This window comes from Palaemon carinicauda, chromosome 28 (genome assembly GCF_036898095.1).
Source record: "Palaemon carinicauda isolate YSFRI2023 chromosome 28, ASM3689809v2, whole genome shotgun sequence".
NCBI lineage: Eukaryota > Metazoa > Arthropoda > Malacostraca > Decapoda > Palaemonidae > Palaemon > Palaemon carinicauda.
The window spans coordinates 979-61926 of record NC_090752.1 but is presented as its reverse complement, the minus strand read 5'-3'; the positions used below and the strand labels follow the sequence as shown (position 1 = coordinate 61926).

At 43.4% G+C, this 60948-nt stretch overlaps 4 protein-coding genes across 4 annotated transcripts; all 4 read left to right on the top strand.

The window, feature by feature from the left end:
• Positions 1-9178: 9178 nt before the first annotated feature.
• Positions 9179-11520, top strand: LOC137621367 (uncharacterized). Its single transcript, XM_068351665.1, has 2 exons — positions 9179-9188; positions 9386-11520. Exons 1-2 carry the CDS (start codon positions 9179-9181, stop codon positions 11518-11520), a joined length of 2145 nt encoding a protein of 714 aa, XP_068207766.1.
• A 46-nt stretch (positions 11521-11566) lies between these two features.
• Positions 11567-13876, top strand: LOC137621366 (uncharacterized). Its single transcript, XM_068351664.1, has one exon. The coding sequence runs from the start codon at positions 11567-11569 to the stop codon at positions 13874-13876; it is 2310 nt and encodes a 769-aa protein (XP_068207765.1).
• Positions 13877-57954: 44078 nt separating this feature from the next.
• Positions 57955-58722, top strand: LOC137621365 (uncharacterized). Its single transcript, XM_068351663.1, has one exon. The coding sequence runs from the start codon at positions 57955-57957 to the stop codon at positions 58720-58722; it is 768 nt and encodes a 255-aa protein (XP_068207764.1).
• A 389-nt stretch (positions 58723-59111) lies between these two features.
• On the top strand, positions 59112-59543 carry LOC137621364 (uncharacterized). The gene has a single exon (XM_068351662.1). The coding sequence runs from the start codon at positions 59112-59114 to the stop codon at positions 59541-59543; it is 432 nt and encodes a 143-aa protein (XP_068207763.1).
• The last annotated feature ends 1405 nt before the right edge of the window (positions 59544-60948 follow it).

Genomic DNA, 60948 nt, shown 5'->3' with positions numbered 1-60948 from the left:
AGTTCATGATGCGGCATGGATCATTCTTTGAGCGCTCACACCTCGAAGAAGGTGAGGTCATTCTCCTCGCATGGTTTTAGCGACATCGAATATTAAGTTAAGCCTGAGTAACTTTCTTATTATGACAATGTGGTTAAGATATAATTTTGAGTGCTGCCCATACCTTTTTTTTGTGTATTAGAGAGACTTACGAAGGGGGTCCGGGCGCTTGGCCCCGGGTAGGGGTAGTGACCTGGGGACTACTAGGTTCGTTTAGGATGGGTTTGTGGGGTTTGTATGTTAGCGACAGTGGTTGGGCAACGCCCACTCGGTTAGATCACGAGGAAGGTAAGGACATGGCTGGCTTGTAGGCCAGGTTAGGAGGGGAATTTTGGGTTGTCCATTTTTCTCGCACGTTTCCGACATCCATGAACAGACTGGTCCTAGTGTGTAGATTGTTGGGACAAGCATTTACAAAACTAGTGAATTTAATATTAACCTAAACCTACAAGCCGTACCCTACCTAAACGGGGGGGCTAACACCCCCTGCGACCCTCTTACATTGCCGTATTCTTATTCCCAAAAGACTACTGTATTCTTAAACCACACCCATACATAAATCCGTCTCATGCATACACACCCCTATTCTTTCTTAGGATCATATAAAATCATTAATTAAACATGGGAACGAATTATGTGAAAATTTAACTTACCGGAAATTGACTAAGAAATGTGTCGGTCAGGTCGGGTTCGGCAATGGTGGGATTGTTGGTGGTAGGAAAAGGGTCTGTAATAAAGTACTAGCATTAGTGAGCAGTTCTCGTACATTGAATATTTAACTTGGTGTTCGATGATTCGCAAACGCATAATCTTTCATGTATTCATTTTAAGAGCAATAGAAATAAAACGGGGAAGAATGTGAGTCAATTACTTCATATGACTGATGAAGACACTGAAATTTATTATAATAATAATGGGAACGTATTTGTGAAGATTAAACTTACCGTACATTGAAGAAGAAACGTGGAAAGACTGCATATTCAGGGTTCGGTCGGGTTCGGCAACGGTTGGACTGGTGGCGGTAGGAAAAGGTTCTGTAGTATAGTATAAGAATTAGTGAACAGCACTCACACAGATAAGATATTTGAGGTGAATAATAATTCACAAACAACATAGTCTTTCATACATTCATTTAAAATGAATATTATTAAAACGGGGAAGACACGTGAAAGTATGATACAGTGAGCCCTCGCTACTTCGCGGTTCGACCATCGCGGATTCGCGACTTTGCGGACTTTTTTCATTAACCTGTTAAGCGTCCCCCCTGGACCAGGTTGCCGCTAACGTACCGTCACGCCTTTTTTGCCCTGAGCGGTCATTGCACTAATGATAATTTTTCAAAGTTAATATCATTTCTTTATGCTTATAATTCTTATTTATAGTTAAAAGTAGGGATATTAATTACATGGTAGAGTAAATAAACAATTAATACTTCTATTATTTCACTTCAAATTGCTACATAATACTGAATATTCTAATGGGTTCTTTTTATCTTCAATCGTAAATCTTACGCCTGGATAAGCAACATAAGCAAAGGGATAAGTCTCTCTCTCTCTCTCTCTCTCTCTCTCTCTCTCTCTCTCTCTCTCTCTCTCTCTCTCTCTCTCTCTCTCTCTCTCTCTCGGCGTTTCCTTTCCAATGTAGTTTTGTGAAATCTCGTTGTCCAGTCATTCGCTAATGAGAAGTCATTTTCGCTTTCGGCATCGAAAGAAAACTTTGTTTCTTCAATATACTCATCACTGGAGGATTCAAAACGAGTGCTCTAATTATCAAACAGGTTATCATTATCAAATTCCTCAACAAGAATATCATTTATTTCATCTAAAGAAATAACCTTCCTCTTTAGACCGTTCATTACAAAAGGAACAACAAACAACCACTTCCGCATGAACGCCCGAAGCGCACTGATAGGAAACCAGTCTTCTAACATCAAGCTACCTTCAGAAAAATAGTTGCCAGACATCATATAAGTTTCTATTTACAGCCCCCATATACTGAGAGTGTTGCCAAGTGGTGATCCTATACTACGCTATACGAGTAAATGTAATATCACGAGACTGACGGCTTGAAAAAGGCAATTAAAGTCATGAACGGAATATGCAGTTGAAGGCGGCACCGAGTAGATCGTGGTGAACGGTTTATCACGTGGGTGACGCATAACAGGTTAAATACGGCATCCGATTTCATCAGCAAACCACTAATTTTTGGGGAAACATCATTTTATTCTAGAAAATTGCTACTCTTTAAATGGTTAATTGCACATTAAGAAAGCGTGTACTTTTGTTTTTAAATTTCGTGTGTTTTAAAAATCGAGTATTGTTGACTTCTTTTCGTTTGACTTTTGGCTGTGATCAGATCAGCGACGTCTAGCTGCCGGTCTCAAGAATATGCGCGTATGAAGTATTGTTTATACCATTTCTTAACTTATTCAAACCATCTATACAGTTGATATTACATAAGTACCAATGTGTTATAACCTATCATATTTTTTTTGTTTATTACATTTAAAACTTCTCTCTCTCGCGCTCTCTCCAGGATGCCTGAAAACTTTAAATATATCACTCTCTCTCTCTCTCTCTCTCTCTCTCTCTCTCTCTCTCTCTCTCTCTCTCTCTCTCTCTCTCTCTCTCTCTCTCTCTCTCTGTGGGCTACTTTTCGCTACCTCTCATTCCTTACCTCTATCTCACTAACAAATGAAATCTTTGTTGCTTCACAAAGTTTCATATATATTGAAAATCAATCATAATTCAATTTTCCTTACTTTCTCCAATCTCGCACTTTCACATCGAACGTTACAACGGAAACTTAATTGTTTGACAACTTTAAAAATCGGCCTAGTACTTGCTTCTTCTCATACTTTTTTTTTCTTTTTTTCTAGATGGTTTCATAATTGAGGGAGGTACAAGTTGACTTTATAACTGAAGTTAGGAAAAGTATTTTGGATATGGAATGGAGAATCATCTTTAGTAACAGTTTAGAATTATCGTAAATTATCATTCGGTCATTAGCGGCAGTTTGTTATTGTTGATTAAACGCCAAAAAAAAAGAAGAAAAAATTTGTTCCTGCTTTGCTATGTATGTAGGATTTTATATAGATACGGTAAATAATATTTGAAATAACATATTTACTAAAAGCTTTTAATATTATTTATCACTTTCATCATGCGCGTTTAATGCCTTAGTTTGTTTATTACAATCGAAGATGGAGCATACAGTAAACGAATGGAAGGTTTCCGTTTCAGGCGGCGTCATAAAGAAAAACATTATATAAATGGCATTCATTTCATTTATTTGGAAGTCCTAAGAAAAATTAAGTAAAACATTGGTAATAACAAAATCAACATATAATCAATACTTGGTAAGATTGCTGTCGATGCAAAAACTAACCTACAGTATACACAGATGTGTAAATGCGTCTTTCTTCATTATGATCAGAGTTAAACGTAAACAAAACATTGGTTGTCATTTTTTATCGTGCTTTTTGGCATGTTTAGGAAACGCGTGATATAAAATCGCCTTTAATATTTGTGCCTGTTTTAGTTTAGGGTACTGTAGTACATGCATTAAGTATTCTGTACATTAAAGGGTAGTTTGTTAACAGTACTGCGTAAAGGGAAGGTTTTAAATGTCTGAATATGCATGTTAAATAAATACGTAAATATGGTGTCCCTACTTCGCGGATTTTCAGCTATCGCGGCCGGGTTTGGAACCTATCTACCGCCATAAACGAGGGTTCACTGTATATTCAATTGGGTTACCACTACAATGTGTTGCATAAGGTATGCTATTTACCTCATCGCCGTGTGTTCACGATATCAAGCCATGTTACGATATTTTTATGGCCAAATTCAATTTATCAGGTGTTTTAATAAGGCGTCCATAACTTTAGTATCTGGCGGCCTGTGATTATCAGGTATGGGTGTCTTGGGTGGCCATCGTTGTACGGGTTGTCGTGTTGTTGATTGGAGCATCTATCTGGTCATCCACAACGTCCTCTGGCTCAGTATCATTGTTGAATTGGAATTTCTCACCAGTGGTCCTCAGGTGTCTCCTGTTCCGTCGGTATTTCACAAGGTTGCGGGAAATCATATCATATGAACGTGGCTCTTCCCGTCTTTTCTGGACTTTTGTTGGTATCCAACACTTGTTGCTGTGGTCCATCATGCAGACATCTTGGCCTTCACTAAGTTCTGGGAGTTGTTTAGCGGATTGTAATGCTCCCGCCACTTGCATGTTCGTTCCCTTCATGTGACTGGTTCTGAGCATATTGGCAGGTTGGATTTCATCTTCGTTCCGTAAGATAGTTCTGATGGCGATGGTTCTCCCGCCTAAATAGGTTGTTCCAAGGCTTAAGAACGCCATGGTTGGGTCCTCATTGCTCTCCGTAGCCTTGGTCAGTGTCCGTTCAACGTATCCTACGAATCTCTCGGCTTTCCCATTATTCTGCGCGTATCGCGGGCTGCTAGTTTGATGCTGAAACTCACTGTCTCGCGAAGTCACAGAACTCCTGTGAGCTGAAGTGAGGTCCATTGTCGCTGGTAAGGGTGTTGGGAACCCCATGTTCTGCAAATATTGAATTGAGTTTCTGGATTATAGACTTAATGTGGTACTTGTAAGGCATCTTATGAAGAAGAATGAACTGAAGTAGTTTACAAGAAGTAGGTATTCCACCCCCTTGAGTTGGAATAAGTCACATGATATCTTGTCCCATGGATGGTCGCCTTCTACGTGTATCAAAGTTTCCTTCTGTTGAGCTGTTTGGTTTGTTTGGCATGTATTACACTTTCACTAACAACTCAATGTCATCATTTATTTTGGGCCAGTGTACACATTCACGAGCTCGTAATCGGCACTTCTCGAGGCCTTGGTGACCGCTTTAGGATGGCAGACCTCAGACACCTAGGCACTATTATCCAAGACCCTTTTAGAATGATACCATCTACAACAGGTAACTCGTCTCGAAAGTTCCAGTAGAGTCGCAGAATGGCAGGTCATTCCTTCTGTACTTCTGGCCATCCTTCGTGGACCATCTCCTTTAGTAGTGTCGGCTCACTATCTGGGGTTGTTGCTGACTATATGGCTTCTAGCCTGTCCCACGATAAATTTCGTATGACATGGATGGTTACGTTCACATCCTGTATTTCCTGGCCTTGGACTGGCATCCTCGAGAGTGTGTCAGTTATGCATACCTCCTTGCCAGGCTTGTACCGAATGTCGTATGAGTATGGTTGTATCCGTATCAGCATGCGCATCAGTCTCGGTGGTGCCTGCGTGATGCCTTTCTTGGCAATGGATTCCAATGGCTTGTGGTCTCTCCACTATTACTGGGCGGCCGTACACGTAGTGGTGAAACCTATTTAATCCGAATACCACCCCAAGCATCTCCCCCTCTGTTACTGTAATTGCTTTCTGTCTGCGACAAGACTTTTGCTGGCATAGGCCACAGGTCGACCGTTCTGTAGGAGTGCAGCGCCGACACCTCTCATGCTAGCATCCATTTGTGTGGTGACCTCATGCTTAGCGTCAAAATATGTGAGCGTCGCGCAGTTTTGGTGGTCATGTTTGATAGCATCGAATGCCTTTTTGTGTTCTGGGCTCCACACATACTCCACATCTTGTTTGACAAGGTCTCTCAGAGGGGCGGTCTTGGTTGCAAGGGTTGGGATGAACCTGGAGAGATAGTTCACCATGCCCAAGAAGGGATTCTTTTCCTGTACGTTTCGAGGATGCATCATGTTGACAATAGCGGTTATCTTGTCTTGGTCCGGCTCCAGACCCTATGATGTTAGTTTCCGAAAAATTTTATCCTGTTTTGCCGTACTCTGCATTTTTTGGGATTGAGACAGACCAACTTCTTTCGTTCGTTCCATCACTTAACGCAGCCTCTGCTTGTATAGTTACAAACACGACAATGTCATCGGCGATTGCGACTAACCCTTCTAGGCCCTCGAAGGTTTGGTCAACCTTCTTCTGGAACACGTCTTGTGCCAATATTAGGCCGAAGGGCGACCTGCGGAAACAGTAGTGACCGTATGGTGTGTTAAAGGTTGTCAGAAACTTGGATTATTCATAGTTTCACATTCCAATACCCTGAACGTCCATCCAAGATGGTAAAGAATGCAGCCCCTGTAGTTGGGGCAATACGTCGTAAAGTGTTTGGGTATAGTGGTGCGGTCTTTTTACCCACTTGTTTAGGTCTCTGGGGTCCAAGCAATGGTTTTGTGACATACGATGTTGTTCACCCAGTCGGTTGGCCTGTCTACTTTTTTGATTACGTCTAGGTCAATCATGCGTTTGAGCTGCTGTTTAACAGCGTCCTCCAGTGACTCAGGCACGCGTCTGGGAGGGTGTATCACCAGCTTGGCATTTGGTTGTACCTCGATATGATATTCACCAGGGAATAGTCTGATGCCGTCAAATAAAGTAGGATATTGTTTGGTTAACTCCTCAGTTTCATCACTGTTCACTTGTTTCGATGCCAGCAACCTCACATGTCTGTTGGCAACTGGAGCAGTGTGCCTCCCTGCAATTAAGTGTTATTAAGCCAAAGCGTAGGCTGGACGACAGGCTTAGCATCGTTGTACCACTATCATTGGTAACGTGAAACTCGCACATCTCGCATCGTTGGTGACAGCACCGTATGTTAGACACCGTATTGTTTGATCTTATGATTGCCATATGCTGTCAGCACTATTGGGCTTGGTCTAAGTGTTTTCGGCTCAACGTTTTCTTCAAAGTCATCAGGGAATAATAGTCTGTAAACACGCAAGGGCATAACATTAACCTCCGCGCCGCTGTTGATTTTGCATTTTACGGTGACCGGTTGCTCTCCAATCATTTTGATGTTGGCGTGCTTGGGAGTGTGTTGAGTCTCCATTGTCATTTCCGGTCAACTCATGCACTTGTGGGTGCCTGGCTGATGTGTTTGTCGTTGGTTATTTGCAGTCTCTCCTGCCTCGTCGCTCTTTTTCTAGAAGCACACTTTTCTCCAGTGTCTTTTACCCTTACAGTAATGACACTCGCTGTCTGCGGCTGGGCAACGAGCGCCCTTCTTGTGCTGTGTTTTGCAGTTGAGGCATCCAGACGATCCTGTTTGTTTTGCTCGGTGGTCTTGTATTTTTGTGAGGGCATGTATTGGCCTCTGGCCTTCAATATCGGATAGTTGTTTCTGCATGCCTTTATACGCTCTGACGACTTTTATTGCCTCGCCTAGGGTCAGTGTTGCATCCTTAGCAATAAATTTCCTTTGTATGTCCGAGCTACAGACTCCTACAATAAGCGTATCAAGTAGTTCTGTGTGTGTTCACACACTGCCGCAATGACCATGGATCTTGTCATGAACATGTAGACAGTTTCCGTGGTCTCCTGGGTATGATTTTATTTATGGACATTAATAATGTAGCGTATTTTAACTTGGTTCTCTGTTAAGGAAGTCTTTTGTAGTAGTGTATTTCTGTATATTGTCGCAAATGCCTAGTTCTTATAAAAATCAAGAAAAACGTTAGCGAGTTCACCTGAAAAAGTTTAAGTCCAATGTTATTCTTTTCATGGGCACGGGCAGCTCTGTAAATCTCATTCTACTGGGTAGAAGCTTCGTAAATCTCATTCTAGTAGGTATGCATAGAACCAATCTGGTTTGGTTGTTGGCTCCACCTTTGAACTTCTGTTATTGGAAGTTATATTATGATCATCATCATAATAGTTTGTATTTATGTGGATGTGGTAATATTCTGGTTAATGTAATTCATGTACATGTTAAGTTGGATAAATATTGGGAATTGTATTTGGTAATATTGTAACTTTTGGACAATTCGAAATTACTGAGAACATGTTGCTTTAGTTAGAAGCGGCATTTGTAGTACTGTCGGATTGTTCCAAGGATAGGAGACTGTCGCAAAATTCTCCCGTCCTTGGGATTTTCTTAGTTGTACTTTTCACCGCCTCAGTTTTCATTGTTGTGATTATTGTAGTGTAATTGCCATTCGTGATTGACATATCCTTCGTGTCATAGGATGCAGTGTTACTTTTTGTGTAAATTATAATTAGCTGGTTCTGCATTTTTTATGAAATTTTATTAGTAAACTTTGCATTAATGTTCGTATTGTCATTGTATTCGGGGACATAGTGAGGATACGGGCACGAGAAATTATAATGGTCTGATACTGAAAATCCTTCAAGCAAGTTCTTTGTTGGTGCGGGGAAGCAGTGCAGGACGGTGTTATGACTGACAAGTGTCGGTGGCAGTGTATAGACGGATGGCGTATTCAATTAATTACCATGGCTAAGAATGGGCGGTCACATTGTAAGTTGAGCGGGTATGCATTTGTCGTGTACTGTTCATTTTGCATTATTATTCATTGCACTATTACTATGTATTATTGTTAATGTATTATATATCAAATGTGATGTTATTAAATGTATGGTTGTTAAATGTGGTGGAAAATTGTTTGGGATACCTATTTATATTGTCATGCTTTACAGGCTGAATCAGATCAATAAAAGATACAGCAAGGCAGCCCGAGTTGTTATATATCCTGCATTACAATTCAGCAATATCGCAGAGCAGCCATGGAGGAACTGAAGAGGGAACGCACCACAGCCAAGAGGAGGTTCAATCGGAAGGTTGGATTATTCAAGGATGCACAGAGAAGAGGAGACTCGATAGAAACATTGGAAGTGTTGTACACTGAGGTTAGTGAGTGTTTCGAAAAGGTTGATGTTATCAATGAACAAATGATAGAACAATTAAAGGTTGGCGAATCTTGTCAGGAATATGAGGAATATATACAGGAATTGGAAACTATAAAATATTCATTACTTGGCGTGATAAAGGGAAAGACAAAAGTGAAAAATAATACTGTGCTTGCCTTGAAAAAACTTGAGCCTCCCAAATTTAGTGGTTCAGTGAGAGCATTTCCTGCCTTTGTAAGAGATTATGAAAGACTAGTTGTGTCACAACATGGGAAAGACCCGTACGTACTTAGAATATCATTAGAAGGGGAACCGAGGAGGCTTGTGGAGGATATAGATGATTATAAACGAATGTGGGATAGACTAAATGAAGCATACGGTAATGAAGGAAAACTGATCGATGCGATATTAGGAGATATATGGGCATATAAACCGCTTAATGATAGTGATGACAGAAAGTTAATTAATCTAATCAATACAGTAGAAAAGGTGTGGTTAGATGTAAGTAATTTAAACTTGACTACAGAACTGGAGAATACTACTGTACTTACCCAAGTAGAAAGATTGCTGCCGTCGGTGTTAAAAAGAGAATGGGCCATTAAAGTGCAGGAATTAAATTCGGACAAATTTAAGAATTTGGTTACATTTCTGACAGATCATCGCAAAGCTCTGGAGTATTTACAAGATAATTCAAGAAGTGGTGCGACTAAGGTAACAGTACATACTGTGGAAAGGGAATTTGATAAGGAAAAGGAATTAGCAGAAGCTATAAAATTGTTGACTATAGGACAAGAGAAACTTCAAAATCAATTGTCTGAATGTTTAACCAGTTTATATCACATTAGCAAAGGAAAAAATATAGGTGGAATTAATAGAACAAGGTATAACAGTGATCAGATAAGAAAAAATTGTCCTGTCCATGATAGTGAATCTCATGAATTGAAGGATTGTATGACATTTAAGCAATGGTCAGCTGAAAATCAGATGGACTTTTTAAGAAAAAAGGGAGTTTGCTACGCCTGTCTCCGAACGGGACATTTCTCCAGAAATTGTGAGAAAAGATTTCCATGTAGGGTAAAAGTAAATGGTGAGGTGTGTGGTAAACATCATCATTCAAGTTTACACACACTATTTAACAATCCAAATAATTCAACAATTGATGCCACAAGTAACTATTTAAGTAAAAAAGGTGCAATTCTGATGACTGGGTTTGTTAACAGTGAAGGGAAGTCTATCCCCACGTTGTATGATGCAGGAAGTAACATTAGTTTAATTACATTTAGAATGGCAAGGAAACTAGGACTCAAAGGTATTCCTATACAATTATCTATGACTAAAGTTGGTGATCACACAGAGGAGTTGGATAGTTGTGTTTATGAAGTATTATTAAAGGATCAAGCAGGAATAGAAAAACTTGTAGAAGTTTGTGGCGTGTCTGAAATAACTGCTGTTCATCATCATATGGATTTGGGAGAAATAGCAAGGAAACTGGGAGTACAGGAGAAACACCTTCAAAGGCCAGAGGGACGTATAGAGCTGCTAATAGGATCAGATTACTGTACTTTATTGCCACAAGTCATAAAAACAGTAGATAATATTCAATTATTGTCCAATGATTTTGGACTCTGCATTAGGGGTAGATTTGATGAGAAGGAAGGTGAAAAGAAGTACTGTGTTCAAATTAATCATATAAGCTACGATGACACTGCTGATTGGCATTTCAGGGCTAAACCAAATGTGGGTAAATTAGTGGAGAATTATTTCTTGGATGAAAGTTTGGGAACGGAGTGTATCCCAAAATGTGGAGGTTGCAAATGCGGAGAATGTTCAGTAAAGGGAAATTTAACTATTAGGGAAGAGAGAGAACTCAAACTCATTGAAGATGGATTAACTTATGATGAAGAAAACATGTGCTGGATATCTAAGTATCCTTGGATTTCTGACCCTTCTAAACTGCCAAATAATTTTCCAATGGCTTATGCTAGATTGAAGGCTACCGAAAAGAGACTGAAAAGGCTGGGAGCAACACAATGCACAAAATATCAAGAACAAATTCAAGACATGTTGGATCGAGGGGTAGCGGAAAAATTATTGAAGTCAGAGCTGGATTATAAGGGTCCAATCTTCTACTTACCCCACCATGCAGTTTATAAAACAGATTCCTCATCAACCCCAGTGAGAATAGTATTTGATGCTGCAGCATCATATCAAGGAATATCTCTGAATGACCTACTTGCAAAGGGACCTGATGTAATTAATAACCTATTGGGAATACTATTACGATTCAGGGAAGGAAAGATAGGCGTGGTTGGTGATATTAAAAAGATGTACAATACTGTAAAACTTTCAGAAGAGGATATGCATACTCACAGGTTTTTATGGAGAAACTTTGAGTTAGAAAGAGATCCTAGTCATTATAAATTGAAGACTGTTACATTTGGGGATAAACCCTCAGGATCTATTGCAATGATGGCACTTCATAAAACTGCAGAAATTAATAATTGCTTTCCGCTAGCATCCAAGATGATAGTAGAGGACTCTTATGTTGATGACATCATCAGTAGTGTTAACTCGAAGGATTGTGCAATGAAAAGGATTAAAGAAGTAGAAGTAGTATTAAGATTGGGAGGATTTCAGATTAAATACTGGGTTTTATCGGGAGAGGATAAGGATAATAATGCTAGGGTTTTAAATACTGAACAGGAAAAGGTTTTGGGTTTAAGTTGGAAACCTAAACTGGATACTTTCTCATATAGGGTCAAACTCAATTTCTCAAAAAAAAACCTGTGAAGGTAGAATAGAGTCGGATGTGAACTGTGATAATTTTGAGAGTTGTATGCCACCTCTGTTGACTAAGAGAAGTGTACTATCACAATTTGCAAAGCTGTATGATCCTTTGGGACTCTTAACACCATTCACACTGAAGACAAAGTTATTGATGCGTTCTATCATTGTAGAAATTAATGAGGGACATTCAAGGGGATGGGATGATCCTATTAGTGATACCTTATACTCTGAAGCTAAAAATTTGTTTAGGGAAATGTTTGAAATTGAAAATATCTGTTTTAGTAGGTGTGTAAGGCCTGCAGACGTAATTAAAGACCCAGAGTTGATCATTTTTTGTGATAGTAGTATAAAAGCGTATGGAGCTGTAGCATATGTTAGATGGGAAAAGCAAGATGGTAATTATTATGTAAACCTTCTTTGTTCAAAGAATAGAATAGCGCCTATGAAACAAATCAGTATACCACGATTAGAACTGTGTGCTGCTGTTTTAGCATCGAGATTGAGGGCAACCGTTGAAATCAATATGAGATACAAATTCTCTAAGGTAATCCACATCACTGACAGTGAGATAGTAAGAGCACAGATCCAGAAGGAATCCCACCAGTTTAATTCCTTTGTTGGAATTAGGGTTGCAGAAATTCAGTCCAAAACTGAACCCATAGAATGGTTTTGGGTATCTTCCAAGGAAAACAACGCTGATTTGACTACTAGGAAATGTAACCCCAGAGAATTAGATACAGAATCTGTTTGGCAAAAGGGTCCAGAATTCCTGTATCAAGATTCCTCGGAATGGCCTGTAAAACAGAGTACAGTATCGGATCTTCCTGATGTTGTTTTCGCAAGAGTGGCCTTAAATGAAGGAGAAATTAATTCAAGTAGCCAGGTGATTGATATCCAAAGATTTAGCAATATGAAAAGACTGTTATCAGTGATGGCTAGAATTATTAGTGCAATAAAGAAAAAATCGTTTAAGGCTATATTGTGCGATCCTAGTACAGAAGAGATACAGCAAGCTGAGTTGTATTTCGTCAAAAACGCTCAAGCAAGTTTGCCACAAGACTGGGAAAAGAGGTATAGACGTTTAGGACCAGTTTCGAGAGAGGATGGCATAGTCACCGTGGGTAGCAGGATGTCCAAATGGTTGAAGGACAATTGGGATCAGAATCAGTTTATACTTCTCCCATCAAAGCACCCATTCTCTTTAATATACCTGTCTCACATACATCAAAAGGATCACAGTGGAGTTGAATCAAGTCTTGCTAGAGCTCAAGTGAAATATTGGATATTGGGAGCAAGGAAAACAATGAAATCTATTAGAAAACAGTGTGTAGTATGTCGAAGAATTGACAAGATCTGTACATCACAAGCTATGGGAGAGTTGCCAAAAGAGAGACTTGAACCATGTCCTCCATGGCATAATGTTAGCCTAGATCTTTTTGGCCCTTTCTGGGTTTGTGATACTGTAAAAAGAAGAGTGAAAAGGAAAATATTTGGAGTAATTTTTAATTGCATGGTTACAAAGGCTGTACATTTGGACATTTCTGAGGGTTATGATACTCAAAACTTTCTTACTGTACTGAAAAGGTTCACATGTCTAAGAGGATTTCCAAAGAAGCTTTACAGTGATAATGGTACGCAGTTGGTGTCTGCTAACAAGGAGTTGAGAGAAATGGTTACTCAGTGGAATAAAGGTTTAGTGTTTAACTTTGGAAAATTTGAAGGTTTAACCTGGGTATTTAATAAATCTGCTGATGCCCCATGGGAAAACGCTTGTAGCGAGTCGTTAATTAGACTGGTGAAGAGGTCACTCACCAGAATCATAGGTGAATCAGTCATATCTTTTGGGGAACTACAATCTGTAATGTATGAAGTTGCCAATATGTTGAATGAACGGCCTATTGGGTTTAAACCAGGGGAAAACTTTACCGAAGGGACTGTGTTAAGACCTAATGATTTACTATTGGGTCGATCTACCATAGAAGCTCCTTGTGGATTTTGGAATGAGAGAGTTAATTTTAATAAGTCATATGCATTTAAGATGAAAATAGTAGATTTGTTTTGGAATAAATGGATGAAAAATTATTTTCCAACTCTTATTGTAAGACAAAAATGGCATGTTAATGTAAGAAGTGTAATGAAGGGTGATATTGTACTTGTTAATGACCAAAATGCATTGAGAGGAGAATGGAAATTAGCACAAGTGGTAGAAGGGATGCAGGGAAGAGATGGAAAAACAAGGGATGTGGTACTCAGATATAAGATAAATAAGTTTGGAAATCGGTATTTGGGAGAACCTGATAAACTAATGACCAGATCGGTGCATAAATTAGTGGTGATACTTCCGGTGGAAGAACAGTAAACTTAAGTGGCATTAATCTGTTGTGGGGGGAGTATATTATGATCATCATCATAATAGTTTGTATTTATGTGGATGTGGTAATATTCTGGTTAATGTAATTCATGTACATGTTAAGTTGGATAAATATTGGGAATTGTATTTGGTAATATTGTAACTTTTGGACAATTCGAAATTACTGAGAACATGTTGCTTTAGTTAGAAGCGGCATTTGTAGTACTGTCGGATTGTTCCAAGGATAGGAGACTGTCGCAAAATTCTCCCGTCCTTGGGATTTTCTTAGTTGTACTTTTCACCGCCTCAGTTTTCATTGTTGTGATTATTGTAGTGTAATTGCCATTCGTGACTGACATATCCTTCGTGTCATAGGATGCAGTGTTACTTTTTGTGTAAATTATAATTAGCTGGTTCTGCATTTTTTATGAAATTTTATTAGTAAACTTTGCATTAATGTTCGTATTGTCATTGTATTCGGGGACATAGTGAGGATACGGGCACGAGAAATTATAATGGTCTGATACTGAAAATCCTTCAAGCAAGTTCTTTGTTGGTGCGGGGAAGCAGTGCAGGACGGTGTTATGACTGACAAGTGTCGGTGGCAGTGTATAGACGGATGGCGTATTCAATTAATTACCATGGCTAAGAATGGGCGGTCACATTGTAAGTTGAGCGGGTATGCATTTGTCGTGTACTGTTCATTTTGCATTATTATTCATTGCACTATTACTATGTATTATTGTTAATGTATTATATATCAAATGTGATGTTATTAAATGTATGGTTGTTAAATGTGGTGGAAAATTGTTTGGGATACCTATTTATATTGTCATGCTTTACAGGCTGAATCAGATCAATAAAAGATACAGCAAGGCAGCCCGAGTTGTTATATATCCTGCATTACAGAAGTAATTTTATGAAGTCTTAATATTTGCCTTCTACACCAATCATCTGTATCCCGAGTTTGTTCATTTGTTTATCGACAACCACTCAAATCACCCGTTGCATCTCTTGTGGCCTAACTCTATTATTGATTTCAGCCAATAACAAACTTTTTTTGGAATTACGTACTACTTTTTTTGACGTTTTGCCATTCGAAGACAGGTGCTTCAGGCCATTGTTTTGACAATTAGACAATCTACAACTGCCATCTACAAACATACTGTACCTGATTCTCTCCGAAATACTATGGTTTGGTTGGTCCTCGGTAAAGAGATGTCAATTGTCACAGTTTATGTAACTGGCCGTCAATTTATGACGTTTTCATTGTTAACCCTTTTACCCCCAGGCTATTTGAAAATTTCCAACCCTTAACCCCAAGGGGTTATTTTTTTTCGAGCACATTTTGCGGTATATTTTTTTTAAATTGCTCTAACAGCTTTAATTTTTTTCATAGAGAGGTCAGGTTGGTCTCATTCTCTTGGAAAATGTCTGAATTTTCTCAAAAATTTATCAAAAATATGAAAAGAAAAATTAAAAGCAGTTGTTTGCAAGAACGTACCGGTACGTCCATGGTGGTAAAGGGATGAGTTTTGTGAAACGTACCAGTACGTCCTTTGGGGGTAAAATGGTTAACCAATCGGAAAACAATATGGTTCCTACAGACCAAGGATTGTCTTTTCCTCCATCGGTTTAAAGGTATGGATAGTGAAATTCAGTTGACTTGTGAGCTCGATTATTTTTGGGGAATAGGCAAATATCTTGGTGGTGCATATGCCGAACATGCAAAATATGCATATGATATTTTTTTTAAAATTTTGTTACCTTTGAGTGTTCAGTGTCTTAAATGTCAGAAACCATCAATTTTTAGGGAAGATAAGCATATTTGGTATTGTAGTTCTAATGTGGTGATTGCTAAAACAAAAACGCCAGTGATGTGGGTATAAAGTTTCAGATTATAAAGGTACCTTTTTAGATGTTACTCATCTTCCTTCTTGGAAACTTATCATTTATTAATCATTGGGTCAATAAATTGTGGAACCATCATACGGTAATAGATTCTCTTACAATAAGTAGAGCAACCAGTGTTGATTGGCATAGTTTTTGTTGTGAAGTTGCTGAATATTATTTAGATAATCGAAGAACCAATTGGTGGTGATGGTGTTATAATAGAAATAGATGAATCTCATTTTGGCAAACTTAAATTTGACAGGGGCCGTCCTCTCGGTGATATTTGGGATTTTGGGGGGATTGAGAGGGAATCCAAGAAAATTTTTATAATGCGTTTAGTGGAGCCTTTGCCTCGAACGCTCAGCTGAAAATCTTATTCCTTTAATCCAGATATAAATTAAGAGTGGCTCGTGTATTAATAGCGACAAGTGGCGTGCGTCTAATAAGCTGTCATCTTTGTGTTCTATACATAACACGGTGAATCATTCGGAAAACTTTGTAGACCCTGAAAATTCATTGGGTACATACTCAAAATATTGAGTATGTGTTCCCAGCTGAGATTCTTGGTATCATCGTTCAGAATGGGTACAATCCTGAACAGTCTGGAATATGGATGAAAAGGGTAATTATGAACATTGATGTAAAAAGTGTTAAACTAAATGTACAGTAATTAGGATACGTACGTTGAATTTAAGTAATATTAATGATTAATATACTATATATATACAGTGAACCCTCGCTACTTCGCGGTTCGACAATCGCGGATTCACCACTTCGCGGGGTTTTCCCATAACCCATATATATATACATATCGCGGATTTTCCGGAAAATTCGAAAATACCGCGAAATCTGAAGATAACCAAATACGATATTTTGTTACCTGTAATTCCATTAATACTGTAATTAGTAATATCTGCTCTTACTGATTGTTCATTGCATTACATATGATATATAATTCAGCACAGAAAGAAATAAAACACGAAAAGAGAATGTGATCATACGATAATTCAGTACGTAGTAAAATTAAATCGAACATGAAATGCAAATCAGATGCAGTCATACCATATTAGAATGGTGTGTACTGTAATGGATGTGCTTCTTTTCCATGAATCTTTTGTATGTATACGTACGTAGTACAGTACTGCATCCAATAATATTCTTTGTTGCAAAAATCACATTTCGAATAAGTACTGTAAGCGTACGAGAGAGAGAGAGAGAAAGAGAGAGAGAGAGAGAGAGAGAGGCGTAAAATAGCGTACGTACGTAAATTTTTATTATTATTGTTATTATTATTATTATTGTTGTTGTTGTTAATAAAATTATTATTGTTATTATTATTAATCATTATTATTATTATTATTACTGTACAGTATTATTATCATTATTTATTATTATTACGGTATTGTACTTAATCTACGTACGTTCAGTATGCGCGGGGCATCTTCTATGAGTAACCAACGCACCATGTACTGTAAGACGGGTTGTGATTGGTTCAAGCGCTGATAGATGACGAATCAAATCTCAAGTTTTGTTATCTAGCCTGTGATTGGTGTTTTGCCCGCATCTTCTACCCGCAGCATCACAGTTCTCGCGGGGCTGCATCGTTCACTTTCTCTTTCCGCGTATTGCTGAGTAGACGTTCTTAACTTTGTGAAGTTTAATCTGTGCTGTGTACGACTGTTTTAAGTTGAACTTTTTGTTGAACTTTCTGTTACAATGGCTCCCAAGCGTTCTGCTTCTAGTAAGGCTGGTAGTGAGCCTAAACGCCACCGAAGAATGATGACGATAGCTGAGAAGGTTACGCTTCTCGACATGTTAAAAGATGGTAGAAGTTACGCGGCCGCCGGCCGCCATTTTGGCATCAACGAATCCACCGTTCGCTACATCAAGAAGGACGAGGCGAACATTAGAAAGACTGCTGCAATCACCTTTAGCAGATCAGCGAAGCGAGTCGTTACAACGCGTAATAAAACGATCGTACGCATGGAAGGTGCTTTAGCTGTGTGGATTGCCGACTGTCGGAAGAAGAACATAGCGTTGGATACGAACACCATCCGAACAAAGGCTTTGAGCTTGTATGAGAATTTTGCGGCAAAGGAACCTCATGACGACGATGGCGACCATGCTGAAGATGATGATGATGTAGATGATCCTCAACCAGGGACCTCCACTGATTCCCAGCGTCAGAAACAACAAAGGATGGTTCGCGAAGTTTCAGAAACGCTTCGCCCTGAAAAGCGTTTCCCTGCATGGGGAGTCTGCTTCCGCTGACACTGCCGCTGCTGAAACTTACGTGAACCAGACTTTCAAGAACATTATCGCTGAAGGTGGATACAAGCCGGAACAAGTGTTTAATATGGATGAAACCGGCTTGTTTTGGAAGAGAATGCCGTCGCGAACTTTCCTGTTCAAAGAGGAAGCCAAAGCCTCTGGCTTTAAGGCATTCAAGGATCGCGTTACCCTCGTGATGTGTGGCAATGCTGCTGGATTTTTGTTAAAGCCGGGGCTTATTTATAAGTCGAAAAATCCTCGCGCTTTGAAAAACAAAAATAAGAATCTCCTTCCCGTGTACTGGATGCATAATCAAAAAGCATGGATTACGAAGATGCTGACCTCCAACTGGTTCCACCAGTGTTTCATCCCGCAAGTCCATGAATATCTCTTAGAGAAGGGCTTGCCATTCAAGATCCTTCTCCTTATGGATAACGCTGGTGGACACGCAACTGACCTGTCGCGTGAGGGCGTTCAGGTTGAGTTCCTGCCACCCAACACCACGTCATTAATTCAACCAATGGACCAGGGGGTTATCAGGGCGTTCAAGGCCCTCTACACGAAGAATACCTTGGCGGACCTCGTTGCGTGTGTGGATGCTGCCCAAGATGACGAGGATGAAGACTTCAACTTGAAGGCGTACTGGCGGCAGTACACCATAGCCACGTGCCTGCAGAATATTCAAAAGGCACTTCAAGAGATGAAACCTGCAACCGTAAATGCGAGCTGGAAGAAGCTGTGGCCCGATATTGTTTACGACGACAAGGGATTTACTCCGTCGGAAATCCAACACTCTGCAATACGGAAATCTGTGCAGTTGGCTGCCATAATTGGGGGTGACGGGTTTGGCGACATGACGACTGAAGACGTCGACGAGTTGTTGGACTGCCATTCCCAGCCCCTAACTGACGCAGACCTCGAAGACCTGACGAAATCGGCAAGTGAGGAAGAGAGTGAGGGTACCCAGGAAGAGACCCAAGAAAATGTCGAAGAAACGGGCTTAACATTAGAACGGCTCGCCAAGTTCTGCAACCATATGAAGGAGGCGAAAGAAATGTTGCAAGAGTGGGACGAGGATATGGTTCGCTCGATGCAATTCTGCAACAAGGTTGATGACATCACGACTCCCTACAGGATGCTCTTGGATCGAAAAAAGAAGCAGCGGCAACAACTTCCGATCACAATGTTTTTTCAGCCTCGCAAAAAAGAGCCAGTTCCTCCTGCTAGTACGCCTTCGGAAGAAATTGAAGAAGTTGAAGAGGTGTCCCAGGAAAAGACACCTCCGTCTGAAGAGACGTAAAATACTATCATTGACTGCACAGTAGAACACATCATCAGCTTCATCATCATCATTTCTACTGTGCAGCAAATTCATCGCCATCGTCATTCAAGTTTTTCTTGAACTTCTTTCGTGGTGAGTACAGTAACAATCTTTATTTTTTACTTTAACCTGTTTTATAGTTTAGTAATGTACGTACTGTATGCATTAAGTTAAAGGGAAGGTTTTAAAAGTCTACATGTTGTAACCTATCATATTTTTTTTGTTTAAAATTTACATTTACGTACGTAAAACAATCTCTCTCTCTCTCTCTCTCTCTCTCTCTCTCTCTCTCTCTCTCTCTCTCTCTCTCTCTCTCTCTCTCTCTCTCTCAAATTGTTTTCCTGCTTTGCTACGTACAAGTACTGTATAATTTATATTTGTTCCGTAACCGAAATACAAACCACGCTATTTACAAAGGGTTATTACTTTTAGCGTAGCTGAAATGGCGAGCCATTAGAATTTAACGAGGGTGTATTACCCCCGCGCTAGTTAGCGGGGGGGTAGGGGAGTGGTAGCTAGCTACCCCTCCTCCCCCTCACACACAGGTGAATACTCACTTTCACTTTTGGCTCGGACTGTGACAGACGTCTCTGTCTTGGTCCTCGCTTGGCAGCCATTGTCTGTTTTGTCTTTACTTAATCGCTTACTTTTCTTTTACTCAATATATATGTAAACATGTTTTCATGTTTGTATATATATTTGAGTATAGAAATAAGTAAGTTTCCTTTTCAGATGTGTGTGTGTAGTGTACGATATCTACGTGGAGGCCTCGGCAGTTAGGCCACCACGGCCTAATTTTATGGGTTGCGATCGAGTTTGACTTCGGTCTTTCTCTCTCTCTCTCTCTTGAGGTCGTTCACCCTTTTACTATGTTTTACTACGCCCTTGTAGCTTCCTTCCCGTGTGGGTGGGGTTGCTACGCCGTACATTTTGTTTCAATTAGTTTATGAATCTAATTGTAGTTGTTAATTTTTCAGCTTGTAGAACGATTCCTTTCGGGGTTTTCGTTTTTTTCTTTAGTGTTCATTCATTTTTAAATTACATAATTACATAGTTACATAATTATAATTGTTATAATTCTGTTTTGGTTACAGCTCTCCTTCCGCGAGTGTAAGTGGTTGTGAGGGCACGTGCCTGTTGTGTAATTCTTGTTCCTTTTCCTCGGGATTCCTCTTCGGAGCCTTCCCGGGGGAATGAATGTGTACTAATATTATTTGTTTTTATTTTTTTACAGTTACCGATCTAGTTCGTTTCTGTAATATAGCAACGGTGTGAGCTGTCTGGTTGAGTCCTGGGGATTCGGCTGTTGCTGCCTCCCCCCTTGTATTGTCGTCAGGGGCGTGTCTCCTTCTACTGGTAGTACTCCCGTGTCGACGGACAGCTCTCCAGTTCATTTTAGAACAGTCAGGAGGCTTGCCTCCTTGGGCGGATAACTTTCCTTCCGAGGGAAGTTTTTTCCTGTCCAGGCTTGAGCTTTTCCTCTTTTGGGGGGTTCTTCTCTTGCCTTTTTTTCGTGCGACTATGCTCTTGGTGCTGAGCGGTCGCACCTGCAGTTTCGCTCAAGGGGCTGGGCAACTGCAGGAGCTCCTCTTCGGAGGATTGCCCCTTTTAGGTCACTGGCTGACCAGTCTCTTCCACGAAGTGTTTCTCTTTCGTTCGCGAGAGAGTACACTCATAGAGACTCCTCTTCGGAGGTTTCTTCTGTTGCTGTTGCTGTTGGCCTCCCTCGCCGTAAGGCCCTCCGTCCGCCTCGTCGTAAGGGCCTCTCATCTCCCTATAAGGGTGCTTGAGGCGCCTTTTTGAATCTCCGTTTGCAGCCTACAACTTCTTTTTCTCGATCTTCCGTCTTGGTGCAGATGGACAGCAGTCTAATCTCGTCTTCCGACGGGCAACGGTCTTCCCGACGGACAACGGTCTTCCCGACGGACAGCGGTCTTCCGACGGACATCAGTCTCCCGGCGGACAACGATCCCTTCGGGGCTAAGGGTTGCCCCCACGGGGGTTCTTCCCTTGCGTGTCAGGGTTTCCCTGCGCGCCCTTCTGTTCGTCAGCGCTCTCCTGTTCGTCAGCGCTTTCAAGATGATCTTCCCTGCGGTTCCTGTTACGTGCCCTGTGCGCCCACGTTCGCCCTCGTGATCTAGAACTTCGGTTCAGGTCGGGGTCAAGGACTCTTCTTCTTTGCACAGGCTTCCACGCGTAGCCTTCTGCTCGTCAGCGATCATCAGCTCGTCAGCGATCATCAGCTCGTCAGCGATCATCAGCTCGCCAGCGATCGTCAGCTCGTCAGCGATCATCAGCTCGCCAGCGATCTCCGGATCGCCCACGTGTGTTACAGCTGGCACGCCAACGTTCTCCAACACTTCTGAAGGAACATGGTTCGCCAGCTACTAGCTCAACTGCGGATGCTGATCGCCATCGCGCGACCCTCAACTGCAGATGCTGATCGCCATCGCGCGACCCTCAACTGCGGATGCTGATCGCCATCGCGCGACCCTCAACTGCAGATGCTGATCGCCATCGCGCGACCCTCAACTGCGGATGCTGATCGCCATCGCGCGACCCTCAACTGCAGATGCTGATCGCCATCGCGCGACCCTCAACTGCGGATGCTGATCGCCATCGCGCGACCCTCAACTGCAGATGATGATCGCCATCGCGCGACCCTCAACTGCGGATGATGATCGCCATCGCGCGACCCTCAACTGCGGATGCTGATCGCCATCGCGCGACCCTCAACTGCGGATGCTGATCGCCATCGCGCGACCCTCAACTGCGGATGCTGATCGTTATCGCGCCATCGCACAACCCTGAACGATTGCCCGCTTACGCACGCTGCTCCTCATCGCACAACCCTGAACGATCGCCCTCTTGCGGATGCTGATCACCATCGCACCCTTTCACGCGATCATTCACCTGCGCATGCTGCTCGCCATCGCACAACCCTGAACGATTGCCCGCTTACGCATGCTGCTCCTCATCGCACCACCCTGAACGATCGCCCTCCTGCAGATGCTGATCACCATCGCACCCTTTCACGCGATCATTCACCTGCGCATGCTGCTCGCCATCGCACAACCCTGAACGATTGCCCGCTTACGCATGCTGCTCCTCATCGCACAACCCTGAACGATCGCCCTCTTGCGGATGCTGATCACCATCGCACCCTTTCACGCGATCATTCACCTGCGCATGCTGCTCGCCATCGCACAACCCTGAACGATTGCCCGCTTACGCATGCTGCTCCTCATCGCACCACCCTGAACGATCGCCCTCTTGCGGATGCTGATCACCATCGCACCCTATCACGCGATCATTCACCTACACATGCTGCTCGCCATCGCTTACCGCCAGCGATCTTCTTCACCTACGCGGCAGCACGATCCCTCGCCGTCACGCCCATTCGCCTGCGCGCCCGCGCGATCGCTCGCCTGCGCGCCCGCGCGATCGCTCGCCTGCGCGCCCGCGCGATCGCTCGCCTGCGCGCCCGCGCGATCGCTCGCCTGCGCGCCCGCGCGATCGCTCGCCTGCGCGCCCGCGCGATCGCTCGCCTGCGCGCCCGCGCGATCGCTCGCCTGCGCGCCCGCGCGCCCGCGCGATCGCTCGCCTGCGCGCCCTCACGACCGCTCGCCTGCGCGCCCGCGCGACCACTCGCCTTTGCGCGACTGTTCGCCCTCGCGCGACCATAGTTCGCGGCGAATTCCACAGCCGGTGGTAGCAGCAGGGACGCGTGCTCCTAGGCGGCACTCGGGATCACCTCCATCCAAGCACAGGTTGGTAGTGCAGGACGAAGACAGGTCAGTACAGCATTCTTCCCACCTTCTTTTCAGGCAGGAACCGTCGTGTCCTCTCCAAAGGATCGCCCGATCCCTTTCACCTTAGCGAGGATTTCGGACTCTGTGTCCTTGGAGCAGCAGACATGGTTTGATCCGCTGGCACGGGCGTTAATGAGGTTTATGAAACCAGCACTCACCGGCCAGGGTAACAAACCAGCGGCTGTCTCTCCTACGCTGAAGAGAAAGAGAGGAGTGGACTTCGTGGTGACTTCCCCCAGGGCGAAGTTGGTTCCCAAGAGGTCGGTCTCGAGGGTCCCCTCTCCTGCACGAGTACTCTCTCCTTCTCCCGCCCTGGAAGGATTTTTGGCGGGGGGGCTTTCCGTTGAAGATTTCTCCATCGGACAAGGGGTGACTGCTTACCTCTTCCTCTGGGAGCTTACCAGGTTCTTTCCCTCCTCGGTTACGGCCCGAGGTTTGGTTCAAGGAAGCTACAGGAAGATCAAGGGTACTTTCCTCCTCTCGAGCTCAGGCACCTTGGCCTTTCGTCGTTAAGTATCTACTTGCGGACAAGCTCGATGTTGTACCATCTGGACGCGCTGACTGAAGGCTTCATTCGGGTGTCTCATCTGTGGAGGTCAACGACCTCAGACACCCTTCCATCCTTGAAGAGTTTTGTCTTTGCCCAAGGACAGAGACTTAGACGTCTGCTGTGCGGAGTAAATCGACTTCCGGTTTCACTCCTCCAAGGCGCTTTCTTCCAGACTCTGCAGGGCTCCAGCTCCCTTTTCTTTCAACCACGTCGGCCCAAGTTATCGGCTACGACAACTGGGACAAGGTGTCCAATTGCAGTTTCCTCCTGTCAGGAACAGATGGCACGGGAGACTCCCCCGGGGGGGCATAGTCCTAAAAGGAGTTCACGAACTCTAGGATTGCAGGTTTTTTCGCTGGGAGGATGCTTAAGGTTACTCATCCGAATGACAGCTTCCCGATGCCCATTCCCGCACAATCTCTGTGAGTAGCCAAGGATATCGCGCCTGCCGTCTCTGTCAGCGAATTCAGTGTCTCTGAACCTCTATGCCATAGCATCAGCAGAGTTGCCCGGTTGGGCAGAATGATCCATACCTTAGGCGAAGGTCTTCCTTAGGATCATCGACGGCTTCACCCCCGGCCCCCTCAGTCGATCCTTTCTTGTAAGGAAGGATCTGAGAGGGGATGTCCATAGTCGACCTCTCAGCCCTGATCAAGTTTGTCGAACAAACTTCGGCCAGCGTAGACCAGCAGAATCGATCAGACTGGTAACGAGGCGACAGGACTCCTTTAACCCTGGATCGGAAGGACGGGTACTTTCAGTTTCCATTCCATCCATCTTCCAGGGTGCTCGTCGAATTCAGCCTAAACTGCAAGTATTCCTGCTTATGATGCAGTGTGGCTATCCCGCCGTGGCATAGCAGGTTTGTTTCCCCAGAGAACTCTCCCTGCCTTCCTCTTGGCCGCTCAGGTGCAGACTTCCGCCTCCTCTGCTGTTTGGAGGGCTGGTCAACTCCGGTAGGCTCGGGTTTCGACCTTCTTCAGCGCCGGGAAAAGCTTCCGAATGCTGACCATGAGTGTGGGCTCATGGTATTTTGCTTGGAGCCTTCTCTTCCTCTGCCTCAACATCTGGAGTATCTGGCCATGATATTGAGTCAACCGCCTTACCACGTTGGAAACCCCGCTTCTCGTCCGTCCAGCGAGGTTAAGCAACGTCGGTACTTGGATGGGTGACCACCTGGGGACGCCAGATTCTGTTACCACATCCTCCGAGCCTTCCTTTCGGTTCACCGTGGCAAGACTGAGGAGAGTCGCAGTACCTGTTCTCAGTCAAGCAGAGTTTTCAGCCCTACCTTGGAACGTTTCCTAGTTCTTCTTTCCTCATTGACCCGTTTATAGTCCGAACGGTCGCCTCAGGATAAGTTCCATGTGGGGCGATCCAAGTTCCGGTGGCTTCAGGCAATGTTTAACCGGACTCCCTGGCCCTATGGGACCAGCGGAACTATTAAACCTACAATGGGTGTTGACCTATGGAGCCTCTTGATGGTAGTGGATATTCTCGTCCTTTCCCCACATTCTTGATGCGGTTCTCGGACTCGTCAAAGGAAAGGGGGGGGGGCATGTTCCGGTCCAGGCCTATGGTCAAGACCTGAAGGATACCTCTCCATCATTCAGGCAGGCTTAAGGGCCTTAGTCTGGCCCCTCTTCAGATCCTACCGCTCCTGCCAAGTCGCCCCGTTGCGTGTCGACTTCATGCTAACCAGCAGGGGACGCATTTTCACACCTTCACATCTTGCAGTAGAGATATCGGGATGATTGAGATTCTCTCAATTCCACCATCGGCTCTCTCATTCCAGGCAGGGGAATGTTTCTCTCAGACTATCCGAGCAGAGCCTCATAGAGAGAGTGTACCTAGGGGTCTTTGACCTTGGGTAACCAGCAAGTGCTGGTCTGGGGGACCTGATCGCGACAGCTTGGAACCTCAAGCTTCCGCTAGTTTTCCCCCCAGTCTCAGACCCCGAGACTCTGGCAAGATGCATTCCGGTGATGGTGGGACAACTTTGACGCCTGCGTCTTCCCTCCTTTTTGTCTGCGGACAATGGGTCTCAACAAAACCAGGTTGTCTGTCAACCTTTCAATGGGAGAGCTCCACTGGGACTATGTGCAGAACGGTTTCTGGACCCTCTGCTTCCCCTGACGGAACTCCCGGGAGAGCTTCTCCCACGGCGCAGACTACTCAAGCAACCACACTGCGACATCTCTCCCGAACCGGGGCGTCGCTTCGGCTTCATGCCTGGAGACACTACGCTTCCTCCTCTAGAAGAGACAACCCGCTACAGTCGCGGTACGGAGGTCGCGTCATCTGCGATAGTCATCCACAGGGGTCTCCCAGGCAAAGTGAAGAGTCTAAGGTGGTTGGTGCCGTGGGAGATATACCTCTTCCCGTGAGGCCTCTTCTCCAGCAATAACGGTCTTATTGCCTTTCGGCGGGAGGAAACTCCTTTCCGCTCTTGGCAATGAAGCCTGTCGCTCAGCCTTTCCCTGACCTTCAGGCTTAAAGGAATAACTTTTTCCTGCCCGCTGGATCTATCCTCGCTCATGCGAAGCTACGATCGTCCCTGCCCTAGTCGGAGGAAGACCTCCAACTTGGAGCATGGCTCGGACTTTTAGTCCTTTAAGAGATCTTCTCAAGACCCTTTTACGACAGGCCTCGGATTGTATTCCGCCCTGGGTCTTCTGCTCACTCTGGCCACGGCCAGTGTGTAAGCAATCTTCTTGGTCTCTTACTACTCCCCCCCTTTCTAAGGAAGAGGGGAAGGCAACATTCAGGCTCGCTCCTGAGTTGTTGGCTAGACTCAGAATCTGTGGGTCCCGACCCTTCGGTCCGATTCATTCAAGATTTTGAGTCTCCATTCTGTGTCTGATGTCCCAAGACCTTCTCTTTCTTGCCAGTACAGGAATCGAGAGGTTAGCGCTGGGAACAGCTGCAGTTTGGCCTCAGTTGCAGCCGATTTGGGAACACAAGGAGGACATGGGGGGAGAGTCACCAGTATACCTCTTCAGCCCGGACTCAAGGACATTCATCTCGACCTGTCTTCAGACCCTCCCCCGTCACGTCGCCCTACAGCACGATGTTGGATACATCGCAACGTCCCTCGCCTTCGAGTAATACTACTCTGTGACGCAGGTGCTACAAGCTGGAGTCTGGAAGCGTCTGATGACCTTCGCAGCCCGCTTCCTGCAGGGCGTGACCCACAGGAGTCTCGATACGTTTTCTATCGCTCTGTGGTGGCTACACAACAGCTGGTCTAACCTCAGGCTCCTTTTTGGACAGGTAGCAGAAGGTTGAGGGCATTGTTATCAGGTTTTAGTCTGCATGAACGAAAGAAGTATGTCTGGCCCTTACTTCTTTCTTCATCATCCCCTCTACGGGGAAGCAGCATCCTGGTCTCTGCATAGCTGACCTCGAACCTCTGCAGGTAAACCATGCTTCCTTGTGTTCCGAGTATTGAGTCAATACTGTCGCGTCCCCCATACCCTGACGAGGTGGTATTGGGAACGTCTTAACCCAGAGTTCCTTCTGGAACTCCAGGTCAACTGCCTAAGACGGGTCACACTTCTTCCTTCACACACAAGCTTACATAGGCCACATGGTTCCTTGCGGTGCAAGGAACTTGTGAGGTGCAGGGACTCCTTTTCTCGAGTGCGACTCACTCGGATTCTGAGTCCCCGGGTAAAGCCAAAGCCAGTATGGCTGGGGACTTTCCACCCTTCCTAAGGGATAAGTCACCCTTTGTAAATAGCGTGGTTTGTATTTCGGTTACGGAACAAATGACAAATTCGAAGATAATTTGTATTTTTCCTAACCATACAAACCTTAGCTATTTACACATATTTGCCCGCCAGCCCTGTCCCCCAAGACAAGTCCTACCTCTAAGTGAAAGTGAGTATTCACCTGTGTGTGAGGGGGAGGAGGGGTAGCTAGCTACCACTCCCCTACCCCCCCGCTAACTAGCGCGGGGGTAATACACCCTCGTTAAATTCTAATGGCTCGCCATTTCAGCTACGCTAAAAGTAATAACCCTTTGTAAATAGCTAAGGTTTGTATGGTTAGGAAAAATACAAATTATCTTCGAATTTGTCATTTGTAAGGTAACATATTTTGTAAATGCTTTTACTGTAAATACTGTATGTACTGTATCATTATTTATCACTATCATCATGCGTGTTAAATGCCTTGTTTGTTCTGAGCGTGGTTGTTTACTGAGCGTACACGCCGTCGTTTCAGGCGGCGTCATAAAGAAAAAGATTTCATTTGGAAGTCCTAAGAAAAATACGTAAACTAAAACATTGGTAATAAAAAAATCAACATACAGTACTGTATAATCAATATAATCGATGCAAAAACTAACCATACGTACATATATGTGTACACTAAATGAGTTTGTTTCTTCACTATGATCAGAGATGAACGTAAACAAAACATTGGTTGCCATTTTTTATCGTGCTTTTTAGGTGTTTAGGAAACACATGATATAAAATCGCCTTTAATATTTGTGCCTGTTTTAGTTTAGGGTGCTGTAGTACATGCATTAAGTGTTCTGTACATTAAAGGGTGGTTTGTTAACAGTACTACGTACAAGGGAAGGTTTTAAAAGTCCGAATATACATGTTAAATAAATAGGTAAATATGCTGTCACTACTTCGCGGATTTTCACCTATCGCGCCCGCGTCTGGAACCTATCTACCGCGATAAACGAGGGTTCACTGTACATGATCTATAGTACATTCATTTGAATTGATATTCATTAGTTTTAATAAACTTTTTTTTTTTTTTTTTTAATATTGACAGGTTAGATTTAGAAGATTCCTCAAAACCATTACAGTACATGTGATAAATTAGAATTGTCAAGTTGAAAAAAATAACTATAATTGCCCTTGATGAAGTATTTCTGTACATAACTGTTGCTTTAAACCCCATTCTAATTTTGCCTTGCTTCCGCAGGTGTACACTAATTTTGTGCGGAGATGCTGCGGGTCACATTCTGCGTGGCTTTATTTATAGGTCGGCCAGGCCCCGTGCACTCTGATCCTTGTTCACTGACAGGAAGCAGTAGTAGTCATGGACGACGAGCGAGGTCTTCTCGAGAAAGGACCCAGTAGACCCTTAATGTAATGCTCCAGGACACCCATCCTTCAATGTACGGCATCCTTAATTGAAAGTTTTCTTCTCTCCACCACTGCACTCGTCCAACTGATTGACAAGGGAGTCATTAAAAACTTCAAAGGCCATTACAGCAGATATGTAAGGGAGTTGCACAAATTAAATGGATCTGACTAAAGAGGATGAGGGCCTCGCACTCAATAAGTAGGTAAGTGATGTCACAGATGGTAATAGATTTAAAAAAAATAAGGTATAAAGCGTGAACCCTACAAGGTTCGTGGCCTCAGGTTCAAGGGTACTATGTATGAGGGTTTTTCCGCTTACAAGATCATCGTGGATTAAATGGCCACCTACTTTGATTTTGTCCTTCAAATTGATTAGTGTATGTTAATGATCAATATTTATAGTAATTAAACATTCAATGTTTCAAGAATTTCTTTATAGTACTAAAGAGATTTCTATGTAGATGTCATGCCTTGCAGTTACATCCATCATTTTTTATCCATTTATAACTGCATGACTAAACCTTATTCACATTACCAACTGTGCCCCTTTGTGGGATGTTGAACAAAGTTACCTGCATTTAAATGAATTTTTTAGATACCATCCTTGTGCCAATGGCATGTTAACCTTTTTGTTTTTACAGGTGTCAACTTTTGTAACTTTTAAGGGCTTCACAGTAAGCGTAGCCTACACATCATTTTGAGTGTACCTTACACTAAATGATACTACTTGGCGTCAAAGATTCAAACATTCGTCAGAAGATTTCACTGCGTAGGACTCTGTAAACGGTAAGTGGTGTTGTACGCAAACTGTACAGTCCTTTTTTGCCATCGTACTTTTAATGTTGTAAGTGTCATAGGGCAGGTATTCTTATGTGCATTGAGAAGGTATTGTGAACTGTATACTCTACGTGTATACAAACAAGGTACACATTAGGTGACGAACTGGCAGGGTTCAAGTGACCTTGCAAAGACTGCAATCACTCGAGTGATGTCACAACTTGACTAATTAAGCTGTACTGTAGTGGTAGTAATATACACATACGCAGTTTAGCGATATGCGCCACAGTATCAATTTGAGTTGTTAGACAAGAATGTTTCGCTGTTACTTGTACATAGTGTGGCGTGGTGCCGAAGTACATATAGTGAATCGTCTTACCTTGTACTGGATCTTTTAGTAATGTAAAATTACATTTTAAAGTAATATAAACGACAATGCAGTGGTAGAAACCACGTGAAAATGATAGTACAGTACAGTACAGCTAGTCACTAAGCGTCATTCGACTGCTCGTAGACGGTGGTCTGTGTTTCAGGGGGTTATGAGTTGACCTTGCTTTAGGGGACCAATTTTATGAATGTTTTCGGTACGTTTCCTAACCCCTGCAGAGACATAGGTCTGAAACATTTAAGAATAATTTTACTCCTTATGGCATGTTGCGACTTGCGAAAACCTTTGAAGGTTGGCTTAAATAATGATACGAAGCCAAGGTTAATAGAATCCGGACACTATAGTTGTCATGTAAGTGGAGAAAAAATTCTTGAACTTTAATTTTCTTGAGGCTTGCGGTTTAATTAGTTGCACATATTTTTTCATGGGTGATCTTCATCACTGATGCCGAGTAGCTCAGTCGAATTTAAAATTACTTGTATATTAAAAAAACCGTAAGTGGTATTGGCCATTGTCCAATGCTAAATATGTGAGGATCACCGAATCTTGAATGGTCTTGCAATTGCAGCTCACAGTATAGACGGGTACGAGCCGTTTGAGTAATGGTGTTATGTTTCTCAACTATAAACTTTTGTCTTCTTGAACCTGTTCTATTTATGTTCACGTAATTTACTGCTATATTTGATTAATGTTTTTCATTGCTATATATGTTTATGCTTCAAGTTCATTCGAATTACTTAATTATATCGTTATAGTTTGTACTTTCCAAGAAAAGTTGTGATTTTTAGTTTTTTCACTTAATATTTATTTAGGATTTTTTTTAGTATTTTGAATTACTTATGTTTCAGGTTGAAATGCAGTTATAAAAAAAAAAGCATTGCAACATCTTTCGTGACTTTCACTGCACATCCAACATTTCAACACATTTGGCACTCTGTTATGGAGGAAGAACTGCAGCAAGCTAAAAATGACCGAGCACAGGCCAAGAGGACCTTCACGAGAAAATGCAACATTCGAGGACACTGTTGGACAAGCTAGTACTTCAACAGCGCTGACTGAGGTTTATGAAGAAGTCTGTAAAGCTTTTGATAAGGTTGAATTTTGTCATGAGAGGTATGTCTCCATCTTCATTAAGGTTGGTGCCAAAGAGGAACATTTAATTGAGTGTGACGAATATATTGATAGTTTGGAAAGAAGGAAAGTCCAGATTATGTCTAAATACAAAAAAAAATATTCATGTGGTACAGGACTTCAGTGTTAGAAGGGTCAAGGTGAAGGCTTTGCAACCGCCTCAGTTTAGTGGAGACAGTAGAGATTTTCCTAATTTTAGAGATTATAGATAAGAATACATATGTAGATGATGATATTTTTAGTTGTGAAGATGTAAATAAAGCTAAAAAGCTTATGGGTAATATGAATTTGGTGTTAAATGAGGGTGGTTTCAAAATCAAACATTGGATTATGTCTAACAAACAAACTTTAGACAAGGAATTAAAATTGTTATATGCTGGTGAGGAAAAGGTTCTTGGTTTACACTGGATTCCTAGAAAAGATATATTCTTTTTCAAGATTAAGGTGGACTTGAATAGATCCAAGAAAAGAATTTTCAAAATTGGAATAGACAAATACATCCAATCGGATAATACCTAAAGACTTAACAAAGAGAATGGTACTTAGTCAAGTATCTACGATTTATGACCCTTTACGGCTTATCATCCCCTTCACTTTGAATGCAAAAGTCTTAATGAGAGAGCTGATTACAATTAGTCGCTCGGAAGGCAATAGATGTGACTGGGACGATCTCATGTCTGACGAAATGAGAGAGAAGTGGAGTAAATTTTTTATTGATATGCGAGAGTTGGAGTTTTTGTCATATGCTATATATCATGCTTTTACTAAACCTACTGCCTTGACCATTGTTTTTGTATCGCCACCAATCAAAACAAACTCATTTACTTGTGTTGAGGTTAGCATTTGCAATAAATATAACATATGATGGTATTACTAATGTTTTCTTTTACTCGCATCAATTATGGAACCACCGGGGGAAAAGAATAAAGTAAGGTTAGTTTTAAATTGAGTTGTACAATCAGCCAAAGAATCAAACAATTGTGCTGCCCCTGGAACGTTTGATGTGACAGAAAATGGTGAGATTGGAGTGAGGATAATTTAAATGATGCTTTTTTAATGAAAAATCTAAAGTTAAATTTTATTTTGTTATTAATGCTACCATTGAAATTATTTAAAGGTTAGAGAAAGAAAATTAAGGTTGCTGGGAATGCAACCATAACTCAATGTTTACATTTTATCAGCTGGGCTCTCAGGTAAGAGTTGATTTCGTTGTGAAGGAGTATTCCTTCAAATAGGCTATTATCGTGAACTTGTACCTATAATGTGAAAGGTGAATATGGTTAGGTTGCCTTTATAAAAAATCGGACCAAGGCCTAGTATAGCCTACCAGTAAACATAACTTGGAATTGATAGTGTGATTTTTTTCGGTGGTTTAAGACGACGACTATTTTGAGGGGGTGAATGTTTAATCTTTGATTTGTTTGTTTATATTATAGTGTTGTCTCCTTAAATGAGAAAATGTAAACAGTGATTTACACAATTGTTACAGTTGGTCCTGTTTGTGAAAAATTGGCTGATTTCTCTATATTGGAATATTTGTGGGTTACTGTATGAAAAAATTGCGAGTAATTTGATGTTCGCAGACTTGGGTCTGCATGTCAGGGTGGTGGCATCAGTAGATGTAAGTGAACTGTAGGCCCACTTGAACCTCACAGACCTTTCTCACCTTGTTGCACTTCTTGGTCAGGTAACAATTTACCGTAAATCTTAAGGCTGGGCATTAATGGGAATTTCTTTTGCAGAGTGAAGAGAGTTTAATCGACATTTGGGCTGCTTATGAAATTTCTTTGAATTAAACACCAAAAGGTACTAGGAACAATAGATGCTATTAATGGGGTTTAGTACCTAAATGAACATCGTAACAATGGGCATGTCAAAGGATCCTATAGTGGCTCGTGGTAAGCATACTTTATTGCATTGGTAATTAATCTGTGATCTAGCATTTGATAAAGGCCAAACATTATGGTATCTTAATTTGATTGCCTAGACTTTAATCTATTTTGACTTTAAGTTCTAGATTTTTTCTTGATTATGAATTGTGAATTTTCAGACAAACCCATTGAATATGAAAAACCTTTTTTCCACCTAGTTTTGACATGTAATTGACGCCTTTCCAATTACAGTATTTTATTGGCAGCTTTGGTTGTTCACCAGCCAAGATGCCACAACCCCGCAGACGCCTTTCCAATTACAGTATTTTATTGGCAGCTTTGGTCGTTCACCAGCCAGGATGCCACAACCCCGCAGACGCCTTTCCAATTACAATACAGTATTTTATTGGCAGCTTTGGTCGTTCACCAGCCAGGATGCCACAACCCCGCAGACGCCTTTCCAATTACAGTATTTTATTGGCAGCTTTGGTCGTTCACCAGCCAGGATGCCACAACCCCGCAGACGCCTTTCCAATTACAATACAGTATTTTATTGGCAGCTTTGGTCGTTCACCAGCCAGGATGCCACAACCCCGCAGACGCCTTTCCAATTACAGTATTTTATTGGCAACTTTGGTCGTTCACCAGCCAAGATGCCACAACCCCGCAGACGCCTTTCCAATTACAGTATTTTATTGGCAGCTTTGGTCGTTCACCAGCCAAGATGCCACAACCCCGCAGAAGCCTTTCCAATTACAGTATTTTATTGGCAGCTTTGGTCGTTCACCAGCCAGGATGCCACAACCCCGCAGACGCCTTTCCAATTACAGTATTTTATTGGCAGCTTTGGTCGTTCACCAGCCAGGATGCCACAACCCCGCAGACGCCTTTCCAATTACAGTATTTTATTGGCAGCTTTGGTCGTTCACCAGCCAGGATGCCACAACCCCGCAGACGCCTTTCCAATTACAGTATTTTATTGGCAGCTTTGGTCGTTCACCAGCCAGGATGCCACAACCCCGCAGACGCCTTTCCAATTACAGTATTTTATTGGCAGCTTTGGTCGTTCACCAGCCAGGATGCCACAACCCCGCAGACGCCTTTCCAATTACAGTATTTTATTGGCAGCTTTGGTCGTTCACCAGCCAGGATGCCACAACCCCGCAGACGCCTTTCCAATTACAGTATTTTATTGGCAGCTTTGGTCGTTCACCAGCCAGGATGCCACAACCCCGCAGACGCCTTTCCAATTACAGTATTTTATTGGCAGCTTTGGTCGTTCACCAGCCAGGATGCCACAACCCCGCAGACGCCTTTCCAATTACAGTATTTTATTGGCAACTTTGGTCGTTCACCAGCCAAGATGCCACAACCCCGCAGACGCCTTTCCAATTACAGTATTTTATTGGCAGCTTTGGTCGTTCACCAGCCAAGATGCCACAACCCCGCAGAAGCCTTTCCAATTACAGTATTTTATTGGCAGCTTTGGTCGTTCACCAGCCAGGATGCCACAACCCCGCAGAAGCCTTTCCAATTACAGTATTTTATTGGCAGCTTTGGTCGTTCACCAGCCAAGATGCCACAACCCCGCAGAAGCCTTTCCAATTACAGTATTTTATTGGCAGCTTTGGTCGTTCACCAGCCAAGATGCCACAACCCCGCAGAAGCCTTTCCAATTACAGTATTTTATTGGCAGCTTTGGTCGTTCACCAGCCAAGATGCCACAACCCCGCAGAAGCCTTTCCAATTACAGTATTTTATTGGCAGCTTTGGTCGTTCACCAGCCAGGATGCCACAACCCCGCAGAAGCCTTTCCAATTACAGTATTTTATTGGCAGCTTTGGTCGTTCACCAGCCAAGATGCCACAACCCCGCAGAAGCCTTTCCAATTACAGTATTTTATTGGCAGCTTTGGTCGTTCACCAGCCAAGATGCCACGACCCCGCAGCCGCCTTTCCAATTACAGTATTTTATTGGCAGCTTTGGTCGTTCACCAACCAAGATGCCACAACCCCGCAGACGCCTTTCCAATTACAGTATTTTATTGGCAGCTTTGGTTGACATGATTTGTTTAAATCTTTATTTATTTTAGCATAAAATGTAGCTTACAGTAGACATGTTAACGTGGAATAGATTTGGTACCTGCACTATTTGATAGAATTTTAAATTTCTAATTTGCATATGCTTAAGGTAAATGTTAATCAGCAAATGTACTTTTGCTTGAATTAACAGTTGCAAGAAATAACTGTTTAATGTATTGCATAGTACATAATATACTATATGACATTGTACATACTGAGGGTGTGTGTGTGTGTGGTTTTTTTTTTCTTTTTTTTACAGGCTTAGTTTGGAAGAGGAGGCCCCAGAAAACATCCATTGCCAAAGAGGGATGCCATATTCAGAATCTTAAGGCAGCAAAGGACGGGAAGGTTAACAGTAAGTTTTTTCCCGATTCTCTAATTTACGTGTGAAATTTAGACTTTATATATTTTACAGAAATTTTTGGTCTTTTGTTAGGAAAATTAAATGGTACAAGAATTTATTACATGCAGCACCAGCCGAACTCGGTTGAGTCCCTTGTCAGGCTGGGAGGAACTTAGACAGGAGAGGTCCCCTATTTTGTTTCATTTGTTTGAGGTGACTCGCTTAAACTGGTAAACTCATTAAATTGTAGCAACCGTTCGTATGAAGTATTTAAGAAATTATTACAGAAAGCGTTTGCAGATACTTGTCTCAACAATACAGGGTTATTAAGTAGTTATCGGAGTTGAAGCTAACGTATCAGTGATCCGTATGACTTTCAGTAATATGAGAATAATTTTTAATCAATTTGAGGCTTTAAGCATAGATCTAAGCAATAGTTTTACAGTATTTCATATGGAATGGGTTTAATGACTGTTACAAGATTCAGCTAAAATTTTCAGCATTTTCGTTGTGCGATATTACAATATGTAAAAATTTCGGCTTTTTGTTATGCGATATTTCTATATCCTGTAAAAATTTCGGCTTTTTTGTTGTGCGATATTACAAACATTTTGGCTTTTTCGTTGTGCGATATTACAGTATCCTGTAAACATTTCGGCTTTGGCTGGAAATTGTAGATTGTTCATGGTTATGAACAGTTTGTCAATGACTGTCCCCCATTGAATATGAAAAACCTCCTTTCTTTTCCACCAGCATGGATTGTTTTGACATTTGTTCCTACACTTAATACAAACACTGAATCTTTAATGATTATTATCACCAGGAAAGGTGAAACTGCAGTTACTTATAATAAGGTGATCACTGATCGCTGGGTAGCCGAGCAACCCTCACTTTGACTTTGGCTCAGCTGAGTTCAGGTGTCAAGTTTTTGGACTTTGTTTAAGACTATTAATTGCTTAATCTTTTTAGTGTTCCTTCTCTTCTGCCTCATCTTGGGTGCTTCAGACCCTGTTACTTTTGAATAACTGGAATATAACACCAAAAAAGTTCAGGAAGACCGGCCGAAAGGGAGTTACGTACTGTACTCGTGAATGCTGACCGATCCCTTGCCACTTAGTGGAAGAAACTGTGGTGGTACCGGAAACCAACACAGCTCGGGAGGTGTTTACAGGTGCTTAAGCTCCTGTAACCTGTGCTGTCACGTAACAAACGGAATACACTGTTGGAATGAAGGTCGCTGCCTTCGAAGGAGAATAAAGGGGTTGCCCAATACACATTCGTAAGGCAACTTTAAATCAAGTACCTTTACCTTGTGGCAATATTGTACTACTACAGTGAGAGAGGAGGGCTTGTGTTGCCTAAGTAAAGACAAATGGTTGACTAAATTCTTTTATCTGGTCCTGTACTTTGCCTCCATAAAATGCAGATGCAGGCCCTCTCCTGGCCCTTCTTACTTTGAACATGATTGTAATTGTCTTTACAATACATATTGATCCATCTGTTTATTAGGCTGATGTTTGTTGCTATCATAATGCCAAGTGTTGAGTGAGGCTGAGGTCAGCAATAAGTTATTGTCCCTTAGATAATTAGTTGCTGTTTTAATGAAAATGTTGTGGCCAATACCAGAGAGAACTCTTTTTTTATATTGTAGTTACTGTTGCAGTTACAGCATTATTCAGTATTTTCATAAAAGGTTTTTCTTTTTTCATGTTACTTGCAATTAATTTCAGGATAAAATACCAGTACATGCATACATATACCAAGGCACTTCCCCCAAAATTGGGGCTAGTGCCTTGGTATATGTATGTATGTACTGGTATTTTATCCTGAAATTAATTGCAAGTACTCCTTGCATATTTTTTACAAAATTTTACTCGCCTGAAGTATTTTTGTTCATTTCAGAAAATTTAAGGGTTTTTAATGTGATTAATCCAGCAGTCTTGTAGTGACTTTATTCCTGAAATTACTCATCTAAAAGGTTTCATTTTATGCTAAAAACGGATTTTGAGCAAAGCGAAGAATCTATTTTTGTGAGTTAGCCATGTCGTCCTGATGGAAATTCCTTTAAACTAGCTTCCTAGGTTATATTTGATTAGTGATATATCCCAGAGAATTTTACTTAAGGTATCCAGAATTCTTACTCCTAGCACGAATATCCCTGGCATTCACCTTTAGAGATATCGCATAATATCAGAGGACGTATTCTTAGCACGCCACATAGCTATCTACACCCCTAATAGCGTTTTCATCGTAGGTTTGTTGAATTTGCAAGACTGTTAGTATGAGATTAATAATTTAGATTAGCTTGCAATGAATACTGTAGTTCTTTTAAAATTATGGAAAAAATAGTGTATCAACTTAAAAGACAATCGTTAGAGCTATGGGACTACCATCTTTTATTTGTTAGACACAAGGCCTTTTATATGAATTGTATATTTCTTGAATGTTTTTGATTTGGAATTTTGTGTTTAGGGGTCTCCTGAAACAAAAAGTTAGCTATGATATGCACTCATTTCAGTGGAAGAGAATTTTGTGGGTTCCTGTATGTGAAATATGTTGGTAATGCCATTTGTGCACCTACATTGAATGTAGATAGTATATCAGAGAGACTGCAGTCCATTCAGTCAACTTGTTGCACTTTGTCTAATACTTTCATGTCACTGAATCCAATCTTTTATCTTGTTTTCAGTCCTATAATTTATATATACCCTGGATAGGTGTGGTGGATCATATGTGACCCAAGGTTAGAGAATAAAAAATGCTTTTTTTGCATTAATTTTTCATCCGTATTGGTTGTGATATCGACCTGCGAGACCTCAGTTCCGTGTGCGCAGCAGTCGGGTGAGGACTTGTTTCATCCCAGCTCTTTTCCTTGTGCTATTTCTGAGCTACCCTCTGGTCAAACTCTATCCATCAATACCTAATTAAGGCAAGTTGTGTAATATGAAATTTTTATATAATTATCGAATGTGCAGTAGTGTTTAGGCATGTATAAAAAAAGAATTGTTTAAAGTGTTTGTGAGTGTCTTTTACACCTTATGTTTTTATAAAATAGCTTTTTTTCTCCTTTTTTTGTAAGTTTGTACTTTTACGATAACTTAATTATGATCACATTATCCTGATCACATTATCCTATAAACTTCATTCAGCTACCATAATATTTCTCTGCAAATCCTCGAACAATTATATAAGTATATGACTCGCTGATATGTACATATCTTAATCCGTTTCAGGTAGCAGATTTGACCTTCCAATGTGGTGTGGTTGGCAGCCATTTTGTGAGCATATCCGCCACAAGCTGGCATAGCTCTGTATTCTTTTTTTTTTATTTATAAATATAACTTTTGATATTTTCATGCATGAATACCCTGCTCAGCAATAAATATAAGGATTTGCCTTGAAAAATTTCATGATGTAACTCGGCAAAAGAAAAAAAAAATTGCCCCTTTATAGAACATTAAGGGCAGATTATTTCACATATTTTTGTTGCAAGATAATACGATATCTTGTTAAAGAAATTTCAGCCCAAAAATGTCATTTACCTATGCCAAAAGTGTTGAAAAGAGGATTGATTTTCTTTAGCCAAAAAACATACTTTTTTTTTCTCATTTCAGGAAACTTTCCCTTTTGGTTCCTTTCCCCCCCCCCCCTACCTTTTGGATCTCGGCAAATGGTGCTCAATTATCATAGATTAAGTGCTCAGAATAGTTTATTTCTGTATTTAGATTTTAGGTGAATTGTTTTTGTAAAGTAAACTTTTTTATACTTACATTTTTAATTTATGAATATTTATTTTGGATTTAGCTTTCATTTACTTTTTTTTAATAGAATATTCTTTGAATTTTTTTTAATAGTAAAAGGTTGTGAACTATTGTAAATGAATTTACTGTTGGTCAGAATGAAGTGCGCTTCATTTTTTTTCCATATTCCGTGTACGTCTTTTTCAGGAAAGAGAAATAATGGGTTGGCCAATACATAATGCTAAGGCAAGAACAACTTGAAATGAACAAGTACCTATACTTTGTGGCAATGCTAAACTATGTCATAGTTGTGAGAGATAAAGGCCTGTGGTGCTAAACAGCTACCCCACTTTGAATAAGTAAAGGCCATGGTTTACTGATCTTTTTCTTATCTGGTCCTGTACTTCGCCTCTACAAAATGTAGAGGAGGGCCCTCCCTTGCTCCCTCTTACTTAAAAACATAATTGTAATTGTCTGTTTCAATACATAATGTTGAAATGAAAAAGGAATGGGGATCTCTTAACACCAAGATTATACACCATTGGTAATGAATTTCATCATAATAACCATGATGAATAACATTATTTCTTAATTATGAACTCTAATTCCCTCAGTGGTTTTTACAATTTTAAGCTTTTTTTGTATCCATCAATAGTATTTGCAGCTATTATTATTTTAACGTTAAAAGCAGTGCAGCCTCTCATAATCACTTGGTATCATTTGAAACTATTATTTGCAGTCATCGGTGTTTGATGACTATTTCCATAATGGTTCAAATTTTTCTAGATTAATTTTGTTCACTCCTCGTCTGTTACATGATCATAATGAACTTGACATCTTATAGCAGCAGGCTAATGTTTGTTGCCATATAATACTAAGTGTTGAGGGAGGCAGAGTTCAGTGATAAGGTTATTAAGCATCTGAAAATTAAGTTTCTATTTTAGTGAAAGTGTGGTAAACTTCAGAAACTAATTTTTTTTTTTTTTTTTTGTGGGTACAGCATTATTCATTTTCCCCAAAGGTTTTATTTTTCATCATTTTTCCAAAGGGAACATAATAAGGATACTTTGTGTGGTACCAGATCCCAAAATGGATATTCATATACCAGTAAACAGTTTGGGTGCCTACATTAGCAGTAAGGATATAGAAATTGAACATTTTCAGATGACCTCAAGAGTTTTTAAAGGCTTTCCAGTTATTATAATTTTTTTTGCAGAGGCTAGTTGACTGTTGCTGTCCAGGGACCAGGGATGTTGAAGGACGTGCCAAGAATAGTTGGTCAACTTTATATTGACAGAGAAGGACTGATGAGAGTACAAAGGAAGCTGTCCAGATTAAAAGATGGAGGTATAGGTTTCCTATTTTGTTGTCTAAGGATAGTACTTTAACCAAATTGATTATCAGTTTATCATGAACGCTTTGCTCATGCAGGTGTGTATTGTCTTGTCGGAGATGCGTAAATGTTTTGGGTGTCAAAAAGTCTCTCTACAGTTAAAAAGGTGTTGAAGGGTTGTGTTGTGTCGACGTTTTAATGAAAGGGTAATCAAGCTTAACCAGAACTTAGAGATTTCAGAATTAATGTACCAGAAATTTTTTCAGGTATATTTTCATGGATTATATGGGTCCATATTTTGTGCATATGAACAATCAAAAGGTTAAAGTCTGGTTATTATTTATAACTTGTAATTGGAGTAGGGCAATTAATTTAAAACTTTGCTATGACTTGTCGGTAAAGGAGTTCTTAAGTGTCTTCCAGTTGCATTGTTTTGAGTTTGGTTTGCCAGTTACGCATTCCTGACATGGGCACTAAACTAGTAGCTGAAGAAAACATCGTCATGGACTTTCTAAGGGATCCCGAGGTCAAGCTGTATTTAGAGGAAAAGTCAAACCGATTCGGTTTGAGCATTTTTTCAAAGGCCAAAGCCAACTTGGATCGATGGTGGAGACTAGTGTTTTTTGGGCTTAGGCCATGTCGTTCTGATGGAAGTTCCTTCTTAGTAGCTTCCTAGGTTATATTTAACTACAGTGATATATCCCAGAGAATTTTACTAAAGGTATCCAGAATTCTAACTCCTGGCGTGAATATCCCTTGCTTTTGTCGTTAAGGATATCTCTTAAGATCAGAGGACGTATTCCTGACACGCCACATAGCTATCTACACCCATAAGTGTTTACGCTTTGAGAGGGGAAAGTGGCAAGAATTGTAGGAGGGCCGTTATTAAGGCAACGCTCCTACTCGTACTGTTATTGAGCGCCAGCACGACGCTGTGTGGTGCCATCTTGAGTCATTCTTTCTCATGCAGCGTACCTAACTCGGTGTTATTCCTTGTGCCTCTCGCTATTTTGGATTGTACTTATCGCTATGATGCCCTCACCAGCCTCATCTGCCTCTGGAAAGTTGGGTATTATCTTTAATTAGTATAAATGTAAGCTCTTGCCAGTTTATCCTCGATTTAGTTCGTAATTAACGTAACGAGGTGTTGCCTAGCCGGATGGCGTCTTGGACGCGGTCGTTCTATTGCATGTGCATTTAGTTAGCCAGAACGACCTTCCCAGCATATTTCGCTTTTATAAATTTAGCTATTTAGCAATTTAGCTAGGAATTCTTTATACCATGCCGATTGTTTCGTGGATTTGGAAATTTATTTACCAAGCCCCATGAGTGCTAGGCTTCTTAGCCTAGGCACCTACACACTTCATGCATGATATAACCTTCTTGGTAAAGTTTTATTAAAGCTCGGGCAATATTTTATACATACAAGATATTGCTGAATAAAATTTCCTCATCCAAGATAGTATACAAGAGAGTTTCGGTGACAGATTCTCACCGCTCCTAGTCTACTAGCCTAGGGGCTTTAGTGTACTTTCATACATGTCCCCAATTGCCCTTGTATCATCTTTTAAGTGGAGACTGACACCTCCTATGCCTTTTAAGTCAATACCTATCTCCCTGTGAGATTTAAGAGCAATTCCTCTTCCCTCTGACTAATCTAGGCTAACCCTAGTCAGCTTTGCCGTGAATTTTATTCAGGTAAATCTAGACTAGGGTGTTTGTTCCTTTCCCTCAACCGCAGAGGTTGGTTTTGAGTTTAGGACGGGACATCAGAGTATTTGTCTGTGATCGGTGGCCATCTGGCTTGGAGAATTTAATTCCTAAGTCAGGTTAGGCTACCAATGCAGGAGGCTAAACCTCAGTAGGCCCCACCTGAAGGCATTGTATGATAATGCCTCCTGACTGTGGCCTAGCAGACAGTCCTGTGCCGGTAATGCCTCCTCCCTGTGGCCTAGCAGACAGTCCTGTGCCGGCAGATCCTTAAGCCGAAGAATTGAATTCTTCCCTTAATGTCTCCGACACTAGATTCTGTTCCTATCCACTGAGACAGCGGCCTGGGTGCCGCCATCTCATCCCATCAGACTACCCCAGTCTAGGGAATTGAATTCCCTGGCTCCTAAGGTTGTCTTTACTCTGGATCAGAATCTTTTAGGTTAGGTATTACCTACCAGGTACTACATCCCCTACAGGACCCTTACCCCTCCCTTGCTGTCCTTTGGTGTTGGCCTAGCCTTCACACATCTTGGCAATCATTCTACAATCGACCCTGCGGGTAGATAGTGGGATTGGCTCGGGTTCTCTGTCAGTCATCAACTGAGTCGGCTGCCGGCAGAGATTCCCCTGACCTATCGAGTGTTCTTCAGTCCTCCCTTGGACTGCCTTCCATTGCCCTACCAGCTGGTACTGACAGAGCTATGGTTGGAAGGAAACCCGAATATAATTCCCCCTTCCATACGAACCCTCATTCTGGATGGCGGTCTGCAAGGCTGAGCCTTTGCTTCCCCCTCCCATCCATGCTTTCTCTCTCTTGCCATCTACCCTGGGTCAACTGCCGGCGTCCTAGAGCCGCCGGCACCCGACATGGACTGCGGTCCGCCGTCAGGTTGCTCTGCCGCCGCTTGCTATGGATTACCGTTGACCGGTGACCCAACGACAGCCGCACACACCGGCCGGCTGCTGGCAACTGCTGACAGCCGGTCGACCAATGTCTGAAGAAATATTCTTTCGCCGCCCGCCGGCGGGTTTGCCATCATGGGCGAAGCCCCGGTGGCCGGCAGCAGGGCGGCTGCTGGCGGCCTACCGCCCATTACCTACTGAAGGCAGTGTACCTTCAAAAAGCCCAGGGTAATGCCGGCGTATGCCAGCAGGCACTACAGTATTGGCCGTGGAGTGGTCAGTAGTCACTGCGATATTGATAATCCCCCACTAGAAATACCACTGTGCGATCTGTGCTGTAGCCCATACATATTTCCAACCTACAAGGTGCATCATGGGCAGTCTATTGTGAGACCACCAGACCAAGAGAGCGATTCTATTTTTTAGAAAGCTATAAATGATCACTATTCAATCCCCAATATTGAACTTTAAAGGACAGTATTAAGTTACACTTAATATCCAAAGGATAAGTTGTCTTCTCCTAATAATTCTACTGTAGAATATAGTTCAATATTGGAGGTCATAGCAATTGGCTGGACAGGAAACACACGTGGATGTCTTTCCTCTTTCCCTTCTAGCTTACCTATACTAAGCTAAAATATACATAGCATTGTATGATGAAATTATGAGATTTCACTGAATACTCATCTGCCTTTCCTTTCTTTACAGGAGCAGGATCCCGAGTGCGGGAATCATTTCTGCAAGGTCCGCAGCAAGAGCTTCTGTGGCCACTTAATGTGCAGAACCCTCTCGCGTTGCGCGTCAACGAAGGGCGCTCTGAAGTATTGGGACCCCCAGGTATGTGAAGTTTGTTCCAATCTGGTTACTGAGGCTTTTGATAATCAAAACTGAGTCGAGGGATGCAGCAAGAGAGATGGTGCAGTAATGGGTCAGAGGTTTTCAGAAGAGCACCACTGGCCCATACCTTCCTAATGAAAGGATGAGGGCTTGTTTGTTCCCTAGAGCATCTTCGGATGCAGTTATCCCTCAAACTCAGCCTGAGATCCCCCTCGTCCAGATTCCGATAGAATCTGATGTTTCAGATGCTTTGAAAGACATCCAGCTGGAAGACATGTCTGTGGTTTCCGAGGATACGGAACGCAGTCTTCTAGCTTAAGAGCAGGATCAGGAGAATTTCGTACCTCCTGAATACGACGAAGAGAAAGCCGAAACTATTTCGCTACGGTGGCTGAGCCTGTCCCGTCGACTACTAATGCCCACCAGTTAGACACTATTATCCATACGCTAACTTCTCTCCTATCCATGTTCCAGGACATGAGGAAGCAGTCATCCAAGAAGGAAGCTTCGCTTCGTACAGAGATGCACCAACTCGTGTCTTCCTGTTTAGCCCCCAAGAAGCTAAACGTTAAGGAACTTCCCCTTTTTCAGACGTCAATCCTTGAAGATATGCTGAACACATGCCTATGTCAGGAGGGAAGATCTTCCTCTCTGACAAACTGGGCACGGTCCCAGTTGATGTCGATTTTGGCCCAGCAAAGGGGCCTACCCGGATTGTTACGTCCGCCTAAGGACAGAACCCCCCTCAAAAGAGGAAACGGAGCCAAAAGAGGTCATCATACTGAACCTCCCCAAGGCCCAATCCTTGTTCACTAAGACCTTGAAAGAGAGGGCCTTCACTAGTTCCAAGATACCGGCTCTCGGTAAGAAGCACCCATCCTTCATCACTACTACTTCCCTTGCCTTCCCCTTTATGGAGAAAGGGTTCAAGGCAGCCCTAAAGGCAGTTGAGGCTGGGAAACCTTGCCCTACACTTGAAGAGTGTAGACACTTTTCCCTCACCCTACCATCTGATGATGCGGACTGGAAGGACGTTTACAGCACCTTCTCAGTCAGGAATCTGGAGGCTGACATTGCCGGACCTCAGTTCGGAGAAGACTTCCCGAAGTTGTCGGACTTCCACCTGCGCAGGGAGCAGGAAACGCAGGAGAGACTAGCCGCCTCTATTTCCTTTCAGACTGGATTAGAGACGATGGCATGAGTACTTGACACCCCAGATATGTTTATGGTCTTTGCCAAAGCTCATTTGGCAACAGTCACAAAGGACCTATACAACTTCATTAAAGCCAGACGGGCTTGCAGAGAGTTCGTGTTCGCCTCGGCTGCGGTGAGACATGAACCAAGGAAGCTGATGGCTTCCAACATCTGAGGAAAAGTGCTCTTCCCAAGCGAAGTGGTCAAAGAGGTTGTTGACGAAGCTGCTACAAAGAATAGAAATCTCCTCCACAAGTGGGGCTTGTCATCCAAGAGGAAGTCTTCCACTGAGGAGGGTCCCCAACCCAAACGGAAAGACTAAACGACCTAGAGTGCCCTCTCGCCCTCCACTATAACAACAGCTGCTTCCCGTGGCCACGGTGCCCCAGACGGTGGCACAACCACCTACCACGTTCCAGCTGGTATCCCAACAGGTGGCGACTCAGTCGCCTGTCTTTACCCCAGCCTTTGAAAGGCAATCAACAACATTTCGGCCGAAGTCTCGAGGTTCCTTTTGAGGTTCCTCTAGACGCCCCTTCAGAGGCAGGGGCAACAAAGATGGACATGGCCAAGGAGGCAAGTCCTCCAACCAGCACTTCAAGTGAGATGCTTCCGGTAGGAGGGAGACTTCTCCTCTTCCGGGATTGCTGGACCTTCGATCCCTGGGCCCACAGCCTAGTCAAGAACGGATTGGGGTGGAGTTGGAACGCAACTCCACCAAATTTCCCTCGGTTCTTCCAACACTCTACCCCCATTCTGGAAGAATATGTTAAAGAACTCTTAGACAAGAGAGTTGTAAGGAGGGCAAAGTCTATCAAATTCAAAGGAAGGCTGTTTTTTGTTCCGAAGAAGGATTCGGAAAAGCTGTGTCATTCTGGACTAATCGCCACTCAACAAGTACATAGTGAATCACAAGTTCAGAATGCTTCAACACATAAGGACCCTACTGCCCAAACAGGCATAGTGTCTCCATAGACATGGCGGATGCATACTGGCATATTCCGATCAAAAAACGGTACGTCTTCAGAGCCATGCCCTTCGGACTAAACATAGCCCCAAGGATATCCACAAAGCTTGCGAACGCAGTCATTCGTCAACTACGCCTAAAGGGAGTTCAGGTAATTGCGTACCTGGACGACTGACTGGTATGGGCAGCATCCAAAGAAGAATGCACACAAGCCTCCAAGGAAGTGAGCCAGTTCCTGGAACATCTAGGATTAAAGATCAACTCGGAAAAGTGTCTACCATCTCCAGCTCAGAGGTTCCAATGGCTGGGTGTCCACTAGAACTTAGTCACACTGCCTCTCCATTCCATCAAATAAGAGGAGAGAGATAGCGGGATCTGTCAAGAGACTCCTTCAATCCGACAGGATAACAAGAAGGCAACAGGAGTGTGTGTTGGGGTCTCTCCAGTTTGCCTCAGTGACAGACCCAGTGTTGAGAACACAAAAGATGCATCAGGAGTCTGGAGAAAATACGCATCAAACGCTCGAAGAGATCTGAAAAGACCGATACCAACTCGTCTGCGATCACTCCTCAAGCCATGGTCAGAGGCCAAGTACCTAAAGAAGGTGGTATCCCTACAATCTCCTCCACCTTCAGTCACCGTTCACACGGATGCTTCAAAGGAAGGGTGGGGAGGCCACTCACCATCGGAAAATCCAAGGAACCTGGTCCTCCCTCTTCAAGACCTTCCACATCAACATTCTGGAAGCCATGGCAGTTTTTCTCACTGAAAAAACAAACTTCGCTGCTCAATCCACATCAGACTGGTACTAGACAGCGAGGTTGTAATGAGATGCCTGAATCGACAAGGCTCGAGATCGAATCAAATCAACCAAGTGATATTGGTCATCTTCCGCTTGGTGGAGAAGAGGAGATGGCACTTCTCAGCAGTTCACCTTCAATGGTTCCGCAATGTGACAGCGGACGCTCAATCCTATAGTCAGAATGGTCCCTAGACGCAAGATCATTCTCCTTCATCTTATGCAAAGTCCCAGGACTGCAGATAGACCTCTTCGCGATGTCCATAGACTGGAATAGATGGTCCAGGATTCACATGTCCCCTCTAACCAACCTCCTGCTGAAGGTCCTCAACAAACCGAGATCCTTTCAAGGAACAGTAGCAATAGTGGCTCACAAGTGGCCCAACCGCATCTGGTTTACCCCTGATAACGGAACTACGACTGAAACAGATTCAGTTGCCCATATCATGGTCCTTGGACAAAGTCTCACACTACGCTTCGAACTTGAACAACAACAGATTGTACCCTGAAGGATCTAACACAAAGTGATATTCTTGTTCACTATAGCCTCAGGGGCTAGTTAGTGAAATAGTGGCACTATCCAGAAACTAGGGCCATATTCAGTTCACAGAAGAGGGAGAACTGTTTTTCCTGATCCTACCCTTCTCGCCAAAAACGAGCTGCCCACCAACAGGTGGGGTCCTTGGAGAATCTGCCCTCTAGAGGAAGATGTCTCTGTGTCCAGTAGTGTCTTGAGGTCTATCTTGGAGGAACTTCAGACTTCGAGGAGGGACAGCTCTTCCTAGGCAAAACCTCAGGATCGAACTTATCCCTAAAACAACTGAGGGCGAAACTCTCCTACTTTATTCGCAGAGTTGATCTTGACAGTACACCCACAGCTCACGATCCTAGAAAAGTTTCTTCCTCGCTGAATTACTTTCAGCATATGGACTTTGCTAGACTCCACTCATATACTGGGTGGAAATCTTCGAGTCTTCTATAAACATTACTCGAAGCAAGTGCATGAAATAAAACTTGGTGGCGGCAGGTAGTTATAAAACCTGTCGTCTAGTGCTGCGATGAACAGTGAATAGTTTGACTTAACAGTAGACTGGGTGAACAGGTATTAGCATCCTTGAGTGTAATACCCGTTAATAGAGATCACTAAAGTGAATCTCGGACTGTTCTATATAGGTGTAGAATCTAACCAATAACACCAGTGCCGTGTGAACATTGGTACAGTGTTTGAGACATATCCAACATCTGAGTGAAATCAATCGAGTAATTTCACAATATTGAGTGGCACCTGTGACTTACCCATATATGTATTTCTTCCCTTACAGGTTACAAATATATATATACCCAAAGATGTTGAATTGTCAAAGGATTCTATCTAAGATACATTCGTTGTATTTTTAAATTTGTGTATACAAGTAAATACATAAAATGTATCTGCGTCTTATTCGCCCAGCAGGAAATTTAATAGATGATCCAGAGCCTTTTATCTTTCTCTAGAAATAAATATACTTGTCAGTATACCTGTGTAAGAACAACCTGGTAATCGCTAAAAAGTTCCACCTAGTTCCTACCAAGTACAACTTTGACGCCTTATAGTCGGTATCAACAATTTCCTTGCCCCCTAAGTTAGTTCCAAACAGTGGATATGACAAATAACGGTAATGTCACATATATTAGGTCTGGGAGACCATATAAGGAACTTGGTCAAAGTAAAGGCACTTGTACAAACCCACAGATATAGTACTTTCAAGTAATTCTCTGGTAAACTTCCATCAGGACGACATGGCTGAGCCCCAAAAACTGATTTTGAGCAAAGAAAAACCTATTTTTAGGTGATATGGTTATGTCGTCCTGATGTACCCACCCTCCTCTTTTATACAATTTTTACTCGTTAAAACATCATGCCAGGCCATCATCTAGTACAAGAGGTGCAGGACTAGTTAGTACTTCTGCAGTCTAGGAAGAGTATCAGTGTTCACTTCTGTTGGGTCCCTGCCCATGTTGGGGTGGATGGGAATGAACAAGTAGATAAGGCAGCAAAGGAAGCTTCAGGGCTAAGTAATCCATCCCCCTTGAGTATTCCTTACAAAGATCTTTAAAGTGAGATTCATCTTTACCGTAAAAATAAGTGGCAGGCTCCATGGTCTGAACTGACCACCAATACAAAATTGAAACAAATCCACCTATTGGTGGATAAATGGTCATCTTGTAATTCTACAAGTAGGAGGGATACCATTATTTTAACTAGGCTGCGTATTGGCCATACACATGCAACACACAATTCTTTAATGAAGAGCGAGGAAGGGAGACAGGCCCCTCTTTTTAATACCTGTCAAGTGACAATGGATGTTAAACATATTTTAGTCGATTGTCCTGCTTTTAATCTTCAGAGGAGGACACATTTACTCCAGGACAAACCTTTTAGAGATATACGGTGGGAAACTGTAATACCCTGAACTTGAGAAAATTTATACAAAGTATTGGATTATATTACGAGCTACAATTGATTTTATTAATTTATTTATTTATTTTACCCTTTTAATCCCTATTTTTTTTCACATCTAGATTTCATTGTATGAAAGTGTTGCGATTTGTATTAAAGGTTAAAATTATACTAAATGGTGTGAGTATACAGATATGATTGAATGATTTTCGTTATATAGCGCTGAATGGCCTTTGATGCCCTAGTGCTTGGCTTGATGCCTAAATCCCATATTCAATTAAATTCAATTCTAAAAGGAGTATACAACTATGTAACAAAGTTCCCACCTGAAACTACTCTATCTGCAGCTATCCATGCTTGATTGCAACAAGGAATAGTACGCCGCAGTAGTACTGGGAGGGGTTCCACCGGGTAACCTTGATAACGGCTCCCCTTCAAATTTACCACTCTTCCCCCTCAAAGCGGAAACTCTATTCGGGGTGAAGATTGCTATGTGTCGTATCAAGAAATACGTCCCCTGATGTTATGCGATATCCTTAAAAGTTATATTAAGAGTACTTGTGCCAGGTTAATTCTCTGGGAGTATCACTGTAACCAAATATTCCTTAGAAAGCTACCTAAAGGAACCTACCATCAGGATGACATAGCCATATCACCCATAAATAGATTTATCGCTTTGCTCAAAATCCGTTTTCTGGGCTCGACCTGTATCGCTCCGTGAAATGCTCCTTATAGCATCATTTCTAAGGTATAAATACTGCTAAATATGCAAGAGAAAAGTTGCATGGAATGCCAGGAATAAACCCAGCTCGCTCGCTCTAATATTGTCGATATAGTAACTGGGGCGTGTTAGAACCACGACCAGAGGTCCCTCACCAGTTAGTCCTCTCCTTCCTCAATATCCCCCGATACTACGAGGTGCCGTTCTACATCAGACTACTGGCCTCTATTACGACTACCCTTCCCCTACCACTTCCCACGCTTCTTCCCCCATTCCTTTCTAGCACCAGTGAGATTCAGAAGTGTTGTTTTCATAGCTTTGTGTTTCAGTGTTTTTGAAGATGTCAATGTTTTGGAGATCCCTGCTCCCAAGTTGAGTATTATAATTGTCTGTTTTGATAATTCTAGGTAGCGACACGCGTTGAATTAATAATCTTGTTGATTTTAGTCTTGGCCGCTTTGTATGATGCCATCCCTTATGGGTAAATTGGCGGCCATTTTGGTGTCGCTACCTCCTGATCTGTTATATGCGACTTTCAATTAGTTCCTCATACTAATTGTGGTCTCATTTAGTTGTTTCTAGACATCTTATACAGTGTTTTTGGTATGGTTATAGACATTTATTTAGGCTATTTGGATGTTCAGTTAGCCTACCCGACAGAGCAGTATGCGGCTTCGGACGGTAGCCTACCCCGTGAGCTTTCCCTTCGATATATCTATTTTATCTTGGTTAAAATGTTCGTTTTGAGTATTTTACGGGGAATTGGAACACTTTTTTTTACTTTATTTAGGGACTACCTGACCAGGTCGGTATTTTACCCGATTTTGGAGGGCTAGTTATTGATTAGAGTAGTATAGTTTCCTGTCCAGGTCGGCAACTACCTGATTTTGGAGGGTTAGGCTATACTGTACTTTCCTTTTACACCCTGTTCCTCTCCCCTATTTTACTCAGTTATGTCGTTATAGACTATTTAATTGTATATCACGTCTGCCACATTACAGTATTATTATTTTTGTTGTTATCTGCGTGCTTTCGCAGCAAGCCATATGCCTATCGCCTCATCGTGTCTTTCCATAGGGTTTCGAAGGGTAGTCCCACCCCCCTGACCACAGTGGTCACTTGATTTCGAGCCAGTCTCTCCCCTTGGGTGCCCTCTCCCCCTATAGGTCTTCCACCACTCCCTACATCGGGTGGTAGGCTTGGGTCACGTGCATTTTAGAAAACGGGAAGTCGCCCAAAGTGGAGGCTGGCTCATACGCTCCTTGCGTCGACGCGGGTAGCGCGCTCTCCTGGTCTCGTCATGGTTGGCCACCAGGCGCGCAGGACTAAGTGTGCTCGCCTCGTACCTCCCCCCCCCCCCATTTCCCTGGTACTCCATCTTTGTTATCCTTCCGTTCCGGGAGGGCTGGGATAATTTGAGAATCGTATCTATAAGATAGTAGCTATGATTCTTTGAGATTCAGATATTCTACTGCTCTGATCCATTAATTTATTCAATACTTGTTTATGAATTGTTATGGATGGTTGGTCAGGGAGAGGGGCTTAGACGGAGTTTATTGATTACTGGTAAATATGATTACAATAGCATTTGATTTTTCGCGCCGGATTTACGCATGTATTCCGGCGCTATATTGGTATCTCTATACTCCTTTTCTGTCTTGTCATTAAAGTTTTAGTTCATTTTGGCATGTTTATATTTTAACGTAATGAATTATGCATCCCCGGGCCTACGGATTCACGATGGTTGTTCCTAGTCCGCTCGTCCCTTGCCTTGCTTACTTCCCATTCCAGTGGGTGTTCCGAATGCTGAGAAAGTTTATAAATGTCTTTCTCCGGGTCTGGCAGTCAGGTTCACTGTTAATCCAACCATTATTCCCGAGCGCTCCGAATGTTTATGATTACATTTTATCGACTAACAGTACATGACGGGAGGATGGGATATATATAGAGTACTATTACATGTTATTTTTATTTAGTCCTTAAGCACGCAGGCTTTTCCGCCGAACCTACGCAGCGGATTTCAATTTTCAAGTATTTCGCCGGGTTTCCCGGCGCAAGTTAATCTATACTCACACAAAATTCTTGCAGGTGGTACGCTGTCAGGAGACAGCATGCACTGCTGTGTTTCAGCAACCTTGCGGGCATGAGGTTTGCTGTTCCCATGCCGGGTGTGCGGTCCAGGTGGCTGATCTTTTGGTCTGGCATCCGGATGGATGCGAGATTTGTAACACACTGGGCTCTGACCTTACGAGTGACTCGGTATGTACTATATTCTTTCCCCTATTGCTACTTATTGTCTATTTGGGAATAATTTTGGTACATGTTACAAATTTGGTAAAAAAAAAAAAATTTCTTTAATGTAGAAAATAGTTGTTGTACATACCGGTATTGGAGTATTAATGACTTTCTTTACCGAGATCCCTTTTATGGTTTGTGTAAAAAACGGGAATATGTTTCAGATCTCTCCCGCCATCATGAGCGCTTCTCTTGCGACTCTCAAGACCTGGGTTGGTGGCTTTGGCCGGAACGTAAAAACCAAGTAGCCATATATTTTGGCGGAGGGGATGTGCTCCCTCCTCTATCCCAACGCCAAGATGTCGGCGGTGGTAGCATCAGATGTGGCGGCTCCTATCATCGCCAGGATTCGTGAGGAAACTCAAGCCTTCCCTGAAGATTTGGAGGACCTAGGCAAAGATGTTTTAGATGTCGCGGCTATTAATTTAGATGCGGAACCTATGGTCGTCGACTCGACCGGTCGAGGTAGGGTGGTAAGTGAGGCAGGTAGCTTCCGGTCTAAGGTTCTTTTCTTAGTCCAGCGCATTCTATTTCTTCTTCTCTCTTCATTCCTGGGATTTACTGGAAATGTCATGGCCGGGGACAAGTCATGTTCAGTAGTCCCTAAAATAAAGCATGTCAAGAAAGCTTTACCCAAGGCTCACAAGCCTTCTAAAATACTCAAATCTCTACCCGCCAGGCCATCTTTGGTTTTTAAGCGTCTGACGTCCTCAGCAAAGGTTCATCCGCCAACCCAGGGCTCGAGAGCGAGGAGCTCAAAGGCGAAGTCGCAGAAACTGGTTTTTGATTCGGTGACCTTTTCGAGATAGCTCATGGAGCAGATGGGGAGTATTGTTCAATCCTAGATTGGCCCTATTGCCAATCGTTTACAGTAGATGGACTCTCTCGCCCAAAGACTACGGATCAAGAGAACATGCTTGAGAATCTCTATAGGTCTGGGCTCCCGCAGCAACACCAGTTTGTGGTCCCGGATGCGTCGAAGCTTCCGGCGTTTAAGAGCAACCTGTGGCGGTTGGCCCTTCATGCCCCATTCTACGAGGTCATGTTGACTATTGAGGGTTGTGGTACCTGTCTGGTTGATGACTGAGTTCTATCCGCCGGGTTTGCAGTTCCCCTTCCCTAGTTATGCGCCTGACAGAGGACGCTCTAGTCAGGGTAGATAAAGTTCCAAAAGAAACTCATATTCCCGAAAGAGCAGGCTGTCCGCCTGGGTCCAGACCCTGACTGAGTGTGTGTTAATACAAAGTTAACCCCTCTTAAAGGGGCGTATACCATGTTCGTGGTCGAGGAACAGACCCCTACTCCATGTACCACCAAGGTGGTGCACCTTACTTTGCAAGCAGCTATGGAGGACAAGCCTATGCTACAACTTAAGGAGACTCACCTGACTTTTGCTGTTCCCAGGGGACCAAGAATGCTGGCTTGATGCCCCGGCTACCTTCACGACTGGAAAGTTTAATCCAGATTGTGCGACCGTACAGTTCAGTGAATGTCTTCCCAGGTTACCGGAATCGCTAATTATGACCGAGTATGAGGCACGAGTCAGACTGAGTAGGTCTATCAACTCTGCTACAATGGCTGAGATGTCTTCGTTGGTATACGCTGATGAGCCTCTTTTTAAGATCTTGACAAAGTCCTTGCTTCACACACTTCAGTGTGATGCATACAACTTTGCAGTAGCTCGTCGTTCATGCCTGAAGCACGTTTCAGCGCAGGCTTCCATTAGGCATGAGCCTAACAGGCTGATTAAAGCCTCAGTCTGGGGGCAGGTCTTTTCCCAGATGATGTGGTGAACAGGGTCCTCAGTGAGGCAGCCAGGGTCAGTCAGACCCTCAGTTAGGTGGGGTCTCGCCCCTAAGAGGAAATTTGAACCCACCGGGATGCAGTTACGAGGTAGGAAAAGACCGAGATGGTTTCTCGCCTTCCAGAGTTCACAAGCCCAACCTGTGGTGCAGGCATTGCCTGTACCCCAGGTGCGCCATCCTTCCACCTCTAAACCTCAGCCCCAACAACAATTTGTATTGGTAAGCCAGCCACCCCAACCATCGACTTCATTCTCTACTGTACTTCACCTGCTTATAACCGTACCTTTGAATCTCAAGGCCTGGCTCACGGGTATAATAGGCTGGAGGGAGGGAGTAGGTCTAGGGGACCCTTTCGCCACTTAAGATACGCCATAATGTATTTCCAAGAAATTTTTTGTTCTTTGTTAACCATGGGGATTGATTTAGTTTCCCTTATTACGTTCTCCAGGACAAACTCTAAGCGCCGAAAACATAACCTTATATGGGCATAGCGATGGTCTAGCTCCATGATTGGTCGGCTCAGAGGGGCATCTCGCGCTAGACAGTGACGTCACGGCCCCGGACCTTGGCAGTGCATGGCTGTCTGCTGTGGTGTGAGCAGCTCTGCGCTCAGCTTACTATGTTGACTGATGCACATTTGGCTCGATAACTAATCACTCGCTGGAGATTAGCGGTACCACCTGGGAAAGTTCTTTGAACTGAACTTGAAACAGAATTGGCGTTGGGAAAAGATGCAAGTCTCTTATTTATTGTAATGAACCCTATTGCAATTAATGTACTCCTGTACCATTGCTGTATTTTCTTATTGACGAGCTGTTTTTTTTTTTTTTTTGCAGCTAAAACCTCGTCCGATATAAAAGTTATACACTTAAATATATCTAATTGTAAAATACGTGAGTTTCAAGACCTATACGCCAATAACTTAGAACTTTAGTCGAGAGAGTGAACCCCTCTCCGGTGTTCTACAGTTTTAGATCTTTACACAAAAGTGGGTCTCAGATGACTGATTGTAACCTGACTATCAAGAAGTGAATCTTTCTCAGACGTTGACGCCGAGCTGGTAACATCTTCGTCATGTCGGAGAGATCATTAAAATCAAGAACGTCATCCAAGAGAGAGACAAGCGAGGTCCGCCGAAAGCTGCTGTTAGAAGCGCAAGCTAACTTAGCTAAGGTTCAACTGAGGGCACGCTTAGAAGCGGAAAAACGTGCAGCCAAGAAGAAAGCTGAAGCTGATGAACTCACTGCTCAGAGAGAGGGCTAGCGGACGCTGCATTGCTGGAGGCCGAGCTAGAGGTTCAGAGACAGCAACTTTATTACGAAATTAGATTGGAGGCAGGAGAGTTGCAATGTGGTTCGGAAGTGTCTTCACATACCGGAAGCGTGAGAGTTCCCAGTGTAAAGGCTGTGGAGACTGAATAGAGTCGAGGATCAATCAATGGAGGCTAAGTGTCGCCCACCACCATGAGAATGACCCAAGTGCTATGCAGACAATGGACCCTGTAGAACATACAAGAGGACCAGAATGCCATTCTACACCCATGGAAGTCCACTCACGCCATTGGATCCCACCTCAACTCCTTTCGCACCACGACATGCCTCGTTTAACCCTGTCACTGACCCCTTGGCCAAAAACACTCAAGTGCTTAAGGCACTTGAATGCACTCTTACTAGCAGCAATGAGTTGGCGCGGACATCGCTGTTACCACCTACTAAACTTGAGCGCTTTGGAGGCGACCACCAAATTTAATTGGTTCAAGATGTCCTTCAAATGGCATATTGAGAACAATACCTCGGACCCCGAGCTCAGGCTGAACCACTTGTATCGTATCCTAGATGGGCCTCCGAGAAACCTGGTTGAGCACTGCTTGCACCTGTCACAGACAATTGGGTACGACGAAGCTTGGAAGCAGCTAAGTGAATTCTACGGCAGAGAAGTAGATGCTACCGAAGCTTTTATTCGTAAGCTTCTAGAATGGAAGGAAATCCCAGCAGGTGATAGCGAAGGTTTAATGAACTACGCTTCTTACCTAAAGAAGTGAAGGCAGCACTGGGTGCAAATTACACTAGAATTGTGCCGAAGAAAGTATGAGAAAGATAGTGGAAAAGCTCCCTCGCCCTCTTCAGGTAAGATGGGTCTCCAAGTACCTGGAACACGAACACAAGCTTCCAGCCCAGATCACCTTTGTGGAGAGACAGGCACTGGTCGCTAAAGAACTGAAGTATGAGTGTGACAGTCTTCCATTTAAGGGCAAACCTGAGGGCACGAGCAAGCCGATCAAAGCTAAAGCCTTGCCTGTTCACCACAGATCTCCTTCCGACAATGGGATATATTGCGTATACTGCAAGAAAAAAAAGCATGGAATTCAGTCTTGCCACCGATTCCAAAGCCTCAATTTGGATGACCCCTGGAATGCTGTGGTGGATGCCAAACTCTGCTTCAGATGCCTAAATGTCGCACACAATCACGAAACCTGTGAAGAAGAATCCACGTGTAGCAAGTGCGGCTTGGGGACGCATCACACGCTCTTGCACTATGTGAAGAAAACCCTCAGAGGGACAGTGCAAACTCCAAGAGAGCAACTGTCCAAGACATCTTACAGGCCTAAAGCGGGGGCCGGGACGACTAACAATGCACCGCCTGATAGAACTAACACCGAAACCACTCCAGAGGCTGGGACTCCTGCGACGATGGGGCACGTACACCCATGTCCACTGACCGACGACTGGATGGTCGTACAATGTTGAAGCTCATCCCAGTCATGGTGAACGGAACGTGCACTACGATCGGCTTCATAGATGGAGGAGCCGCACCCACTTTAGCCGCAAGGAGCCTAATAGATCGGCTAGGCCTTGCAACCAGACAATGGTGACAGGCCGGTACGTTAGCCTGCAAGGAAGTGGTCCAACTCACCCTTGGTAACATCAACGGCCTTGCAACCAGACAATGGTGACAGGCCGGTACGTTCGCCTGCAAGGAAGTGGTCCAACTCACCCTTGGTAACATCAACGGAGGTGAGGAGGAAGAACGAGTAAAAGAAGTCTTTGTTACTGACAAAATTAATGTGTCAACGGACTACATAATGCCTTCGTACTGGCTGAAGAGATGGCCACACATAGCAGACGTAGAGCTGCAAAGCATGCCAACGGACCACGAACAGGTCGAACTCGTGATCGGGTTAGACACAACCCTGAATAGTCATTTTAGAGCAACGTCACGGCACTGCCAACGAGCCATCCGCCTACCTAACCAAGCTTGGTTGGGTGGCTTTCGGTCCTACTGGAGACCGGTCTGCATCGGAGGTCTCACCCGTGCATCATGGTCATTGAAAATTGGACCCTCAAGACTTGACAGAGCTACTGTAGAGTCATTTTAATCGAGATTTCTTCAAAAAGGAATCCCTCTCCGGATTGGAAGATTCCCTAGAGGGCAAGAGATTCTTGGCCACCTTGATTAGCACGACACAGCATCGACATGGAAAGTATGTGGCCAAGCTGCCATTCAAGGACTCTACTCCTCTACCTGATAATATGAATATGGCAATTCGACGAGCCCAAAGCTTGAAAAGAAGACTAGACAACGACGAAGCTTACAAGACATCCTACGTAGCTTAGATGAAGAAATATACTGATAAGGGCTTCGGCGAAAGGGTTCCTGTAAGTCAGCTAGACAGGAAGGACGGGCGCGTATGGCTCATACCGCACCACTCTGTCAGGCATCCTGTCAAATAGAAAGACCGAGTGGTCTTCTATCTGAAGGCAAGGCACCGAGGAACATCTCTCAACAAACATCTGATGCAAGGCCCCGATCTCACCAATAGCCTGACGGGTGTTCTGCGTTTTAGAGAGGGCCAACATGCCATCACAGCAGACGTGCAGGAGATGTTCCATCAGGTGAAGGTACCTGAAGAGGACAGAGACTGCCTGAGGTACCTCTGGTGGCCAGAAGGTGTCACCAGCAAAGAACTGAAAGTCTTCAGAATGACGTCCCACATTTTTGGTGCAAGATCATCGCCGAGCATCGTTAACTTCTGCTTACGCAAAACGGCCCTGGATTTCGGAAGCAAGTATAACGAAGAAGCTTCTAACTCTATACGTCGCAACTTCCACGTCGACAACCTCCTCAAGGCGATGGACGATAAGGAAGAATGCATCAAGTTGACCAGAGATCTGATCAACCTGTGCGGGGATGGAGGTTTCAGTCTTAACCATTGGACCTCCAGCAGCAAGCGAATTCTAGCTGCGATCCCCGAAGAAGAACGAGATGACTCTGTGGCAGTCCTAGACTTGAATAAAGATGAGCTGCCAACTGAACGAACCCTGGGGATCCATTGGAATATGAGCATAGACGTGTTCACGTTCAGAATCGTCCTTAAAGACAAGCCTTTCAACCGACGTGGCGTGCTCTCTGTTGTTGCATCGATCTACGACCCCTTGGGCTACTTATCCCCAGTCACTTTGATCGCGAAGATCCTGTTGCGAGAAATGTGCCGAAGGAAGCTCTCGTGGGATGAGGAGATGTCTGCTGATGAACTTGTTTGGTGGAAGACCTGGCTCGCGTAGTTGCCACAACTGGAGGAGTTCCAACTGCAAAGGTCCTTCATATTACCAGACTTCGGAGATGTTGACACCCTTCAGCTGCACCACTTTGCTGACGCAAGTCAGACAGGCTATGGTGTAGTCTCTTACTTGGGTGTAGTTGGTGTCAACAGAAAGATTCATTGCACTCTTGTCATAGGACGGGCGAGAGTCGCCCCTCTGAAAAAAACCACCATCCCTCGTCTTGAGCTGACGGCGGCTGCTATCGCTGCACAGATGAACTCAAAGCTGAAGACTGAGCTCAATCTGAAACTGGCCCCGTCAGTCTTCTGGACTGATAGCACGTCAGTGCTGAAATCTCAAATCCGACTGCAAGGTATCAGACCTTCGTGGACAATAGGGTCAATCTCATTATGGATACATCCGACATTATGGTGTGGAGATACGTCAATACTACTACAAATCCCGTAGACCTCGCGTCACGTGGCCTCTCCTTCAGTGACTTCCTCCAGTCATCTTTGTGGTTTTCAGGACCAGATTTCCTCAAAATGGACGGAACGCACTGGCCAACCATGCCCGAAGACGTGGTCAGAGGAGAGCTTGATCCAGATGCCGAAGTGAACACTTCTCCCGTCTTCGATATAACGAAGGAAGAACCAACGTTCATTGAATCAATAGCGACAAGATTCTCCTCTTGGTTGAAGTTAGTCAAGACTGTCGCGTGGATGACAAGATTTATCCGCCACACGCAGAAAGCTCGCCCATACAGCGTAGACTCACTCGAGTGCGGAGCTACGTACCGCGGAGAATTTGATCTGGAGACTGACCCAAAGGCAAGAGTATGAAGAGGAGTTAAGCACCCTCTCGAAGATGGGAAGATTGCTGAAAAGGTACAGTAAATTAATCAAGCTGAGACCATTTCTCGAGGATGGATTGCTCCACATTGGTGGTCGATTACAGAAATCAACACTGGCAGATACGGCCAGGCATCCGATCATCCTACCCATCAGTTCTCTGGCGGTAGAGCTTATGGTGAGAGCCTCGCACGAGTCCTGCGGCCATTGTGGCCAGAACCACCTGATGATCCAGTTGAGGACAAACTACTGGATCGTCCGCGGAAATGCGATAGTCAAGACTGTCATTCGAGAATGCTTGGTCTGTCGCAGACTTAGTAGTCGTCTTGTAGTTCAGGTGATGGCTGAACTGCCATCAGACCGGTTTTGTCCAGATGAACCCCCCTTTACTAATAATGGGTTTGTCCAGATGAACCCCCCTTTACTAATACTGGGTCGGACTGCTTCGGACCGTTCTTAGTGAAGCAAGGAAGGTCCACAGTGAAGCGTTGGGGCGCTATCTTTACGTGCCTTACCTCGCGAGCAGTCCACCTGGAAGTGATCGATACATGGAACAAGACTCCTTCGTCAATGCCATCAAGCGTTTAGTCGCTCGCAGGGGGCCTATAAAGAGAATGTGGTCTGACAACGGGACCAACATTGTGGCCACGGAACGAGAGCTAAGAGAAGCTCTCCAGCGCTTCAATGAAGGAGAAATCAGAGACACTCGATCCGAGGCATAGAGTGCAACTTTCATCCACCACATGCCTCAAACTTTGGCAGAGTGTGGGAGCGTCTGATCAGGTCCATCCGAAGAGCCCTCACAGCGGCCTGTCTCCAACAAGTCAAGACTGACAAAACACTTCGCACTCTGTTCTACGAAGTGGAGGCTGTCGTTAATAGCCGACCTCTGATGAAGATCAACGACGACCCGAACTGCCCTGCCCCTCTCACGCCTTACATGATTTTAATTTTGAAAGGGTCGCCCAATCCCTTCACATCCACATGCAAGAAGGACATGTATGTGAAAAGGCGATGGAGACCGGCACAGTTCCTCGCTGACTAATTCTGGCGCAGGTGGATACAGGAGTACAGTATCTCCCCCTTCTCCAGGAGTGCCAAAAGTGGTCAGTCCCAAAGCGTGACATCAACGTCGATGACGTCGTTCTAACACTGGACGAGCGGCTTCCTCGAGGCAGCTGGCCTCTAGGGAAAGTCATGGAGGTCACTCGGACCTTTTCCGGAGCCGTTAGACGTTCAACAAATGGACACACAGCATAGCATCAAAGGGCCTAGGGTGGAGTTGGACTCAAGGGCCCCCTCCACTGATCAGTTTTTATCAGTCCAACGGCAGATCTCACGCTTTTTGCACAAGATCTTCTCAAGAATGCAATAAAGGAGGTAAAGCGTTTAAAGT

Bases quoted from the DNA above. Each gene is read 5' to 3' on its own strand.
- LOC137621366 (XM_068351664.1), top strand. From the start codon at position 11,567: ATGCCACCTCTGTTGACTAAGAGAAGTGTACTATCACAATTTGCAAAG.
- LOC137621364 (XM_068351662.1), top strand. From the start codon at position 59,112: ATGGATACATCCGACATTATGGTGTGGAGATACGTCAATACTACTACA.
- LOC137621365 (XM_068351663.1), top strand. From the start codon at position 57,955: ATGCAAGGCCCCGATCTCACCAATAGCCTGACGGGTGTTCTGCGTTTT.